At 35.2% G+C, this 72,089-nt stretch overlaps 3 protein-coding genes and 2 pseudogenes across 5 annotated transcripts; 3 read left to right on the top strand and 2 right to left on the bottom strand.

The window, feature by feature from the left end:
• Window positions 1-8,909: 8,909 nt before the first annotated feature.
• Window positions 8,910-23,209, top strand: LOC143621892 (DNA-directed RNA polymerase III subunit 2-like; annotated as a pseudogene).
• A 3,412-nt stretch (window positions 23,210-26,621) lies between these two features.
• On the bottom strand, window positions 26,622-27,035 carry LOC143621883 (DUF724 domain-containing protein 2-like). Its single transcript, XM_077093173.1, has one exon. The coding sequence runs from the start codon at window positions 27,033-27,035 to the stop codon at window positions 26,622-26,624; it is 414 nt and encodes a 137-aa protein (XP_076949288.1).
• A 1,243-nt stretch (window positions 27,036-28,278) lies between these two features.
• LOC143622214 (protein transport protein SEC31 homolog B-like) lies at window positions 28,279-46,746 on the top strand. 2 transcript variants are annotated; one of them, XM_077093423.1, is made up of 22 exons: window positions 28,279-28,686; window positions 36,035-36,089; window positions 36,198-36,320; window positions 37,720-37,816; window positions 37,904-37,940; window positions 38,010-38,115; window positions 38,413-38,470; window positions 38,592-38,689; window positions 38,768-38,887; window positions 39,036-39,078; window positions 39,963-40,072; window positions 40,270-40,397; window positions 40,480-41,005; window positions 41,076-41,168; window positions 42,083-42,268; window positions 42,360-42,573; window positions 43,886-43,995; window positions 44,101-44,220; window positions 44,288-44,413; window positions 44,670-44,943; window positions 45,656-45,894; window positions 46,407-46,746. In XM_077093423.1, exons 1-22 carry the CDS (start codon window positions 28,367-28,369, stop codon window positions 46,494-46,496), a joined length of 3,273 nt encoding a protein of 1,090 aa, XP_076949538.1. In that variant the 5' UTR covers window positions 28,279-28,366; the 3' UTR covers window positions 46,497-46,746. The 2 variants fall into 2 exon arrangements, with proteins under 2 accessions (XP_076949538.1, XP_076949533.1); XM_077093418.1 differs by having other exon boundaries at window positions 44,664-44,943; window positions 46,407-46,742.
• A 929-nt stretch (window positions 46,747-47,675) lies between these two features.
• Window positions 47,676-49,622, bottom strand: LOC143621493 (putative methyltransferase At1g29790 pseudogene; annotated as a pseudogene). Its single transcript, XR_013151533.1, has 2 exons — window positions 48,475-49,622; window positions 47,676-47,879 (listed from the first exon to the last, which is right to left on the bottom strand). The product of XR_013151533.1 is annotated as a putative methyltransferase At1g29790 pseudogene (transcript).
• Window positions 49,623-56,203: 6,581 nt separating this feature from the next.
• Window positions 56,204-57,767, top strand: LOC143621874 (protein FAR1-RELATED SEQUENCE 5-like). Its single transcript, XM_077093167.1, has 3 exons — window positions 56,204-56,260; window positions 56,380-56,823; window positions 57,060-57,767. Exons 1-3 carry the CDS (start codon window positions 56,204-56,206, stop codon window positions 57,765-57,767), a joined length of 1,209 nt encoding a protein of 402 aa, XP_076949282.1.
• Window positions 57,768-72,089: the final 14,322 nt, after the last annotated feature.

Here is a 72,089-nt window from a genome sequence, read left to right as displayed (position 1 = left end):
TCTTGTTTCGTAAACCCCCTGCCCACTCAAAAGTGTCTGGCACCCCCTTGTTATTGTCTTTCGTTTTGCCAAATCCACTAGTGCCAAAAATCCATTCAAAGGCCCACCAAAATTTGTATTAACATGCAGTCCATTCTCCTTTAGTTATTCATATTATTCATATTATTATTATTATTATTATTATTATTATTAGTGGTGGTGGTGGCAGTGGCAGTGGCAGTAGCAGTAGCAGCAGCAGCAGTAGTAGTATTTAACCCTGAATCAAGTGCGTATCGAACTCAATCTTTCCGAGACTTTAAAGCAAGCTCATAAATGTCACAATTTGTATCTTTAATCCTCAATGACCTAAAAACAAAAGCGCGCTTGAAGTACCGTAGTTCAAACAATAAACTAAATAAAAACTATAAATTAACATATATAAATACATGATTTAAACCCGAACATCAATAGGGACCAGACCCTTATAATATCTGTGAGGGTAGGGACCAGACCCTAATAATATCTGTGATGTTGGGGACCAGACCCTATATCTGTGAGGTTATAGGGCGGAAGGCTATTTAAGTAGTATGGATAGTTATGCATGTAAAGTATGAATGATGTACACGCCTTCGGGCATGTGTGCAAGTTTGTGAACTGATTATACGATGTATGATTATCTAGAACTCACTCAGCGTAGCTGACTTTTAGTATGCACGCAGGTGAATAGAATGAGGCAGCTCGCTTGAAGGGAAGCACATGGCATGGAATTGAAGATACTGGCATCTCAAGGAAATGTTATGTTATTTAAAAAGAAAATTTTTTATGTTTAAACGATTTGAATGCTCGTTAAGACAAGAATTGATGGTTATGTAATATATTGGTTGAATTTTTTATATTCCGCGTTTTAAAGTTTTAATTAACTCTGATGTTTAGAACTATGTTAATGAGTAAATCCAACGCCCAACGTAGGGCACCGGCAACGGGGCCTTACAATCAGTTTCAAGGTGGACCTGATCCAGACCCGAAGATCGATTTACCAAATTGATACCAATAGAATAATACGTTCTAAAGACATTTTAGAAACATGATAGGGCCATTATAAGTTTGTAAGTCATACCAGTCGAATTAAAAAATGAGTCGCAATGTTCTTGAGTCTTATGAATAGGATATGCAAATCCTAACCGGATGATATAAGCATATTTATTCACAAACCAATAAAATTCATGAACAAAACTTTTTGAGAATAGTTAATGTAGAAATCCTCTAAGTATAATTTTTAATTTGGGAGATTCATTGTCTTGACACATAATCAGTAAGAAAGGTATACATGTAAAGAGTGAAGTAATTGAGGATTTAGAAACGCCAGGGTCTCCTACCGAAGTGCGACAATTTTTAGCCCTTTCTAAGAATTATTGGACATGTGTAGTTACGATTAGCTTGACCTTTGATGACATTAACCCAAAAGGGTAAGAAATATGCCTGAAACAATAAGATAAGAGATAGCTTCTCAATCACTAAGAAAAAATTTTGTAATGCACTATCCTGCCCCTCCCAAAAGGAGCACATAGATTTGTAGTGATTGTGATGTTTTGCGCTTAGGTCTTGTATGCGTGCTTAGGCAGAAAGACAAAAGATGATAGTCAATGCATCATGATAACTCAATGTGCATAAAAAGCATTATACAACTCACATTATTGAGCTAGGAGTTGACGTTTTTACCCTTAATACTTGAAGAAACCCCTTTATAGAACAAAGTATACACCAACCGTAAGGGTTTTCTATGTGTTGTAGATCAAATGGAACTCAAAATGGGGCAGCCCATTGAAGTAGAACTACTCAATGGTTACAATTACGATATTTGTTACCACGTTGGTAAAATGAATATTGTAGCTAATGATTGAGTAGAAAAGAAAAGCCTTATATGTACGTTGGGATTAACGTTTCAAACAATTCTTACAACATAGATTGGAAAGGTACAAGGCAAAGCCTTAAAGAAAGACAAATCTTAAACCGATTGAATAGAATCTATATGCCTTTATATGAAAACTCATATGAATTAGTATTAGACGAACGCTTGAGTCTAGATGCTCAGTTCATCAAGATTCTACGAAAACCTCTAAAGACTGTATTAGTAAGCTAAGATTAAAAGAGACATTATAGTGTAGATCAGTGAATGTTTAACATGCGCACGGATTAAGACAGAATACCATAAACCATACGAACTTATGCAACAACAAGAAATTCCTCAATAAAAGTGAGAGTCCTTTTCCCTTATTTCATAAACGAATTCCCACAAACACTTAAGTAAGCACGACACTCTCTAGGTAATAGTAAATTGATTAGTTAATTCTATACCCATTAGGAAAAAGGTAAGATGGAGAAATGATTGATTCCCGACAAAAGAATGCTAGAGTAATCTTGTAAGGTAACTTGACAATTATGGTTCTAGAACATAATTGTGAATTTACAGGTGCATTTGAACTCTAATATGGCTTTCTATGTCAAGGATAAGGTTAACTCTCCAAGAATCTATGAAATACTCGCCTACCATTGGCTTATTTTCTTTAAGCAATTATCTTCCAGCGTTACAATTCCTCCATTGGGAGCCTTATATGGAAATAGAATTTTTCAACCATCACATTACTAAGCTAAGCTAGATGGAAGTTGAGTCTTCAGTATAATGGACTCTTTCGAAATCGCAATCGTGCTGGTCCAGTTGTGTGTAGGCTCGAATTACCTCCGACAGTTAATAGAATAAGTGACACATTCCATGTATTTAATCAAATGAAATGCCTATCTGACAAATCACTAATCAACACGAGTCCGGGTGGACATCATAAAAGAACATGCATAAGTTATGAATAAGAACATTCAGAAGCTTAGGCGAAACCAAATCGAGTTGGTTAAAGTCCGTTGGAATTCAAGGCTTGGTCCCGAATTCACTTAGGGACGACAAGTCAGAAAGTAAATAATTCATTAACGGGGTTAAATGATCTCGAAAAAATAAAATATTTATTAAAGTAGTCGAGATAATATATAAACTTAATTTTAGAAGGATTGAATCGCGAAAAATAGAAAATAAGTAACCGAAAGCCAGTAGAGGACACTGTAAGAGCCTGACATCAAATTTTTCAGAAAACTAAGTTATTAGGCAGACACTGTCTGTAATCTAGTTTCGCTCAAAGTCTGATAAAATTTATCGAAAACGGACTTCGTTAGACTAGATAAATTACGCATTACGTTAAACCTTATCACCTAACCTATACTATATATATTATTATTTACCAACCCTTACCCCCCCCCCTAGCCGGCCACCCTCCCCCTTTCTTGACAACTCACTTCCACTCACTCCCCTGCAAGCATCATCATCACCATACCTAAACCTAGACTTATGTGTTGGGTTAACCAAACCATCACACATAATCAACCTACTACCCACATCACCACACTACTCCCTCCTCTCTCTCTCTCTCTCTCTCTCTCCTTAAAACCGGCCACCCCTCACCACCACTCCACCATCATCTTCAAAATCCATACTATATATATTATTATTTACCAACCCTTAACCCCCCCCCCCCCCACCCCCTAGCCGGCCACCCTCCCCCTGGTGACAACTCAATTCCACTTACTCCCCATGCAAGCATCATCATCACATAGCTAAACCTAGACTTATGTGTTGGGTTAACCAAACCATCACACAACATCAACCTACTACCCACATCACCACACTACTCCCTCCTCCTCTCTCTCTCTCTCTCTCCTTAAAACCGGCCACCACTCACCACCACTCCACCATCATCTTCAAAATCCATATTATCACACACACACACATAGAATCCATGGAAGATTAATCAAGAATCAAGAAGGATCAATTAACTAGGAAGGAAGAATAGGAAAGAAGAACATCATAATCACACTCATAATATCACCATTCTCATCTTCCAATTATCAAAAACCCAAGTAAGAAGAGATTGTAATTAAAGTTTTATGATTCCATAAGATAGATTTGATGTTCTTGGGTTGGGTTGGGATTGGGATTGAAGGATTGATTATCTTGCGTTTGGGTGTATGTGTGAGTGAACTATGAATGTATATATATGTGCATGTGTGTGCCGTGAATGTGTGCATGTATGTAGGTGGAAGTATTTAATTTACTCATGCATACATACATTCACCTAAAAAACTTGATTTGGATTCAAAGATTTATTAGAATGATTATTATATCTATATGAAACAAAAGAAGTTTATATTTGAGATTGATATGAGCTTGATGATTTGTATGAATAATTGTTAAATGTTAGGATGAGATTTTGATTACTTGGAAGAATTTGAATCATAGAATGGAAAAGGATTGGTTTGAAGATTTCAAGAACTTGTTCTTATTGATAATTTGGGATTTTTGATTTTAGTTGAATTTAATGGATGAATTGATGAGATTAAGAAATAGAATAGGATGCATGCTAGATTAAACCATCAAAATTATGAAATTGAAAGATAAAATTTAGAAATTGTTAAAGTTACTAATTAAGAAAACTTTAATTGTTAAATTGCAAAATTTTGATAAAAGATCCTTTGTGTTATGAAACTTGGATTTGAATGTTTAAAATGGATGATTTGTGGATAGGATGCATATTAGAGATTCATGGAATAAAATGTTAAGAGAATAATCAAACTAAGTCTTATGATCAATTCTAATTTTAGAAACTTTAATAATTGTTCAAAATGAAAATTTTGAATTTGATGATCTTTGGGATAATTGACTTGAATTGGATGAATAATGAATAGGTAATATGCTAAAAATTCATACAAACTTGAGTTATAATCAAGAACATAAAAATACATGAATTACTTGTTAAATGCTTACTAAGAATGGAGACTTTGGAAAAATGAATGAAAGAGATAAAAACTTGATTAGGATAATAAGATGCATGAAATCTAGGTCAAACTAGTTGAATGAAATAAACAAGTTTGCTACTTGATAATACTTGTAAAGGATGTGTTGGAAAAGGTTAACAAGGGTTAAAAGTTACCATAATAAGAAACTTTGTCAAATAAACACTTAGAAAATTATGAAATGCATGAACTTGATGAATTGAATGACTCATTAATATTAGTTGAAATCTGGAAAATTAAGTTGTATTTTGATAAGTGTTCATATGAAAAATGATAAACTTGATTGTTCATATTATTGATAAACATAGATTGCAAATTAGGAACTTGAAATCCGATTTAAATGTGCTATTTGAGATTATATGACCAAATATGTATATTTAGGATGAATTATAGGTTATAATGTGTATATTTAATACATGGGATGTTAGGTTTGAAATTGCTAAGTCTAGTTCGCTTGTCGGTAACTTTAACCGAAAAACCGACTTTTTAATGTGAACCGACACAACGGTTAGGGACTGTTTTAGAACAGCCCCTAAAGTTGTATAACACTCATATATGGCATAGGGTGATATATGATAAGAGGACAAAATAACTAGACTTGGTCCTAGACGATTCGTGTCGTAAAAACCGACACGAAAACGTCAAAAGTTGCTAAATTAGGAAAATGTTAACAAAAATGAGAAATGACATGTTCTTATAAAATAACTTCTAAAACTTAACTAATATATATATATATATATATATATATATATAACAAGTCTTTTCCATGTCATAAAAGTTTTATTTTATACGAAATGCTGATCGGTTCGTTTTTAAACCCGAAACCGACAAAACTGGCAAAACCGACGAAACCGACAAGAATTATTAAAAATAAATAAATTAATATCTTCTTAAACTTTCCAGCAACTGAAACTCTAATATTTAATATAATTATATATTAGCTTTATTATTAATTAAATTACTTAATAAACAACGAAAAACCGAACCATACGTATGTTAAATTGTTAGGACTTTATTTGCTTGTATGCTTACGTGAACATTAAAGTAGGAATAATAAATAAAAGACTTTTATAAACTAAGACTCAAACAAGGTTTTTATTAATAAAACGTGTACTAATATAGGACACACATATTTTGGAGAAAATGACTTCAACCCGTGAGTTTCTCTACACTGTGTTCCAGAGTCTCATTTAACGAGGGGAGGGGAGGGGAGGGGAGGGGAAGGGAATTAGGAAAGAAAAGAAATGAGATGAAAATGTTTTTTTTGTGTTCCCGAGTTTAAAGGAAAGGAAGGGAAAATAAAGGATTTTAAATATTTTATGTGTTCCCGAGTTGGAAGGAAAAGAAAAGAAAATTATTATTTTACTATTATACCCTTTAAGTAAAACTAAAATAAAAAACACATTTGATAATATTTGAAGGTTTCTATATATTTTCCTAAAGCTGGCTGATTCAACAAAGGTTATTGAAGCATTAAATAACTTGGATACTACAAGCTTACCTGTACTGGTACCTAAGTTGAAGGTACATGATCTTTCTTGAAATTTAAAAGATTATTAATTTTGCCAACATAAACAGATGGAACTTATTAGTTTAACTAGGATTTTGAAGTTGCTGGTGCAGAGGATATAGCTGTTTTTGCATCTGCATCTGAGTCCTTCTCAAAGTTAAACATTAATTGTACCATTGACCAAAGTTTGTCTCGTTATCGAGCTGTTGTTCATGCTGCTACAAAGCTCAATATCCGTGTTCGTGGGTATTGGATGCCCGGTTGAAGGAATGATATCTCCATCAAAAGTTGGCTAAAGAACTTTATGATATGGGCTGTTGTGAAATATCGCAAGAGTCAAGAAGAAGTTCAGAAGCTTCAACAAGCAGGAATGATACTCATTGTTTGGTTACGAGGGTGTTCCGGTCATTTTATGGAACGTGCTGAAAGTTATAGTTTGAACGTGCTGAATTTACCGTTTTAAGTGCTCAAACGGGCCAAAATAAACTGTTTTCGGTCCTGAATTTTATTGTTAAAAGACCTGTCACGTGCTTAAACGGGCAAAAAACACGCCGAAACTGCTAACTCGTTGCTGAAAAGTGAAAACAGACTGTTTTTGTGCTGAAACGAGCAGAATTTGCTGATTTTTGCTGAAACGTGCTGAAAAATTTTGCTGAAAAAAACCTAAAATTGCTGAAACGAACTGTTTTTGTCCTGAACTGTGCTGAAATGAACTGATAAACGTGCTATGCGACTCGAGATGTGTTGTCGCTGCTATGTCTAATACCAAAGTCTACTCTCTGATCATACCAAAGTCTACTTATTTCATGTGTACAATTTTGACTTAAATTTGACATGCGGTTTCAAATACTTCATCATATTATCATAAATTCCCAAACTACCCTTCAACACAAATCTTAAGGTTAACAAATACAACAATGACAAAGTATATTAAAGTAGACAATATAACCAAATAAGCACAAAACTATTAACAAAAATAATCCTTTAACCATTAATTGCTTTCAAGATCCATGAACAAAAAGTCAAATAAACAAGAAATAATAAAAAAAGTCATAAACGTACTAAATTACCAAACAAAATCATAAACTTTACTAGATAAATGCATTATTAACTCCGTTAATTACTTAAATTCATCATACCTTTCAATAAACGCAACCGCATATTAGGAGAACAACTAAATAATGATCTTGCTTTAGCTTGATTCTCCACCAAATAATTGAAAGCCACTGTTATTTCATCAGGTCCCAAACCCATCGGTTCCAATTCTATAATAATTTCATCCCCCGTGAACTCGCGATGATTAACCCTTTCAAGTATTTTATTGCTCTCCTGAATAATTTTATTACCTTCGGCAAGAGCATTAGCCCCTATGCAATCCTTGAAAAAAGGATAAAATCTCGTTTTCTCTTGAATTTCTTTCGGGACAATATCACCTTTAGGTTGTTGAATATAATGACTTTCTAACGATATAATTGCTCGTAGAACTCTATGGAAGCACCTACTGGTTGTTGATCTAGAACGACGGTATATCCAAGAGGCTAATCTATTTCTCATGTCATTACCTAAAATCTTGCAACTTGCTCTTCAACAGACATTCGTTGAGTAGGTTGAAGCCCACCGTCATGCTTTAAGATATTGCACAATTTCATATAAGCCCTCTCATTCATACGAATGAGTTCACGGCATTTACCGCTGTTTGAAAGGTCATGTAGCATCTCTTCTCGTACATATCGTCGTTGTAAAATTACATCTCTAGTAGGTATATTAGCATGCTTTTTGGTAGACAATCTATGTCGTGTAATGAAAGCTAGCAATAAGCAAATTAAGCCAACTGCTTGCACAACATGAATTATACGGAGTATTTGATCACGAAGTATTTGATCATCCATAGCAAATTGCCAAATTCACTAAAAAAACAATAAATCTATGAATATTTTATTGGTATTAGGGAGGTTGTTTAACTATTTCAAAGTAATAAACTAAAAATAATTAACTTGCTAGATTTTTATGAGTAGCAAACGAAAAATCTAACACTCTGCAAATTCAGATAAGCCCTGTGGAAGAACATGCAGACCTGCTCATTAGTAATGTTTTACTCGCCAATCGTTTAATGATGAAATTGACAAAATAAAAAGCGAATGTGGTTTTCTAATTCAATTGTATTTTGTTGTGCAGACGAAGAAAATATTATTAATATTGTCATAAGGTACAAGTTATTAGCTTATTTATGAAGAACATTAATATAACTGGTGATGTTTATTTGTTAAAAATCAGTTTGCTATTTGTTTTTGTGGCAGTGCTGCAATGCTATTTTCATTAATATAACTGGTGATGAATATCTGGCAGTTATTCCTAACAAGTATTATTTCAATTGTTACTTTACAGTTACAAACTGCTATAAACGATGGACATGCAATAAAAGCATTCGGTTCAGGTAGCAAATCAGGTTTAAAGTACACAACAAAAGCATCAAAATCAGATAATGATTTACTAGGGAAACCAGACTCAAACGTAGAAGAATATGTCAATGGAAAAGACGTCGATTCAGAACCGACACAGCATGTTGACACGGAGCCAAAATGAGCAGCAAAGATTCATGACTTTTGTTTTGGGATTCCTTATGGCAAGTTTCAATGTTTCATTTGCAAAGATTCATGTAACATTCTTTAAACATGTATTGTTGTTGTTATTTCAGGTGGGATTGTTTTCGGTGGGGGTGTTGTTGGTTTTCTGTTCACAAGGAATTTGAATAGTTTGATATCTGGTGGACTTTATGGTGGTGTTTTGCTGGCACTTAGCATTTTAAGTTTGAAGGTTTGGGGACAAGGTCATTCTAGCTTTCCATTCATACTTGGACAAGCAGGTACACGATAAACGTCAAACCGAATATATATTTTGTTGCTAGAATTTATATCATCATTAAATTTACATTATTTTGCTTTAACTTGGCAGGAATTGTTGTTGCTCTCCTTTGGAAAAACATGCAGACCTACTCATTAGTAATGTTTTACTCGCCAATCGTTTAATGATGAAATTGACAAAATAAAAAGCGAATGTGGTTTTCTAATTCAATTGTATTTTATTGTGTAGACGAAGAAAATATTACCGACACGATTTAATATTGTCATAAGGTACAAGTTATTAGCTTATTTATGAAGAACATTAATATAACTGCAAATTCATAATACAACTATTTTCATTATACGTATTTGCTTATTTTTATTTTCTTTAATATAGTTCAGATTCTTTGTGGCCCTAAACAAGATGTGTTCAACACTCTGCTTATTTTTATTCATAGTACAACTATTTTCATGAAGCTGTCAAGCAATTCTATTATGAACTTACACGAAATCAAATCAAAATCAATATTTAATAATTAAACCAAGTATTCATGTATTATTCAAATATTTTCTAAACACACTTATCTTTATTCCATTTATACATATTTATTTGATAAATTGGCCACACGCCTAGATTAGTCAAAAAAGAGCAGAGGGTCGGGCAGAACGTGATAGGAAGCAAACCATTGAATAATTAAACCAAGAATTCATGTATTATCCAACTAATTTCTAAACACTCTAAACAAGATGTGTTCAATTAGGTTAAACCATTGAATAATTGATAGGAAGCAAGCTAACCTGATTCAAGATGAGATGATGATGAGATGATGAGAGGTTGAGTTGTCCCGCCCAAAAGAACTGCAGGCGCCAAAAAACTGCATATGGAGAACGTGATGGAAGTTTGTTATAATAAAGATTGATATGAGGGTAATTTAGGAAATGAAAAGAAGATAAAATATATATTAAGATCTTTTCTTTCGTAATCTCTCCATATTGGAAAGACATAAATACATTCCAATTTTCTTCTCTTTTTCCTCCCCTTCCCTCCTATTCTTTCTTTAAAAAATCTTGGGAACATGACTTTTATACATTTTCCTCCCCTTGCTTCCCCCCCCCCCCCCCCCTCATTAAATGAGACTCGGGAACACACCGTAAGAGCCCCCCTCGTTTTAACTGGAATTGTTTTTAAATGTTTTTATAAGTTTTTTTGGGGGAAAAGCATATTCTTTATTACATATTGATTTCATCGATATTATTTTTAAAGGCATTTTATTTTACAAACCGTGTCAAACGCGGGATGAGTCTAGTTGGCTAAATAACGGTTAACCCTAGAATGGAGCATAGAAATATGGGTAGATCTATCGGGGTAATGCCCCCTACTTCCATCGCGTTGGATTGGAAGTGGGCGTATTTTGAGTCTGGTATGTATCAGGTTATCAACTATAATAGTCATACGTAATGTTGTATTCTTTGCTCGTCTACAACAGCACAATTTGTTTAAGAAATAAAATGCCAATTGTTTTGTGATGTAATGATGGTAGATCATTACACACGGGTTTGTGTTATAATGGCGGTAGACCATTATACACGGGATGTTTTTAATATCATTCAGTGTATAGTGACGATTACACACGAAGTGATATTGGTATATAATGACAAAAGATCATTATATGAAAATTTGTTTTCGATATATATATAGACTATTTTTATTATAAATGGAAACTCAACAACACATTGTGTTGATATACGATTTTTAATATGTTTTTCAGGTAAGTGATAACTTCCTAATGATAGAGGAAAAGAGGCGGGTGGTGTTTAAATATGGGAATAAACTGTGATATGTAATAACCGTGTTTTTATACACGTGTAAACTTATGTTTTTAATAATAATAAAGTTTCTTTGAAAAGTCAAACTTTGATTATTATTTTACTATACTTTATTATGATTGGCTAACAGCGACTGTCACAACCCAAATGACTTTGTCAAAAATCTTCCGCTGTTTAAATTAAGGTTTTCGGGGTGTGACAACACGGATACCAAAACCAACAAATGGGTTTAACAATTAGTCACTGCTCGCTAGACAAATATAAAAAAACTTGTCATTTCAGTTCAGTTTTTGGCTACTTCACCTGATAATCATCCCACCTATGATTGCTTTCTCTTAAAATAATTTACCCGCATAATAACTATTCGGTTAGGAGTGATCACAACACAACAAAACTTAATGCTATAATACACTTAATGCTGTAATACAATCAAAATATATACAAAATGAAGCAGAATAGAAGATATTTTTTTAATGCGATACAACAACAAAACTTAATGATTGATTCTATATCACTTAGATTTGCTTTTATCTCTCTCGGATCAGACCGGGTTATGATTAATCTATTAATGCGTCAATTCAGGTTAATATTTTATCTCTAACGGGTGAAACACGAGCATGGTCTATCTAACGCGTCGAGCTCAAGTTGTGCTTTATCTCTAAACGGGTCGATTCGACATAGGTTTCATCTCTAACAGGTCGATTCGGTTAATGTTATATATCTAAATGAGCCGACTTTGAAAAAAGAACTCATGAACCGAGCTCAAACTCAATAATAATACTCATTTGTGCACATGAATATTTGCATAAAAAAGTCATTTGTAACTGCTTTGGATCTAATGTCAGATTTTTGTTGATTAGACACTTAATTCACTTAAATATAAAAGCATCACAAACAAATTCCAGCACTAAATCATGGATTTAAATTACTGATACGTTTATGCTTGTTTTGACGTTGCGATCTAACCCTAGCATATCAGAATTGAAGAATGATTTAAGAAATCCTACCATAAAAAATCTAATCAAGTACTAACGAGTACTTAATAGGTAAATGGGTATTTTTACCTGTTTAGACACGAAAATTTACAGGTCGATTCGTGTTTATCTGTTTAGTACATAAAATCTGTTAAGGCTATATCCGATACATGTTAAATTCATATAAGGTTCGTGTCATGTATTCGTGTATCGTTTATAAATTGTCATCTCTACTTAGTTATGATGGGTTATTATTGGAGTTTGAGCTTAAAATTTAGTTCATAATTGTGGGCCTTGGTGTAATCCATCAAACATTAATCGAATATATAAATTAAATTAGAATACCGGTTTTTGTGGTGATTAATCAGATTGAAAATAATATTTAATTTTTACAAAGGACAACAAAAATGAGAAGAGTGAGAAGGAATCTAGTCCATTGATCTTAGATTTAAATGGCTGAGATTAATTTAATAAATAAAATTGATGAAAAGGGCATGAAGGTAATAACCCATCTTTGTTGACTTTCTCTCTCCACATGCAAGACACATGTCAATTCCCTCATCATTTTAAAATGTTCATAACTTTTTCATACTATTATTTTTTTTAAAAAAATTCACCATAATAATAAGCGTTTTTTTATCTTTAATATGAGTATCATATTGTTATATAAAAATTAAAAAAAAAATTAATGGGTTTTCTTAATTGTGTTTTTTTGTTGTTCATTGTGTCATTGTGTAATATGTTGTTTCCATTGTGTTTCACCATTGTGTCTTACATTTTAGGTCATTGTGTTATACGTATTCACCATTGTGTCTTACGTTTTAGGTCATTGTGTTATACGTATTTACCATTGTATTTTACGTTTCAAGTTATTGTGTAACATGTATTAAGCATTGTGTTTTATGTATTAGATAAAAAGACACAATGGTGTGCGAAAATACACAATGACGAAAAAAGACACAGTGATAAGCGAAAAGACACAATGGTGTGCGAAAAGACACAATGACAAAAAAAGACACAATGATAAGCGAAAAGACACAATGGTGTGCGAAAATACACAATGACGAAAAAAGACACAATGGTGAGAGAAAAAAGACACAATGATAAGCGAAAAGACGCAATGGTGTACGAAAAGACACAGTGACGAAAAAGACACAATGATAAGTGAAAAGACACAATGGTGTGCGAAAAGACAAAATGACGAAAAAAGACACGATGATAAGCGAAAAGACACAATGGTGTGCGAAAAGACACAATGACGAAAAAAGACACAATGGTGTGCGAAAAGACACAATGACGAAAAAAAGACACAATGATAAGCGAAAAGACACAATGGTGTGTGAAAAGACACAATGATAAGCGAAAAGACACAATGATAAGCGAAAATACACAATGGTGTGGGAAAAGACACAATGACGAAAAAAGATACAATGGTGTGCGAAAAAAGACACAATGATAAGCGAAAAGACACAATGACGAAAAAAGGACACAATGGTGTGCGAAAAGACACAATGGTGTGCGAAAAGACACAATGACGAAAAAAAACACAATGATAAGCGAAAAGACACAATGGTGTGCGAAAAGACACAATGACGTGATTTTTGTTTTAAATTTTATATAACAAAAATCATACTCATATTAAAGATAAAAAAACGCTTGTTATTATGATGATATTTTTTTTAAAAAAAATGTCATACGAAAAAGTTATAAACGTTCTAAAATGTTGGGGGTATTAACATGTGCCTTGCACGTGGAGAGAGAAAATGTGTACAATTACCTCTATACCCTTTTTTTTTGTCCCCACTTGACACATGTCAATTATTTATGGCTTCTCTCACACTTCTCATTTTTGTTACCCTTTGTAGAATAACTTAACTCTCTCTATATATATATATACCAAATTTTATATATAAAATTTAAAGTTTTGACTGATTTCGACCAAATAGCGATTACTAGGCGACTAGTCAGTGGAGTACCAACTAGCGATTAATCGAAATCAAAAAGGGATTTGTATAATCATGCTTGACGCCGCATTTAAAATTGGTTGTCATCCTTTATTCTCACCCTTTGACATAAAAAAACATGTTATTTGTTTGTGAAAGTTTAGGGACTTTATGTATGTAGGGAAAACATTGGTTACCATAATAACAATAAGGGTAGGGTGACGGCAAACAAATTAGTAACAATATTAATATTAATAATATTCATCCCTTAAACCCTACGAAACCACTTGGATTTAATTTTCTTTGATCATGGTGGTGCCTGGAGACTTCAATGCCGTACGATAATCTTCAACACTACTATTATATTGTTTTTTTTTACGATCAATATTAATCTTAATCATCATGAGTCTTATATATATATATATATATATGACGATCGTAATGTTTTTATTTCAGTAGTGGACGAGGAGCAGTCGACAGGCAACTCCTTGCTGCACCTGTCAAGTCTGCCGTTGATAAATTACAACTTGTTTCTGAGTTTTTAAAGGTACATTCGATATTAATCAAAAAGTTTCTTTATTGATCTTTTAATTAATAATCTTTTTAACAAACCCGCCTTTTGTTTTTGCTAAAATATATTTAGCTTTTCGAAAATAGACATATTCAAAACCAGCCAATCAGTCAACGCCAAATAAGCACGCCTACGAAGGACGCTAGTTTTCATACAGACAATTAAACCAAAGCACAACATGGTTTACAAAACAACCAATAAATTCAATACGTGTGTAGCTCTTTACACATGTAATTATTAGATAGGCTGTTTTGTGGACTTGTTGTATGTTTTTAGTGCAGGATGAAAACTAGTCTCTTAGTCAGCTTTGCTTATTTGGCGTTTCCTGATTGGGTGGTTTCAAAAGACTAAAAGAAATATTTTTTTTACCTATTTTTAATGATTTTTCCTTTAATTTTCATAGCAGCTCTAATATGCCAAAATTGTGCTTGTATGTGCTAACTTTGCAGTGTAGAGGTCTGGTGAAGCAACATCTAGAGTCTTTCAATTATTTTGTAACAACCGACATTAAGAAGATTGTTGGCACAAATGCTCGTGTGACAGCAACCGACAATCCTAACATCTATCTCAGGTACAAAGTTTTCATGTAGATTAGATTCTAAACATTTAAAGATTCAAGTACTAAGTTTTTATTTATTTGTAACAGATACACCAATGTTTGTATTGGTCAGCCTTCTGAAATTGTTGATGGTGTGACCGGGTTAATAAATCCTCAAAGTTGCCGGTTAAGTGAAGGAACCTATGCTGCTCCAATACTTGTGAACATCGAGTATCGCAATGGTGAAAATTCAACTGTAAAGTATAAGGTATGTTTTAACTTTTAAACTATGAATGAATGTATTTACAACTTCACTTTTCAAGATATGATATATATTAAAGTTTCTTATTTTTTTTGTACTGTAGAATAATGTTGTTTTAGGAAGAATGCCTATTATGCTAAGGAGCCGTTCTTGTGTCCTGCATGGCAAGGATGAGGATGAGCTGGCGAAACTCGGTTCGTATGATACAAAACTAGGCTTGTAAATGAACCAGACAAATATGAACAGACCATGCTAGTGTTTGTTTGTTATTAATCGAACGAACAAACGATTAAACGAACACTGTTTTCTGTTCGTGTTCGTTTATGTTCGTTTGTTAATAGTATAAACAAACGGTTCATGAATGTAAACAAATAAACAGAACTAAGCTTAAACCACTTAAAAAGTAAACATGAATAGCAAAGTGTTGGAGTCTAAAAACTGAGGCAAATTTTAATGTCCCTAAAACATTTATTTGAATATATTAACGAATGTAAACTAACGAAAATAAATGAATGTAAAGGAGCGGAACATAAACGAATTTAATGTCCCTAAAACATTTATTTGAATATATTAACGAATGTAAACTAACGAAAATAAATGAATGTAAAGGAGCGGAACATAAACGAATTTAAATGAACGAAACAAACGTGACATGTGTTCATGTTCGCTCGTTTAACTAAAAAAACAAAAAAGATTGTTAATATTCGTTCAATTAATAAATAAACGATCATACATGAACGGTTCACTAATCGTTTGATTCGTTTACAAGCCTATGTAGACAAACGAAGTTATCGATCTATCATTAAATGGTAACATTTTGATTAATTTTTGTTTGAATTCTTGTTAGGTGAATGCCCACTTGACCCGGGTGGATATTTTGTTGTGAAAGGAAGTGAAAAGGTAGATACTTTATTTTCATGTCTTTGCTATTTTATTTTTATTATTTATTATGATTTATGAGCATTTTTACTAACATTGTGGTGATTGTTACAGGTGATTATAATTCAAGAACAACTTTCAAAGAATAGGATAATTATAGACACAGATAACAAGGGCTGGTAAGTATTATTATTATTATTATTATTATTATTATTATTATTATTATTTTGGTAAATTAGCTTATGTTATTATTATTATACATACTGATTCATAAATTTCATCTTCCAGCATCCAGGCATCTGTCATGAGCAGCACCGCGACTAAAAAAACAAACAATTATAAGAATGGAGAAGGAGAAAATATATTTAGTGTTGAATTCATTTGCTTATAAGGTAAATTATTTTCAAAGTAATCTGTTATCAATTTAACTTCTATATAATAAATTAATATTGTTTATTGTTTAGGTTCCTATTATGGTGGTGATGAAGGCTATGGGTATAGAAAGTGATCAAGAAGTTGTGCAAATGCTTGGTAGAGATCCTCGGTATGCTAGTCTTCTTTTACCATCTATTGCGGTAAGTTACTAAATCTAACTGCAAGTAAGCACCTTGTTAATTCTATTCAATTGTTTTATGTCACTATTGTGATATTTATATGATTATATCACTTTTGTCAGGATTGTGCAAGTACCGGTGTCCGTACACAACAAGAAGCTTTGGCTTTTCTTCAAGATAAGGTAAACTTGATTGTTAATATGTATTAGAAAAATTGATTAAAAATAATATAGACTGCTGCATTATGTATTCTTCGAGATGATTTAATTCCTAATAAAATTTGATTAAAATTTGCTAGCAAGTTACTAACTTTAATCAAGATATTAGAGTTACTATCAGTATACAGTTATACACTTCTATACGATAAATCATTGAGATAACTTGAACTTATTTTTGTCTTTGCATGATTATTCAGCGCAAATACAAGTATGATAAGGTATGCATTCTTCTATCTGCTATTTTGATTTTTCTTATTTTATATATTTTTATGTTTGCACCATAGTTTTAAAGTCGAATACTGTGCTTCGTTTAGAATGACGCAGCTCTATGTATTCTTCGAGATGATTTAATTCCCAATATTCCGGTGAGTGAATAATTGAATCAAGTCTAAGATATTTTTATTCCCAATATACGAGTTTTAATGTATCTCGACTTGACTTTATTATTTTATATATATCTTTCTAGGTGCGGGAAAACAACTTTCACTTAAAGTGTGTATATGTTGTGGTGATGTTGAGACGCATGATGGATGCAATTATAAACAAGGATGCAATGGATGACAAAGTAAGATTAAGCCTAAACATCATTGTGTATACATATACATATATGCTTTTGTGTGTGTACTATACTGGCCGTTAAATTAATGACTTTGCAGGATTATGTAGGCAATAAACGACTGGAGCTTCCAGGGCAACTAATATCTTTACTATTTGAGGTGAGTTGCTTGTTTGTTTTTTGTTGTTCGGTCCATGAACCAACTAGAGCAATTGTTCGCTTTACGTTAATGTATGTGTAATTTTATCAACATCAATAGTCTTAATTATGTGTGATATCCTGTTAAACTTTTTTTCAGGACCTATTCAAGTCAATGAATGAAGTGATAAAAAAAGTAGTCGATAAAGATCTGTCAAAATTCACTCACGGAAGAAAAGATATATCTCTGGTATGACAATTCGATTAGATAGGAAATGCACAAATCTTTTTGGTGTTTGTTAGAATATATAACTCTCAATAACATCTATCTTTTACCAGATTTTGACAGATTGCAAAAATGGTATTACTAATGGCTTGGGGCGTAGCTTCTCTACTGGAAACTGGAATATCAATCGATTTAGGATGAATCGAAAGGCGTTACACAGGTGCTTTATTATTTCTTTTTTTTTTTTTATTTCTAGTAAGTTTATGAAGTTTCGGTTTATATGATAAAACTAAAATTGCACTTGTAATAGATTGTTTCAAGGCTATCTTACATTGGAGCATTTGGTTTCATGACAAAAATCAGACCGCAGTTTGAAAAGTCAAGGAAAGTTAGTGGACCAAGGGCATTACAACCTAGCCAAGTAAGCACAATAACAACCTTTGTTGTGTATGAATTTGATGAAATTGTGTACACTCATTTGTGATAATTTGATTGTTAGTGGGGCATGCTTTGCCCGTGTGATACTCCCGAAGGTGCAGATTGCGGGTTGGTGAAAAATCTGGCTCTGATGACACATGTTACAACCGACTTAGAGGAAGGCCCTATTACTTCTTTGGTATTTGATTTCTTTTTAAAAATTGAGGAATAATTATGAGCAAGTGTCATAAAATGACCATGTATTAACACCATGTCTATAATCTGAATATTATAGTGTTACTGCTTCGGAGTTGACTTGTCTCTGCTTACGGGAGAAGAACTTCATTCACCACGTTCGTATCTCATTATGTTAAACGGGCTTATCCTCGGCAAGCATAAGACGCCACAGGTTTTATGCATACATTTTGGTTGTTAGAGTTAATATTTCAATATATGAATCAGGTCATTGCTATGATACTTACAAACTTTTTTTGAATAAATTGTAGCTGTTTGTTGATCGAATGAGAAAGCTACGAAGGGCGGGTAAACTAGGTGATTTTGTAAGCATCTATGTTAATGAGAAACAAGTAAGCTTTTTGAACTTGCAACATGTTGCGTGTAGTGATTGATATCTTTTTTATAGTCTCACATAGTGCTGTTTAAAAAGCTCATTTCGAAGAAATATCGTTTGAAGTCAGCCCATTTCTAAATGAGTCGAGCCTGAGCCAAGGTCGGCTCAGCTCGTGGCTCACGTGTTAGTTGGTTCGTTAAATTAAAGCCCATATGTATAGATTTAGTAACTTAAAGCTGTATGACATGTCTTAATGAAAATTTATTGAAAACTATAGTTTGGCTAAGTAAAGCCCAAATTTTAATATATGCGAATTATAAAATTTGTATATATATATATATGTGTGTGTGTGTGTAAAAAAGACAAAAATTTTAGAAGTTAAAAAATAAACGAGTTGACTCAGTGAGCCACAAGTTGGCACAAGCTCAACATTGCAGCCCGTTAAGATAAACGAGTTGAGCCAGCTCAGCTTGGTTGTAAATGAGCCGAGCTCGAGATCAACATTTCAGCCCGTTAAGATAAATTTAACGAGCCAAGCCGGCTCAACTTAGTTTGTAATGAGCCGAGCTTGAGCTCAACATTTCAGCCCGTTAAGATAAACGAGCCAACCCGGCTCAGATCGGTTTGTAAACAAGCCAAGCCTACCCTGGCTCGGCCCGTTTATAGCCCTAGTCTCACATGTATCATCAACATTAGTGTACACAAAACTACAATATTCTCGCTTCTAAAGTCGATTCTGTTTGTTGGCAGCGTTGTGTTTATATTTCTTCAGATGGTGGTCGTGTTTGTCGGCCACTTGTAATTGCTGACAAGGGTGTGTCAAGAGTTAAACATCATCACATGAAAGAATTGAAGGTTAGTTACATAAACACACATTTTTGTAACAAATTCGATTCGGTTTTTTTCGGTCACTATCTTAAGTCTTAACCATTTCTACTTTTAAAGGACGGGACCCGCAGTTTCGACAGCTTTCTACGCGAAGGACTGATAGAATATCTTGATGTCAATGAAGAGAACAATGCTTTGGTTTGCCAAACTCTTATTATTTGAAACTAAGCATTTCACTATTGTGTCAATGACTCATATTTGTATATAATTTTACAATGTGTAGATTGCTTTATATGAAAGAGAGGCTACCAGTGAGACGACTCATATTGAAATCGAACCGTTTACAATCTTAGGTGCTTGTGCGGGCCTGATTCCGTTTCCTCACCATAACCAGTCCCCAAGAAATACCTATCAGGTTTTTGTTGCTTAAATTTTAGAGTTAATTACACAATTAGTCTAGCGCTTAAAAGTTGCAAGTTTGGGGCTTGAGGTTTCGATTTTGTACTAAGTTTGATGCCTGAGTTTAACTTCTATTCATTTTAGATAAAATGACCAAAATACCCTTTAAAAGACTAAAAATACCCTTTAAAAGGTCAACCTGAACACGACGCAACCCAAAACCTTATTATTTCCGTCTAGTGTCCGAGATTGCAACCCCTATAGAAACTATAACCATATTCATTTTCAGGTTGGGTATGATAAGCTTGGAGCAGGTCAAAATGCAACTGTTGCGGTTATGAGTTATAGTGATTATGACATCGAGGATGCCATTGTCATGAATAAAGCATCTTTGGATCGCGGTTTTGGTCGTTGTATAGTAATGAAAAGGTAATTATCATATATCAAATGAACATTGTTCAAGTATTATATCTTTGAAGTTGGCTTTTAATACTCGTGTCTATGAACAGGTTTTTAAATAAGTATGTGGCGACTGAAGATAGTAAAAAAAATAATGTATGGAAACAGATTTGTTCACCGCGTCGCTTATCCCACTACGATCCAGAAAAGATTCAGGTAGCATCGCGCGTTTTCATAACCATACTTTAATATTTGTAATATAGTTTTTTTTATATATATAATTGAGATTTATTAATCGCGTGTTAATGGATTTTGTGTAGAGTTTGGATAATGATGGGATTGTGTCTCCGGGTGAAATTATAAGACATGAAGACATTATTCTTGTGAAGGAGAGCCCCGTAAATGCAAGGGCTGAGTCACATCCATCACAAATGTGAGTTGGTTATAAATAACGGGTCACTGTAATAAAACTTGCTTACTTAAAATGAGCTCATATAACTTGGTCATTATTTTTCATTATGTTCTTATGATCGACTGATGGTAATAGTTTGTTCTTTCATGACATCCAGTCGATATAGAACAAGTAAACAAACCCACAAAGGTGTAGAAGGGGAACCGTGTGTTGTGGATAGAGTGGCTTTATGCTCAGATGAGAAAAATAATTTAATTGTGAAGTTGATGATTCGCCATACTCGTAGGCCAGAGGTAAAACTTTATATTTTTATGATATACAGTAGTACAATACCATATTATACCCTTCTGAGGTGTTTCTCTTTTGTTGGATTTGTATTAAATCATACGTGCATTTCTTGTAGGTCGGTGACAAGTTTAGTAGTCGACATGGCCAAAAAGGTGTTTGTGGGACCATTGTTCAACAAGAAGATTTACCTTTCTCCGAGCGTGGCATATGCCCGGATTTGATTATGAACCCTCACGGTTTTCCAAGGTAGGATATATTATGTGTTTATTAGCAGTAATAAGAAATTACGCATATTTTAAAAAGCCATCTGCCAGTGCAAAGTTGTATTTTATCTGATCCCAATGGTTAGTAGGCTATGGGTGGGTCCCGGCTTGCACGTGGCAGGTGCCTTCAAGGGAAACAAAAATAGTCGAATCCCCTTACGGTTCTAACATACACACATAATATTATAATCTAGAATCTTTATTTATTTATTTATTTATTTTTTTCGTTTCACCTTATATCATTTTTTTGATTTAAAGTCGAATGACGGTTGGGAAGATGATAGAGCTTCTTGGAAGTAAGGCTGGAGTTTCATGTGGCAAGTTCCATTATGGCAGCGCATTTGGCGAACCAAGTGGTCATGCAGATAAAATTGAAGACATAAGGTGCAGTCTTTCTCTAATTAGATTATTTCCATCTCAAACTTAATATAATTTCACATTGTAAGTGACAATATTTCATCTCTCAAACAGTGAAACGCTCGTGAAGCATGGCTTTTCCTACAACGGGAGGGACTTCTTATATTCAGGTTTTTATCTTCGTTTTGCACATTATGTTAATACAAACACATCCAATACAAAACCGACTTTATCATTCGTTATATTATTTAGGTACCACTGGCACGCCACTACAAGCATATATATTCATGGGTCCGATATACTATCAGAAGCTAAAACACATGGTTGTTGATAAGATGCACGCTCGAGGCACTGGCCCACGCACACTCTTAACTAGACAGCCCACAGAAGGAAGAGCCAAAAATGGAGGTGAGATCGAGTTATGCTTGTTAATATATGTTTTGACATAACATTTTATAATAATATTAATATTAAATGATAATTATGATGATTACTTAGGTTTGCGAGTGGGAGAAATGGAACGCGATTGTTTGATTGCATATGGAGCAAGTAATCTGACTTATGAGCGGTTAATGCTCTCTAGTGATCCTTTTGAAGCTCAGGTACATACCATATGTTCAGTTACACGTATGTATATATATATTTTTAATGATGCACCACTGCCTTTGTCCTAGTCGCCATAAAAACAAATATAGTGTGTCTGAACCCATTTTGATACTTTTTATTAAGCCCATTTTGGTCGGGACCCTTTTTGATCCGACCTAGTTGACACCTTTTAGAATGACCTTTTTGACCTGTTAGCTGACCCGACCGACCCATTTTAACAGGCTTATTATATGGTGTCTGCATTCATTTTGATTTTTTTCTAAGCCCATTTTGGTTAGAACCCTATTTGACCCGACCCAGTTGACACCTTTTAAAATGGCCGTTTTGACCCATTAGTTGACCCGACCTGACCCACATGCTTTGCCAGGCTTACTAATGTTACCAAAATCTTGATTCTTTATAATTCTTTCATATCTGACAGGTTTGTAGAAAATGTGGGATGCTAGGATACTTTAATTATAAAACAAAAACTCAGGTCTGTTCCACATGCAAGAACGGGGATAATATGTCCGCCGTTAAGCTACCATACGCGTGCAAGCTATTATTCCAGGTAAGTCTGAACATCTCTCCTAAAGTTTTCTCATTTTGTTCATCACATCTAATATTATTTGCAGTTTGACATTTTAAGTTCAGTTTTGTTGTGATTATCCGCCTAATCGGCTAGTATGAACCTTTCCTTTAATCTTTACTCATTGCAGGAACTCCAGTCGATGAATGTAGTTCCACGTATACGGTTGGCTGATCAATCATAAGTGACTGGGAAGTGTATTCATTTAACATACATATTATTATTTCCACCACACCTGTGTATATAATTGAGTTGGTCTAGTCTTTGTTAATAACCTAACAACTACATCATAGCCAATTTTGTCATTATATCACACTTTTCCATTATTATGCCAACACGAGAATCCAACTATACCCGTTTCTGATATTCTCAACACTTATTATGCGAAAGATGTTTGTTAATGTTCATGTGTTCTCATATTTTGCTATGCCTATGTTGATCATGTATAGAAGTTGCTTAGACGTCGATAATTTAATTTAGCGACCAATGTTACTAAATAGCACAGCATTGTTAGCCAACTGCGCATTATTATGTTTATCATTAAATTATTGAGTGCACAACTTGCGGACATGCTCAACTTAACATAAAGAGATAATGCCGCTTTAACCAGGGGCAGACCTACGCCTTGATAACGCCAGGGGCGGACCTACGCCTTGACCCCAGGGTCAGCCGTACCCTGTAATAAAAAAAAGAATTAATGTTATATTGTTATATATACGAAAAAATCCTAACGACATCTGCAAAATTTTGATTCCGACCCCTATGAAACACTGATTAAAGGAGAAAAGACAGAATGTATAAGATAAAGTATTGCCAGAAAAAATTTCCAATGCCGTGTGAGTTGCAGCGGGAAGAAGTATTTTGGGGGAAGTGAAGTTGATAATTAATTATTCTATTTAAGCATTTTCTTTAATAAGTAAAAAGTAACAAGTACTTGGGAAACCGAGGGTATACTCTTTTAATATTTCTATTTTTGAATTAACAAGTGCTTATGTTTAGTTATTATTTATATTTTTATTTTACATAAAAATGCTATGTATATATGGTTAATAGTTTTTGATTTTGTCATTGTCTTTATATAAAAAATATATGAAGTTCATTCATATTTTTATCACTTATGTAAATCAGTGTGTTTTGTTCATTGGCTCGGGGTCTTGTTGCTTTAATGCGCATCGCGATTTACATAATTTTTGTTTTGTATTTATAATTTAATTTTGTTTTTGTTTTTTTACGTGCCCCGACCCGAAGGTAACGAAAAATTTTAATATTCAGCGATAAACAACTTACCCTCAAATTTCCAACCCCTGTAAAAATATTTACTGGATCTGCTGCTGGCGTTAACATGTTTTAGCATTTGCTTCATAAAGGAAGGTAGCATGGAACACATTATTACAACAAAACGTCAAAACAAGCTAATAATCGAAAGAAGATTTTATGTAATCCTTGTATGTTCTAACTTCTAATACCCCAACAATGTAATACTCCGTATAGGTTTAAAGTAATAACAATCACTGCAACGCTATTTTCATTCAACTTTCCATGTTACAGTCATTTTATTCCAATGTCTTCACCAGGTTCTAATCATTCCACTTCAAACAAATAATCTCATGCACAATTTTGGTTTTGCAACATAAAGCAATCTATATTGAACTCATGTATCCAGTTTTATAAAATAAAAATTCCTTAATTGTTTCGGGTTAATTAATTCTCCATTCAATTTGATCAATAAGTTAAATTCTTATGACACAATGTACAAAACAAAAATCTCAAACCCTAACAAATAAAAACCACGTAAAAGACATAAATTTTAACACAAAAAGGTTTCCGACTCCTCAACGACAAATAAAGCGCAAGACATGCAATGTAATTTAAACAGTACATACATATGCATTTAACGAAATGAAAGCCTATCACGTTGATCAAATATCCTAAAACGTTACGCACTTATCGAATGAGAATAATTGCAATAAATATATAATCAAAAAAATAAAGAAATGTATAGGAAAAGTTTCTTCATGTAATGAAGGATTGAGCTACGCCTTGCGAGGTTGTCAGTTTAGATCTCGAACACACCCAGGTTTTCGTCCCACCGTGTGTTACACTAAAGAGTTTTCCTCTTGTGGCGATACAATGACTGTCAAGTGGCAGCCAACAGTATGGTTTCTCGGGGGAACGCCTAACTCTGAAGCCAACATGGACCCGATTAAGACAACATAGTTTGACTAGAGTGGGACAGCATGACTCTTTAAATTGAAGAGTGCGGTGGCTAGGGGTGTGCAAGAAACCGAAAAACCAATTCTAAATCGAAAAACCGAAAAAAACCGACGGTTTGATTTCATGCCTTTGTAAAAACTGAACTAACAGTTCGGTTTTGGTTTTGAATGTAATAAAATCCGAAAAAATGAACCGAACCGAAATTCTAGATTTTTATTTTTGTTTTTGTTTTCTGTTTTAATAACTTATAAGAATTTAATAAATATGTAACTTAAAAACTTTTGGTAACAAAATTATATATAAATAAATTCATTATTTTCGGCCAACATTCTTTTCGTCATAAAATTTTCAAGTTCAAATGGCAAAAACCGAAATCGTATCAAAACCAAAACTATTTCAAAAATTCAAAGCCAAAGTTTTGTTTTTCGATTTGGTTTTAGTCAAAAACTACACCTAAACGCACTAATCACGTGATCTAAACACGAAAAGACGTGAAAAGTTTATAAATAAAAAAAGGAAAAGTTCCTTCATTTTCATTTGGGATAATTCCCAAAATAGTTCAAAATAGGAGAGAGAAGACGAAAATAGTCAAAAAGTGATTTTAATTACCAAACTAGTCCAACCAAACTAATCGGGAACGTGAGATTGGGAATCGTGACTTGAGTTTTGCTAACCACTCACAGATTGACACGTGTAAAGGTGACGTGAAAGTTACTATGAAATCTGTCTGAGCCGATAGTTTTCTAGCCAAAAGCATCTTCTGGAAAACCATGGTTTTCGAAAGAAAGTTAGCGGCCCCGTGAATTTTCAAAAGTAATCGGTGTCGCGTTTTTTTGAATTTCGTCCCCTACGACGCATTTGAGGTGAATTTCGTCGTTTTTTGCATAAAAAAATAGTTGTCAGAAAAGATAGATTTTGTTACAAAATATTTAATTTCGATGGTTTTTGGTTGAAAGTTATCTTTTTTTGCATAAAAAGAATAGTTGTCAGAAAAAGATTAATTTTGATATGAAACTCATGTTTTTTTTGCATTGAAATGAGTGTTGTCAGATCCGATGAGTTTTGATATTAAATTCATCTTTTTCGATAGTTTTAATATGAAACTTATCTTTTTTGTGACAATTGGGCTCGCGTTGTAAGATCCGATGACTTTTTTTACAAATATTTTGAATCCGATGGTTTTTTGTATAAAAATATCTTTTCCGTTAGAATTGGGCCCACGTTGTCAGATCCGATGAGTTTTATTTGAAAAATATTGGATCCGTTGTTTTTTAATTTAAATCTATGGTCATCGCTATGTTTCGTATATAAATCATCTTTGTTGATAAGTTTTATGTGAAACTAGTTTGGATGACCCATGTTACAATGTATTTGTACTATCCGACTAAATTTCAGTCACGGGTATACACCCAAACATCATTAGCAACATCCCAAACTTGATGAACACGAATGTTAGCAAACGGGTAGATGATATCTTGATTGGTGCTGTCAAAATGGATCAGATACTCAGTTTCCCCGATTTTGCTTTTAGCAATTCGACTAGCCCACCAACCATCGTTTGCAAAAACATCCACATTCTGGTCGAGAACAAACTCACTAACAACATCAGTAGGCTTTGGTCTTATTTTATCGGCCGTCACAAACTCTCTAAGAAACCCGGACTGATCATCTTCAAGCAGGGTACGGAACTGAACGATGTAGGTCTTCTTCCCAACCCGTGACACTATGTTGCCATCATAAAACCAACCTACAAACCCGAAACCCATATCAACAACTTCAATCTTATCACCTCTCTTAAATTTCATTGTTTTATAAGAGATTTTTGTTGAAATGGAACAACATATAAAGGAAAACATAATATAACAAGCTTAAAATACACATTATTCGGATTTATAAAAAAGTTTATGAAAATCAACGGAGGAGATAAAATTCATAGGTAAATTATCGTTTTTTTTTTTAAAAAAATTTGTAAATTTATCGATTTTTTTAAACTTTCTTGAAATTCATCGGACAAGACAATCTTCACTGAAAAAATATCCTTTTTTTTCCAACTTTTTTGAAATTTCACGAAGTAGACGAAATTCACCTGAAATGCGTCGGAGGCGACGAAATTCAAAAAAACGTGAATTCCGTCGTTTTTTGAAAACTCACGGGGTCACTAACTTTCTTTCGAAAACCATGGTTTTCTGGAAGATGCTTTTGGCTAGAAAACTATCGGCTCAGACAGATTTCGTAGTAACTTTCACGTCACCTTTACACGTGTCAATCTGTGAGTGGTTAGCAAAACTCACGTCACGATTCCCAATCTCACGTTCCCAATTAATTTGGTTGGACTTAGGGGTGCAAACGAGCCGAGCCGAGCCCGAGCTCGACCAGGCTCGAGCTCGGCTCGTTAACTTATAAAGAGCTTGAGCTCGTTTCGAGCTCGGCTCGTTTCGAGCTTTATTTCCAAAGCTCGAAAGCTCGAGCTCGGCTTGTAAGTAGTTTTCAAGCTCGGGCTCGGCTCGTTTTCCATTTATTAGTTATTTTTTTAAATAATATAATTATTTTTATATATTTTTTTCTATTATAATTTTCTGTATAGATAATAAATATTATATAGTTTTATTTATTTATTTTTTTATAACATTATATATATATTAATAATTATTAAATATATATTTTATAAAATTATATAAATGGCAGGCTCGTTTAGGCTCGTGAGCCGGCTCGAGCTCGATAAGTGAAGCTCGGGCTCGGGCTCGTTTATTAAACGAGCTTACTTTTAGGCTTGAGCTCGGGCTCGAATAAGCTCGGCTCGTTCAAGCTTTTTAACGAGCCGATCTCGAGTAGCTCGGGAGCAGCTCGGCTCGTTTGCACCCCTAATTGGACTAGGTTGATAATTAAAATCACTTTTTAACTATTTTCGTCTTATCTCTCCAATTTTGAACTATTTTGGGAATTATCCCTTTTCATTTTGTTAGAATTTTGTTAAAATGAAATAAAAAAGTGGACATTTCATTTTCTTTTCCTTCCCCAATTCTTTCTTTCAGATCACAGTGTCAACCAACCCTTACCCTTTATTAAGTTCACACAAATTCCAATTGATTCATAATATCACACTCACACTCAAACTCCAATCAATCAATCAATCAAGATGCAGCAGCCGTGCATAAAGGAAGTCGTCCGATCGGCGCTGGTGGCGTTTGCTCCCGACGCGCCGTTTCTCGCCGCCGGTACCATGGCCGGAGCCGTCGACATGTCCTTCAGTTCCTCCGCCAATCTCGAAATCTTCCAACTCGATTTCAAATCCGACGATCGGAAGCTTCCGTTGGCCGGTTCGGCACCGAGTTCCGAGCCGTTTAACCGGCTTTCCTGGGGGAAGTCATTTGGCTCCGAAGAATTCTCATTAGGTCTGCTTGCTGGCGGCCTCGTCGATGGGAACATTGGGCTATGGAACCCTAGCCTACTCATCGGGTATACTGTAATGTTGTAACTGTTTTTAATTTTTTGTATATATCTCTTACATTTGATGTCATTGCTATCATCATTATTGCAATTGTTAATTCTCACCAAACTATGTTGTAGGACTCTCTATGCGCTATTAATCGGATTGGAATTTTTATATGCAGTTTTCAGCTTTTTTTTATACGTCTGTGTCTATATATATATATATATATAATTAGAGTAATTATGTTAACACTAGTCTATAACTTTTGAACTAGAGTAATTATTACACTCGTTTATTTTTTATAACATAGTTACTCTACTTCAAAACTGTAATTACACTAGTTATTTATAGACAGAATTACAAATTTTGTCCTTTAAAAAAAGCCAAAAACCGGTTCGTGTCCTTTTCTAAGTTTCCTTGCAGGCGGTGTACTTTAAACTTTTTTTTTCTACACGTTATGTCCTTTACGCTAACTGGGTTAGAAAAACACAGTTAAATGCCCTCACGTGAGGTGCATGTGAGGGCATATTGGTCTTTTTACCATCTTCTTCTTCTACTTCTACTTCTTCATTTTCACAGAATTAATCAAACCAGAAATTGGAGGACCAGTGGTCACAGTTGGTGCGATAGCATACCCGAGATCCAGATTATCCTCGTGATTGAGGTCGGTCTGCTCAAAAATAGGATCGGTGTAGAGTGGTGAAGAACTTAGATCAATCAATTGAGGATCTGTTGATTGAGTGTTGTTCGTATTTGATGCAACCGAACCAGAAATCGAAAGATTAGTTGTAGTCACACCTGATGCAAAGCCTAGATCCATATCTCTATGATGTCGATTGGCTCAGATACAGGAGCGGTAAGGGAATTCGTCTTGGTCACCAACGCCAAATCGATTAACAAATCGAACGGAATTTGAGACCTGCAAGACCAATCGGAAGGAAGTTGGACTAGAGGTAATCCACCGCCTACTCACCATTAATTAATTTTCCGACCAACCACCCCCCATCGCCACCCACGAATCATCTTTTCACCATCTTCCTGCAAAAACCCTATACCCTAACTTGGAATCCCTATTGTGAACCAACAACCACGGATCTCTTCCTTCCAAATCTGAATATCGAGACCTGCAAGACCAATCGGAAGAGCAACAACTCATACCACCATGACTAGAAGCTGCCGGAAAAACGAGAAGACGAAGCGAGAAAGAGCCGCGGGTTCGTTTCTGATTTAGATCCGGTTTAGGGGGTAATTGTTACAGGTGAACTGGATGGTAGTTAGACGGATTCTAGGCGGCTGTGATGTTCAGAGGGTGGTTGGCGGTAACATAGAAGAAAGATCCTGGTAGTGGCCGGAATTTGAGGAGGTGGTGGTGGTAGTGGTGATGATGGAGAAATAAAGAAGAAGAAGATGGTAAAAAGACCAATATGCCCTCACATGCACCTCACGTGAGGGCATTTAACTGTGTTTTTCTAACCCAGTTAGCGTAAAGGACATAACGTGTAGAAAAAAAAAGTTTAAAGTACACCGCCTGCAAGGAAACTTAGAAAAGGACACGAACCGGTTTTTGGCTTTTTTTAAAGGACAAAATTTGTAATTCTGTCTTATTTATATGTCTAGTAGGTTAATTTTATTTGTATTGAATCCCACCCCCATATATACAGCACACACACACACATTTTAGTGTGTAACTTTCAGTTATATATATACACACACACACAAACACATTTTATGTGTTGTTAGTTGTATTTAGTTAGGGTTTTAGCCCATATAGTTGGCTAAAGCCCATGGGCCTTTTATGGGTTGATAGCTAAGGTTTAGTTGTGTATAAATAGATGTATTTGCTTATGTATTTCTCACACCTTCAAGTAATAAACATTACTTCACTACAACCATTTCTTTACATGGTATCAGAGCTACGGTTCTCGATCCAAACCCTAGCCGCCATCTGACCCGAATCTGAATCTGACCAGCAGCCACCAGATCTTAAACGAACTCCGGTATCGTTGAACCTCTTGCCTCATCACGAAATCTTTTTTCCAGATATCACCTACTCTCACCGCTGCCACCATCACCACCAGAAAGCTCCGATTGACCTTACCTAAAAAAACGCCGTCGCTACGCCGTCCCACGCGCCGCCCCTGCTCCGCCTCTGCCCTCCACGCGCCGCCGCGTGAGGGCGCATGACACCTTTTCCGGCCACCGGACTTTTTCAGGTTACTTATTTTTTGCTTCCGCGCCACCCTGTGTTAGTTTTTCAATTCGGGATCTTTTTAGTTTTCAGTCTCAGTTCGCGTGTGTATTCGTTCGGATAAGAAACTTTCCGATCCAATGGCTGATAAAAAGGCTTCAGAAAATCAGATTGCTCCAGGTATTATTAATTATTCAGCTGTTCTTCGCATTCCGATCAAACTTGACTCAAAAAATTGGGGTTCGTGGAGTCTCTTTGTCCAAAAGGGTCTTGAAAAGTATGGACAAAGACGATCATCTCACTAAACCACCCCCGGACCCGATTACCAAAGAATGGAAAATTGATGATAGCGGAATCTTAATGGCCCTATGGAATGCTATGGATACACAAATCCTTACTATTGCTCAAAACTTTTCCACCGTAAAGGAAATGTGGGATCACCTCTCTTCATCCTTTTCGGCTAAGAAGTCTATATCTCATGCTTATTCTGTGGTTCAAGCCTATGGTCGGGCCGAGCAAGGTGATTCTACATTTACCGACTATTTCACACGATTCTGCAAACTCCGAGATGAGCTTCGCACTATGTTTCCACCCACTACTGATTTGAAGATTCAGGATGAGCGAAACGCCAAGATGGATGTCATGACCTTCATTGCCGGAATCTCGCCTAAGTATTCAAGCGTCCGACCCCTACTGTTGAGCAACTCCGCTGCCACATCTTCAGTTGCATCTACCTTTCATCTGTTGCGGGAAATGTATGGTCCTGGTGCAACTCTACCTCCTACTGATACATCGGCTATGTATACATCTACTGGTCGGGGTTCTCATATGACCCACAAAAAGGGTATTGGACGGGGCGGTGGTCTTGTTTGTCACTATTGCAAGGAACCAGGTCATACGAAATGGGACTGCCCGAACCGCCCTCCTGGAAGTCAGCCACCTCCTCGTCCTAAAGCTCGTTTGGCTGCCGTTGGTGAGACTTCAGGTCCAACCGCCACTCCCACCTACACAGTTAGCGAAGAAGACTATTGTCGTCTCCAGCAGCTTCCAGCCTCTCAGACTCCTGCTCCTGTTCCTGCTCCATGTGCCAATACGGCCGATTCAGGTACGCTTCCTAGTCCTTCGTCATCTTGGATTATTGATTCGGGTGTCACTCATCACATGACTGGGAATTCGGGTATTCTGTCCAACCTTAATAAAGTCTCCCACCAACCTGTTCGACTGGCTGATGGGTCTTCCTGTCCTGTACTGGGGGTTGGATCCATTGACACCTCATCCAACTTAAACCTCTCGTCTATTCTATATGTTCCTAAATTTCCCGATAACCTTTGTTCGGTAAGCCGACTTACTAAACAACACAATTGCTCTGCTAAATTTTATCCTACTCACTGTATCTTTCAGGAACTAGGGACGAACCGTCTGATTGGCACAGGTTTTGAATCTGGAGGCCTCTACCGCTTAATCTTCCCGTCAGGTCCTACATGTTCTACAGCAACTGCTTCAGTCAAGGAGGACCACTGTCGGTTAGGTCATCCCTCTACAGCGGTTACGAGGCAAATGCGTCCAGATTTACCACTTTCGTCTTTTAATTTTCATTGTGAGTCGTGTCAACTTGGTAAACATACCAGGCGTCCCTATCCCCCTAGAGTGTCTAATCGAGTTAGTTTTTGTTTTGAACTTTTGCATTCTGATGTATGGGGGCCTTGCCCTACCAAATCTACTTTGGGTTTTGAATATTTTGTTAGCTTTATTGATGACTATTCTCGCACTACTTGGATTTATTTGATGAAATCTCCTAGTGAAATTTTTTCCATATTTCAAGAATTTAATGCTTATGTTCAAAACCAATTTAACACCACCATTAAAACTTTTCGATCCGATAATGCTAAGGAATATTTTTCCACCGACTTTTCTTCGTACTTAAAAAACGACATTACTCATGAATCATCATGTGCATATGCATCTCAACAAAATGGTGTGTCCGAACGCAAAAATCGTCACCTATTGGATGTTGCTCGCACACTCATGATCTAATCACGTGTTCCTCATCGTTTTTGGGGAGATGCCGTTCTCACAGCTGCATATCTAATTAACCGTATGCCCACACCCGTTCTTCATGGTAAAACACCGTTTTCTGTACTATGTCCCACCGGTACTCCTTTTCCTCTCGCACCTAAAGTCTTTGGTTGCGTTGCCTATGTTCATGACCATCGTCTGAAAACAATCAAACTTGATCCCCGAGCCCTTCGTTGTATCTTTGTTGGTTACTCACGGGTTCAAAAAGGGTATCGGTGCTATAGCCCATCTCTTCACCGATACTTTACTAGTGCCGATGTCACTTTTAATGAGCCCTGTTCTTACTTTCCTGAGTGTTCCACTCCTGTTTCTGACCCATTTCTTGACCTCGATATACCCACATCTCCTTTCATCCCCACCATTCCTGTGTCAATTCCTTCTACCGATCCAATCTCTACTGATTCTGACCCACCGACAGAATCTCCGCCACTGCTTTTCACATATGCTAGGCGAGGTAGGGGTCAAACATCAGCGACTCTTGATTCACACCCTGGCCACGACCCCGAAATGCCCTCCACGACTCTCACTAATACATCCTTACCCGATCCAACAACCTCTGATACACCCGTTTATGATCCTCCTGGTGCCCCACTTCCCGATATACCTATTTCCTTTCGCAAGGAACCCCGGACATGTACTCGTTACCCAATTCAAGACTATGTTGCCTACACCCACCTATCTCCTGAATCTCATGCGTACACCACTACCCTTGATTCCTACCCGATTCCCAAAAATGTGACGAGCGCTCTCACTCACCCAGGATGGAGACAGGCTATGGAAGATGAAATTGGGGCTCTAAAGTCCAATCATACATGGGATCTTGAAACACTTCCTAAAGGGAAGCGTATTGTTGGTTGTCGTTGGGTGTTTACGGTTAAACTACACCCGGATGGCTCCTTACACCGCTTAAAGGCTCGGTTGGTTGCAAAAGGGTATTCTCAGGCATATGGCATTGATTACGATGAAACTTTCTCTCCGGTTGCTAAAATGCCATCTGTCCGTATTTGTATCGCTCTTGCTGCCATTAATCATTGGCCGCTCTACCAGCTTGATGTCAAGAACGCCTTTCTTAATGGTGTTCTTGAGGAGGAGGTATATATGGAGCAGCCCCCAGGGTTCGTTGTTGAGGAGGAGGCCTCGAAGGTTTGTAGACTACGTCGTTCTCTATATGGTCTTAAACAGTCTCCCAGGGCATGGTTTGGTCGATTCTCTAGTGTTATGGGACAGTTTGGGATGACTCGGAGTGCCTACGATCATTCTGTCTTCTTTAGACACCAGAAAGGAAAGAGGATTATCGTAGTTGTTTATGTGGATGACATTATAATCACAGGTGATGACATGGTCGGGATTACCGAACTCAAGCAGTTTCTTCAGTCTCAGTTTCAGGTCAGCTACTTAGGTCGTTTGAGGTATTTCCTTGGCATAGAAGTATCCCGCTCTCCACAAGGAATACTTCTCTCCCAACGAAAGTATGTTCTTGATATGTTAACTGAATGTGGCTTACTGGGTTGTAAACCTGTTGATACCCCAATGCTTCCTACAAAGAAACTCCTCCCAAAGGAAGGAGATCCAATGAAAGATCCTGAGCGATACAGACGGCTGGTTGGTAAACTTAATTATTTAACCGTCACACGACCGGATATCTCCTTTACTGTCAGTGTTCTGAGCCAATTTATGGCTACACCATACACCGGTCACTGGGATGCTGCCCTTCGTGTCTTAAGATATCTTAAGACCTCACCTGGCTTGGGTATATTATACTCCGATCAGGGTCATTGTCGTGTAGATGCCTTCACGGAAGGAGATGGTCGGATATCAAGGTTCTCAGATGCAGATTGGACAGGTTGTCCGATTTCTCGACGATCTACCACCGGATATTGTGTGTTTGTTGGAGGAAATCTTGTATCATGGAAGAGTAAGAAGCAACACACGGTTTCCCGGTCGAGTGCCGAATCGGAGTATAGAGCCATGGCAGATGTAACCTCAGAAATGACATGGGTTCGTCGTCTTCTCAGAGAGCTCGGGGTTGTTTCTAATGACTTGATGAGGTTATATTGTGATAGTCAGTCAGCCATTCACATAGCCAAGAATCAAGTATTTCATGAGAGGACAAAACATATTGAGGTCGACTGCCACCTTATCAGAGATCGAGTAGTAGGCACACAAACTGATCCTCCTTCCATTCAACCAGTTCATGTGAAGACAAATTTTCAGCTAGCAGACATTCTAACTAAACCGCTCCGGAAAGCTCAGATAGACTTTATTTGTAACAAGTTGGGCATGATTAACATCTATGCTCCAACTTGAGGAGGAGTGTTAGTTGTATTTAGTTAGGGTTTTAGCCCATATAGTTGGCTAAAGCCCATGGGCCTTTTATGGGTTGATAGCTAGGGTTTAGTTGTGTATAAATAGATGTATTTGCTTATGTATTTCTCACACCTTCAAGTAATAAACATTACTTCACTACAACCATTTCTTTACATGTGTAACTTCCAGTTTTTATATACACGCACACACATTTTTATGTGTAGTTTTCAGTTTTTATATACACGCGCACACGCATATTTATGTGTAATTTTCAGTTTTTATACGCTCGCACACACAAGTTTTTATTTGCAATTTACAAAGGTTGGCCGGAAAGTGTGAAAATTGGCTGGTGATTTGGTCCAACTAGGGGCGATTTGGCCGATTAGTTAAAAATTAGTCAATCAGCGCCCGACTAGTGATTAAGTGCTGACTAGTCTTGATTTTTCTAACATTGATGCTTAGTGAATATGTGATAAATTTGTATTCTGATATGACAGACATATCTGTTAATGGAATCAGATTGAGTAACTGATCTAAACATGGAAGCGTGCAATTGCTAAATGTATCTTTTAATGGTTATAAATGTGAGATTTGATTGGATATATATATACATATATACACATATATGGAAGTCTCTGTAAAATGTAGTAGTGTTATGATTTAACATAGTTGAATAATTTGGTTATGTTGTTGAGCAATTCATTATTATTTGATAATGATCATAAACGTGAGAGCATGGTATTTATGATGTAAAGAAAATAATATGCGGATTTCTCATTAGTTTTCATTTTTATTTATTGTAGCTCTGAAGAAAGTGAGAGCGCACTTGTTCAAAACCTATCAAGACACAAAGGGCCTGTAAGTTTTTGTTTTGTGTTTGTTGGATGTGATAACTAATACTAATTATGCTCTTTTATACTTGGATTTTAGTGAATGTTTTATGACTGTATTTCACATCATTTTTAGGTTCGTGGTTTGGAATTTAGTTCACTTTCTCCAAATCATCTTGCTTCTGGTGCCGAAGAAGGTGACATCTGCATATGGGATATTGCTAAACCAGCAGAACCTACACATTTTCCGCCTCTCAAGGTAACATTATTCAGTTTTTAATGTCCATAGAAATTGCAATGTTTGTGATTTAACGACACATTTTTTAATCCCTGTATCTGTTCTTGTATCACATTTTACATTAAATAGATCATAAATAAGCTTTCGAATGGATGCTCTTTTATTACTGTAACATAAGGTGAAATGTTATGATCAAGATTCAAGAGGGAATATATCCATATATTAGTATTTCCTTAATTGAATTTGCATGTTTTATGTTTTTTTATTGATATTATCATTGTGACAACAGTTTGTTGACTGTAGTCCTGTCACTATAAAAAATATCAGAAAATGTTACAATATTGAGATTAACCGCATTTATATAAGTTTAAGACACATAAGAGCCCTAACCATATTTCGACTTGTAATCAATCCATATAGGCCAACAGAAAATATATAAGCACTCAAAAAAAGTACATGTTCGAGCATCATTAACCAACTCCTTATAAGTCTTGATTCATTTCAATATGAACAACAATTTAATCAATTGGATTGACTAGAATATAAACGAGTAATACAACAAAGTAATATATTGGGAATAGATTGAACTAATAAATAATATCTATTTTATATACAAAGACAAATAGAAAAAAGGAAAGACATGTGATAGCTCATAACAAGGTTTTTCCAGTTATAAAGAGTTATTATTGACGAGCTATGATAGAATACATTTTGCTTATCTCGACAAAATGGGCGGAGTAGCTATTCTTATGCCAAAAATATTTACGATGCTCAGTAGCTTTTCCATGGCTTCCCTTGCATTACTGGGTATGAGTGGTTTTGTTGCAGAAGTGATGGTCTTTTTAGGAATAATTACCAGCCAAAAATATCTTTTAATGCCCAAAATTGCCATCACTTTTGTAATGGCAATTGGAATGATATTAACTTCTATTTAATTATTATATATGTCACGTCAAATGTTCTATGGATACAAGTTATTTACTACTCCAAACTCTTATGTTTTTGATTCCAGAGCAATGCCAACTTTTGAAGACAAGTTTTCAATTAAAGAAGACATAATTTTGATGATTTTTAAATTATATTATTGTTTTATATGAGCTTTTTTATAAAGAATTGGTGGTTAAATATGTAAAATAATTCATTAAGCCGACATTGACTTGGAAGAGTACAAGAAGTGTAGATAGTATTTAGAAAATGCTAGCTGTGCCATGATATCCAGTTTGATTAGTTGTAAAATATTGGCAACGAGTCGTTAAATTAAGATCATATGCTAATATTTCAAGCGTATTCACTAATCTCTTAATACTACGACACATTTTAAGAAAGTACAACTTCATGAATGTTTATGTTGCTGTTTATGCTCATATGCCCATTAACATGTCGATTCAAGTAATACACTAAAGAGACACATTAAATGCAGGGCACCGGATCTGCCACACAGGGTGAAATTTCATACGTATCATGGAATAAGAAGGTTCAACCTATATTAGCATCCACTTCTCTTAACGGAACAACTGGTAAGCATGAAAATCAAGATTAGCTTAGAACTATTAAGCTAATGTAATTTATAAACACTGATTTATACATTTTTGTGTGTTTTTCAGTGGTTTGGGACCTGAGGAAGCAAAAACCGATTATAAGGTAAATTTCAGAATCTCACATAATGACTTCATGATGTAAACAACTCTATTATAACTTTCTACGTTACAGTTTTTCAGATTCAGTTAAAAGACGATGCTCGGTTTTGCAGTGGCATCCGGATTTTGCCACACAACTTATTGTTGCTTCAGATGATGATAGTTCACCTTCTTTGAGGGTATTATTTCCTTTTTTTAAAGATATATACACATGGGGGAAAGTTAATGTACAAATTAAAAAAGTGTGCTAACTGTTCGAATCAAGTAGTGTAATTATATACAAGTAGTGTAATTACGTATATATATCGTAATGTAGTTACACTATGCTGTAATTTCACGACAATATAATTACACTATGTTGTAAATATAAATTCACTACTTGATTTGCAGAGTTAGCACGTTAATTTAATTTGTATTTGATCCAAACCCTATACACATAAATGCGCCATTAATGTAATTGACCAACTTCTATGTAGATATGGGATATGCGGAACACAATGTCCCCACTGCGTGAGTTGTCAGGCCACACTAAAGGTATGATTATTATCATTTATCAGTTTATATTCTATCAAACATTTCACTCTTCTGTTATTTCTTCCAAGGATAACATATATAAATGCAAATCACATGTTTTGTTAACAAACTAATATACCAGGTGTTGTTGCAATGTCATGGTGTCCTATTGATAGCACCTATTTGGTCACCTGTGGAAAAGATAACCGAACGATTTGCTGGGATACTAATTCTACTGAGGTTTGTCAACATTTTTGGTATCTGTTTTTTTAGCTTTGATAATATCTGAGCTGCCATATGATGGAAAAACATTTGCAGATTGTCTCTGAACTGCCAGCTGGAACCAATTGGAATTTTGATGTGCACTGGTATCCAAAGATACCAGGGGTTATATCAGCGTCCTCGTTTGATGGAAAAATTGGTGTTTATAACATTGAGGTTTGATGACTTACACCCATGTATATGCTTTTTAACATTATTTATTATAGGGTTTAAAGTTATAATGTTTTAACGGAGCTATTGATCATTTTTCATATTGCTTAGTATTTACATATTGTTATGGTAACTTATACATGCCCCTTTGCAGGCTTGTGCTCGATATGGTGTTGGTGAGAGTTACATTGTTTCGGGTAAAGTATTTCTTTATGGGTTTTTTTGGGGGGTTGAACTTGTTATTGTTTCTCTAAGAATTTGTTATGGATAAAGCTGAGTGGAGATAATTTTCTTATGATTGTTAAGAATTTGTTATGGATAAAGTATTTCTTTTACTGTTTGCTATTTTTTTGTCTTTTAAATCAGTTTGCGATTTGATTATTTGCTTGATTATAGTTGCACACGTCATTTTATTTGTTTAGTCATAGTTTTTATGTGTACATTTGTATGTCATGCTATGATAATTGTAGTTTTGATTTCTTATAGAAAAAGATTATACACATTTTCTATAATCAATTTAATATTTGTTCTGAAGTCTGAATTTATAAAAGGTTGGTTAGTGTCTAAGTGCATACTATGTTTATAGTTAAATTGTAAATGTAAATGCTAAATTAATTAAATGGTCAATTTTTCACTCAAACCAAATATTCAAGTGGTATTTAATGATTATTTGTTTTTATGTGGTTTTGAATTTTAGAAATGCATTTATTGATGGACATTAGGTAGGAAGTATCCATTAACATGGTATAAGTGTTTTGGCTCTAGGGCTACCTGTGATCTACTTTTAAACTGTTGTGTTTTTTTGACATCTCATTGCACACACACACACACATAGGGGAAAAAACGTATAAATGAAATTAACGTGCAAATTGTGAGAATCAAGTAGAGTAATTATGTAATTACATCATATTGTAGTTATGTAATTACTCTATGATGTAATTACAATATTACTCAACTTGTATATATAATTACTCTACTTGATCATCACAATTTAATTTCATTTGTATTTGATCCAAACCCTATATATATGTGTGTGTGTACGTATAGTTTGGTTATTATTTATATGTAATTTTGTTTGCAGCACCATTAAAAGCCCCAAAATGGTACCAACGCAAAGCCGGAGTCACATTCGGTTTTGGTGGCAAGCTTGTTTCATTTCACTCAACTGGTTCCTCATCTAATCGCTCAGAGGTATTTCTAGAAGCTTTACACTTCAATTATGTTCCACCAAATTTATTTCTCATTATTTAAATCTTGCAACTTTACCTCTTTTACTTGTGAACGTGCCAAAAGGGTTGAAAGTCGGCCAAAGCTTGTTTTTATGCTTACAGCTTTATAACTCATGTTATTTATGAGTTTAGATAACACATTTATTGGTTTTGTTTCAGGTTAACGTGCAGGACTTGGTTACTGAACTCAACTTAGTGAACACGTCATCTGAATTTGAAGCTGTGATGAAAAGTGGAGATAAATCCTCACTAAGGCTCTTATGTGAACAAAAGTATCTAGAATCTGAGTACGTTTATGTGAAAAATAATATTTATTCACTCTATTACTACATTCTTCTGAATAAATGTTCCGTTGATTTCTGTAAGCAGATCTGAAGATGACAAAGAAACATGGGGATTCTTGAAAGTCATGTTTGAAGATGATGGAGCCGCAAGAACTAAGCTTTTAAATCACCTCGGTTTCACTTTACCACCAGAAGTAACCGAACCAACAGAAGATCTTTCTCATGATATGAGTTCTTTAAATGTCAAACAAACTGAAGTGGTTACAGAAGAACTTATGGGTGATAATGGTGAAGATTTCTTTAACAATCTTCCAAGCCCTAAAGTTGACACGCCTGTGTCAACATCAGTCAACAAGTTTGGAACTGAAGAATCCAATGCTGACGTGGACGAATCAGCCAAAAGTGAGTCACTCGAGGGCGTTACTGACTTCTCATTTGATGAAGCTGTTCAACGGTCTTTGGTTGTTGGTGATTATAAGGGAGCAGTTGCACAGTGCATAGCTGCAAATAAAATGGCAGATGCGTTAGTTATTGCACAAGTTGGTGGTGCATCTTTGTGGGAGACTACACGTGATCAGTACCTTAAAAAGAGTCATTCTCCATACCTAAAGGTACATTTTTGCTTCTACTTTTTGTTATTTAAGTTGTTTAGTGGTTTAATTTGGAAATTTTGACCAACAGGTTGTTGCCACAATGGTGAATAATGACCTTGTGAGTCTAGTAAATACGAGACCGTTAAAATCATGGAAGGAGACACTTGCTCTTCTCTGCACTGTAAGTTCTTTTATGTCATATTTCCAGCTGTGCTTAGGGCTGTACAAAAAGGCTCGGTTTGTTGGCCTGTTTGTTTAGGTGGTTCATTGGTTTCTTGAGTTCGGCTCATTAGTAAACGAGTTGAGCCAAGGCTCGGTTTGCAAACGAGCCAAGTCCGAGCCTAGGTAAGCTTGGTTTGTTAGGCTTGCTCAAAATCGGGTCGGTAGTAACTGAGCCTAGCCGAGCTGGATCGCTTTGTAAACGGGCTTAGTCCAAGACAAGTTAAGGTTGCTTTGTTGGCTCGCTCGTTAGGCTCGTTTAGCTGGCTTCTTGGCTCACCCGTTGGCTCGTTTAAACTATAATCAACTTTTAACATATATATATATATGTATATGTATGTATGCATGTGTATAGGGTTTGGATCAGCACGTGTGTACGCACGCATGTATGTATGGGGTTTGGATCAAATACAAATGACTTTTATCGTGAGAAGTGTACAAATAACTAGAGTATATATGTTAACACTAGAGTAATTATTATTACTATATAACTTTTGAACTAGAGTAATTATTATTACACTTAATTTTTTATAGCATAATTACATTAGTTTAAAACTGAAATTACTCTAGTTATTTTTATGTTTAGTAGGTTAATTTTATTTGTATCGGATCCCTCCTATATATAGATATATGTGTATATATATTATATAGTTTTTTGCAGTTTATTAATGATGCATTATGTGTATACAAAAAGGATTCTTTTTCTATATTTTTATATATCAATGTCTAAAATATAAAATTAATATTTTTAAACAATAACCGGGCCGAGTTTAAACTCAACATTTCAACTTGTAAAGATAAGCGAGCCTAGTCAGCTCGGCTCAATTTGTTAACAAGCCGACATTGATTATTATTTTCCGTGTCTGTATGACACAGTTTGCACAGAGGGAAGATTGGTCCTCACTTTGTGACACCCTTGCTTCTAGACTCATGGCTGCTGGTAACACACTAGCTGCAACCCTTTGTTATATATGCGCCGGGAATATTGATAAAACAGTTGAAATTTGGTCAAAGAATGTTACAAGTGAGCATGATCAGAAATCCTATGTTTACCTTCTTCAGGTAAACCATCATGTTAAAAGTTTATTCTCTTATTAAATTATGGGATCTACATATCATTAGTTTCTTATATGTATATGTGATTATGTGCTAGGATTTAATGGAGAAAACTGTGGTACTTGCTTTAGCAACCGGTCAAAAGAGATTCAGTGCTTCTTTATGCAAATTAGTTGAAAAGTATGTTGAAATATTAGCTAGTCAAGGGCTTTTAACAACAGCTTTAGAGTACCTAAAGCTAATGGGCAATGAAGATTTGTCTCCTGAATTAGTGATTTTGCGTGACCGAATTACTCTATCATCTGAACCAGGTACACACACATTATCAACCACTTTTGAAATTTTCAGATATTAGTAGTAGTAGTAATATTAATAATAGTTAGTAGTCAAGGGGTTAAATATTAATGATAACATGGGTTAAGTTGTAATTTTTAAGGGAGTGAAATAGTCAAGGGTTTAAAGTGTACTATTTAGAAGGGCAAAGTAGCTCATCTAAATTTTAACCGCACTGACATTTTTGAAAGCAAACAGTGTGGTGTAAAAAGTAAAGTTTAGGGGGCTAGGGACCAAATCTGTAATTTGCTCTAAACCATTGGGACCGTAGTGTTATTTACTCTGTTTAAAGTTCTTGAATATCAGATAAGAATAAGGTTTAGGGACCGAATCTGTAATTTGTCATCATATTGTAATTTATCTATTTAAAATTCTTAATTATCAGATAAGAACCATGTACACATTATCAACCACTGCTCTGTTTTCAGATAAAAGCAATAATAAAAATAAGTAGTCAAGGGGTTAAATGGTATTATTATCAACAGTAAAGTGGGTTAAATTGTAACTTTTAAAAGAGTAAAATAGTCAACAGATTAAATGATAGCACTATCAAGGGTAATGGATAGGAAGTTATAAATAATAAATATACTGGATAGATCTACAGCTTGTTTGTGATACATATACTACACCACACAATCGATAGAGCAAACTAAAATTGGATTAAGATACAGTCATACAGACACACCACTTAATCTGCAGTTAGACTCCAAGAACACCATTCAAGTGGCAAGATTTGAACTAGCATGGAAACAATTAATCACCTCATAGTTCAATGAGAAATTTAACCAAAGAAATATTCATTCAACAAAACTCATTTGCTCCCTTTTTCATTCCGTCGTCTTTAAATAGAAGTGATTACATATTATAAGAAACTACCCACGTTCTCCACTAATGTGCTAACTTAAAGAAAGGAAATAAGCATGCATAAAAAGAAATAAGATAAAAATGTCATGCGGGGCAAATATTGATTTGTAAACGTATTCACCTTGGTCAAACGGACCCAAACGTTTCCCGGTCGCACTGACTCGTCTTTTGTTTCGATTATCATTTACCCCTAGGATCTGTTGTCACAGGAGGTGGCTATCATTAACTTGTAAATTTAAAAGAGTTAAATAGTCAAGGGATTAAAGTGTCATTTTTAACAGATAAAGTAGTCATTTTACCTAAAAATTAACATCACTAACACTCTAACAGACCCATGACCATCTTTGAAAACAAACAGTTTCATCATGGACCAAATCCGTAACTATTAAAGTTTTAGAGGTTAAATCTTATGCTGATTTTGTGCAGAGAAAGAAGCAACTAGGTCTATGGATTCTGTTAACTCTCAGTTACCGACAGCAACTGCATATGGTTTCAACCAGCAGAATTCAGTTGATTCTTCTAGAAACTATTATCAGGTGTTTGTATACTCCATTTTCTTTACATTTCCTTCTGTAAATTCAGAATGAATAATCAAAGGTTTTATATATAGTTCTTCTATTGATGGTATTGATATTCTTCAGGATGATGTTTCTTATAACCGTCAAAGCTACCAGCAAACACCGGTTTCTTCGTACGCCACTCAGTATCAACCGCAACACCCTACAACTTTTATTCCAGCCCCTGCGCCTCAAATTCCACCGGTATGTTATGTAAACAATCATAGCTTATTACAACTTTTAATCTTTGACTTTTGACTTTTTTCTTTAGGTTGGCTTCACTCCACAACCATCAGTTCAACCTGCTACAAAACTATTTGTTCCTAGTGCCATGCCGGTTATTAAAAACGCTGATCAATACCAACAGGCCCCTACCTTGGGTTCTCAGATGTATCCTGTAAGTATATATAAATATTACTTGTATTACGAGAAAATTGCACAAATGGTCTCTCTGGTTTGACCATATGCAAATTTGGTCCCCAGATTATAAAAATTGCAATTTGGACTATGTTTGTAAAATTTTAAATTTGGGGACCGAACTTGCAATATGATCAAACCGCAGGGACCATTTGTGAAATTTTTTTCTTGTAGCTATATACTGTAACTGGTATGATTTATGCTGCTGCTAAAATCAGAATGTGTACCAGTCTCAGGTGAACCCTGGTTCTAACTACCAAGTTGGACCGCCAGTGGGTGGTTCACTGGGCCCGGTTCCATCTCCAATGGTTCCTACTCCTGTGCAGAAGATGACACCGGATGTGGGGCCTACACCACCGGTAAGGGGGTTCATGCCTATGCCTATAAGTAGTAATACGGGTGGTCAAAGAACTGGTCCGGGTCAAATGCAACCGCCCAGTCCTCAACAGCCAGCTGCACCTTCTGCTCCACCACCAACTGTACACACAGCTGATGTGACCAATGTACCTGGTAAATATCAATCCATTCATTGCTAGTCTGCCACCCATGTTTATCATCTGTCTTGAGCCGACCCAAGCCAAGCCTGAGCTTGGCTCATTTCGAGCTCTATTTTTATAGCTCCAGCTTTGCTTGTGAGTAGTTTTCAATCTCGAGCTTGGCTCGTTTTTTATTTTTTAATTAGTTTATATACTTCCCTAATTTTTTTGTATATATTTTGTATTATAGTTTTTATATGTAACTTAAAATATATATTATTTAGCTATTTTTATCATTATTTAATATAATAATAATTAATATATTAAATATACATTTAATATGTTAAATAAGAATTGCATAAATATTAGGCTTGTTTAGACTGCAGAGCCAGCTCAATCTAAATAAGGGAATCTCGGGCTCTGCTCACAAGTATTTTTAGGCTCAACTTTGGGTTGGGCTTAGCTCGCTTATTATTATCAGCTAATCTATATGTTTTTTTTAAATAGTTTGAGTATATTTATTTATATTATAATTTTTATATATAAGATAATATTCTTATATATTATTTAGATATTTTTATCACTTTTTTTATATATAATAATAAATAATGTATAAATATGAATTTAATATTTTAAATACAAAAAGATTATAAATAGCAGGCTCGTTTACACCTTTATTTGTAATGAAGATTTCGCTATAAAGTGATTAGATGAAGTTAATAGATGCACTATATTTTGTGTTGCAGCACATCATCGGCCGGCTATTAACACTTTAAAGAGACTTTTTACCGAGACATCAGAAGCCATGGGGGGTCAACGTGCTGTTCCAGCTAAAAAGCGGGAAATTGATGACAATTCAAAGAAATTAGGCGCACTGTTTGTGAAACTAAACAATGGCGATATATCCAAAAATGCTTCTGATAAGCTTATTCAACTCTGCCAAGCATTGGATAATGGAGATTTTACTACTGCCCTTAAAATCCAGGTAAGGGGTATTTTCGTCATTTCACACCCATTGAACTGTAAAAGTTTATGTTCATCCACTACAAGTGACAAGGACCAAACATGTTACATTTGTCATAGTTTTGGCCCAAGCGTGTAATTTTTGTACGTGAGGACCAAAATTAAAATATGGACACACCACCGGGATTATCTGTGTACTTTAGTTGTTTATTTATTAAATATAAAATAATTTGGACAAAAGATTAATTAAGATACTGTTTTAAATACATGTAATGCATATAGGGTGGGACCCATAGGATTTATTATGTGTTTTTATTTTTTAGTTTTCTTAGTTTTAAGGGGTATTTTAGTCATCTCGCACCCGCTTAAGAGAGAATGTCAACGCCCATTCACTTCACCAAGCGTGTGATTTTCCGTCTTTGAAGACCAAAACCACAATTTGGACACACCATAGGGACCATTTGTGTAATATGCTCATTTCACTCTATTTATAAATTAATATTAAAGTGATAAATGCTGTCTGAATTAATGCAGGTTGAGCTTACAACATGTGATTGGGACGAATGCAGCTTCTGGTTAGCGACGTTGAAACGAATGATAAGGATTAGACAGACAGGAAGATGAAGTTAGCGGCACATTATCTTTCGTGTTTGTTGACAACAAGTGCATTCCTAGACTGTTTGGGTTTTAAAATAGTAGGTATAGAAGTCAGATATGTTGTGTTTTTGTGTCAATGATGTTTTCTTGAAAGTTTTGAGGTCTAGTTTTTAATGATTGTCTTTTTTACATGGGGAATGAATGTAGTTTTTACTCAAAAGGGATATGGTGTTATATGTCATTTTTACAGCTTATTATCTTTTGTACTTTTGCCAGTAGTCTTTTTTCCGCTTTTTACAACTCTAGTAGTTAAAATACTATTTTTATTTATTAATATTCACAGTTTTTAATAACTAGTCTAAAGAAAAAACCTTTGAAGTTTGTGTCTCTTAGGCAATATATCCCATCAAATCCAAGAAAAATAAAACAGAATGTGATATAATTCAATTAAATTATCATGCTGGTTTCATTTCAAAATAATTGTTTTTATTATTGTTAAATGTAAAAGTAGGAAAATGTGATTGAAAATAATCACTTTCACTTTACGACATTTTAACAAAGTATAACTATCAAACACATTCACTGAAAACAGATTTCTTGTTGCACAATGAGATATCATTGTGGCCAAATTCTAATGCAGAGAAGAAGCAAACACTGCAGTGCTTGACCTTTTGTGGCTGATGTGACAACCAATGTAGAGAAGAAAGATGAAGTCATCTGCCTGCGGCAACAAGAGACCGTGCCACGAGTTTTTACAATTGACACATCAACTTCAGGAGTCTTAATATTATTTTACCTTTAATGAGTAAATTAAGTAATATTATTTTTCTCCTTCAAGGTTTGGAATTTATCTTCTTTAAATTTCACTGATAATTTAAATGTTACTCGCAGTCGAAAAAGTTACATCCTGTGAAGTCTTTTAACCCATGGTTCAAAATTTTGGATCTAGGACAATTAGAGCTAATGTTTCTATTTCACCCACTTGAATGCATTACATATAAATTATAATCTAAGTTGGCTGTCTCCTTATAAATAAGCTGAAGTTATATATGCTAATTTCAAGTCTGTCAACTCAAAACACTCATCAAACATTCATATATAACCAACCTAACACTGAATCACAAAGAAACTTAGAATTACCAAACAATATAATTTCTATCAAAACCAAGTCCATACAAACCCTTTAAACAACACTAATGCGAGGAATGATCCATTCAATCAAACTATTGCTTAAGCGTAAATCTTGTAGTACAAAAATGAAGGTATTTGCAGGTTACATATATATATTTGGTAATGTTGATCTTTACTTAAACTGAAACACACACATTGATACATAAACACATGGTTTTCCACTAACTGAATCGATTTACCTCCTGTTTAGGATGATTTGAGCTTCCTGGCATCTAACACCTGTTGTAAAAAAACAAAATCTTGATTAAAATCCTGTGATAGATTTCACATGAACTTTAGCTAGGGTGTTAAACAAATCGTGTTCGTGGGTTGGCGGGTCAAACCCGAAACCTGAGTCAGACACGTGTAACCAAACAAGAAAATAAATTTCAACCCTTATAGGTTATAACCCAAAATTTGACTTTATTTGTGAGTTAATACTCTAAACTTACATATCTACAACCAGCATACAATGTATAAAGAATAATTACATTTAAACTACAAAATATAATACACTAATTTATCTTTTATATTTCGAATTCTGATATAAACAACCCGATAGTTCAAACTATGCTTAAAAGTTAAAACACATTTAAACAATTAAGTATAAAACTAAACAGGTTAACCCGAACATGACCCACTTAGCTAAGTGCACTTCAATGCCCTGACCCAAACCAACCCGAACCCATTTAGACTAAAACAACCGAGAACTCACACCCCTTATCCAAGCTTCTAATTTCCATCTTACTAACTATGGAATTAAAAACTCATGTAACCATCATAACACGCAATATGCAATACCCATAACATAAAAACATCCTTTCAAAATTGTTACCTCAAGAATCATCATCACCGTCTTCATCTTGAAACCGGCTTTTGCAGAAGCGCAGTCAAATAAACCTCCCCATTCTTAACCCCGCTCGCGTCCGTCTTCTTCCCAACCGCCCACTTCACCTTCTTATACCCCAACTTCCCGATCAACGGCCCGAAAACCTTACCAAGATCCACCTCTTTACTAAAAAACCGATCCACCCAAAACAACCCGCCACCCCTCAACACCCTATCCACATCATAAAGCATAAACTCCAAAACCTGCACCGGAATCCACCTATTCATCGCCCGCCCACACCGCACCAAATCCAAAACCCCATCGAACACCGGCAGCCGCTGCTGCAACGGCATATGTAACGGCACCAATCCCCTAACCGCAACCATCTCGTTATACGGCGCGCCCAAACTCATCGTCGTCGTCACCACCGTCACATTATACTCCTTCATTCGAGCCGCGAAGGTGCCCGTGCCCCCACCAATGTCTAACCCTAACCGGAGTAAAGTTTTCGACTTTTTTGCGATATCCAGTAACTGACTAATTGGGAGGTCAAGATCAGTCTTGTAAGTTAAAAATTTAATCTTTTCTTTCTTTAAATCAAAACCCAGATCTGGGTTTAAACAATCAAGATTTTTACATTTATAATCATAGCTACCCCATAATATTAAACCATCCGAAACCGGAGAAAACGGGTTCGGCGGAAGTGACGCCGGCGGTTTATTCCCGGTGGGAGAGAAGCATCTCCGGCGAGGAAGAGGGTGGCAACCACGGAGGATGAGGGGTTCGGCGGCGGCGTTGGAGGGCGGCGGACAGAGGGTGAAAGGGGTGTAATTCATGAAGCGGTGGAGGAGGTCCGGGTGGCTCCGGCAGGCGGAGGCGATGGGGTTGAGGTGGGTGTAGAGAAGGAGCTCCGGTGGGACGGAGGGGGCGCGTGGAGTGGTGGGGTGACGGCGCGTGAGGTGGTTGATGGTGGCGCGTATGGTTTGGAGTTGGCGGAGGAGGTGGTCTGGGACAGGTGGTGGTGTGTTAGTAGGGTTTGGTTTGGTGGAGATGATGGTGGTGGAGAGGTGGTAGAGTGAGAGGATATTGGTGGCAACCATGGCCAGTAATAGCAATAGGTTTAATCCCATTGTGAAACCCATTACTGGTTTGTTGATGATTTGGGTTGGGATCAAGAAAAAGGTTGAGTCTTTGTGAAAGAAAGAATAATTTGGGCTAGAAATCAAGAAAATGAGTTACTTTTGAGTGGAAGTGGAAGTGAAGAAGAAGAGAGTGAGAGATGATTCAGTGATGATTTGGATTTGGATTTGGATGTGGTGTGAAAGTGAACAAGTGTTCATTTGAGATCCAAAATGGAATGTTTGTAACCGTTGGATGCATGGGGACTTGTGATCGGATGGTGGAAAATGAGGACCGACCACCCGGGAACCTTGTGTGGTCGGTAAATCGGATTCTTTTTGGGTCTTGGAATGGAGGTCACGTGACAAGGGGGTCAACTTGGTCAATATGTTTTTTTTTTATCAAAACCGACGAACTAGTAAGAAGTCGGAGTGACATTTCTTGCAAATGTTTTTATCTTGATGTATATGCACTAAGATAATGTGAACAAGGCATTCTCCAAGAATCATTAGAAATTTTTGGTTGATAGTGTGGTAAGGTGTAATTCGTCGTCCTAGGATGTCATATGGTATGCTAAAGTGTCAAATGATGTGGTAAGGGATAGTAAGATGCAGTATGGTAGTGTATGGGGTTGAAAGGAGCTTTCCGATATATGAATGTGTCGTATGATGTCCTAAGGTGTGGTATAGTGTCCTAAGGAAACATATACTTCGATTAGTTGTCCATCATCTTCCATCATGGCTTTAGTTCTTTTGAAGGTATCAAACGTTTCACTTTTTTCCTTCAACAGAAAAATCCACATGAAACGAGAAAAGGCATCGATCAATACGAACACGTGCCTATTTCCGGCTATGGTACTAGGAGAGATGGGCCCACATAAATCTCTATGAATTAGTTCCATGTCTTGTGTTGCTCTGAAAGTCGCCGACTTCGGAAACAATTTCATTGTTTGCTTTGGACTATGCACAAGTCACATATTTGATTTTCATGATCAACTTTTAGCATTCCAACGACCATATTATATTTCACTATTTGTTTCATAGACTCGAATTTAGGCGTCCTAGTCTCGCATGCCAAAGCCAGTTCTTGTTATCAATTAGGGCTTGTAAACATATGGGTTTCCCCGTCTTTAATTTAATCATATAAACACAATTCTTGGATCGAGTAATCCTCATCAACAGTTTTCCTTGATCATCATAAATCAACAAATAATCATTTTTTCATACAAATATTACAACCACTTTGCGTTCTTTGCCCAAGACTAATAATATTACTTTATAAATTAGGAATATAATAAATGTCGGTTAACAATCTTTGCTCGCTCAATTAACTCACTAACAATATCGACACTTTCCAACAAATATCAACAAAAAACCCGTCTTCGAATTTAACTTTATCACCAACACACTAATTTAATTATGAGAAAAAATATAAATTACCTGTCATATGGTTGCGTGCCTCATTATCCAAAATACCACAGGTCTTGTTCACCCGAACCACTCTCGTCCCTTCGTTCATTCAAATACACTTTTATCTTAAACATACTGCACCATATAGAGGGACGAGTCTGCTTCTTTTGCATTAGACAAGTTTTCTTGGTTATCTTTCTTCTGTTCCAGTCACCTCAAAATGAAGTGACTACATTTATCACAACAAAAGCATTGAACTTTCGAGTAATCCTTTTTACCCTTTTGTTTATTCTCTTCATTGGACCATTCTTGTGAACCACGATTCTAATCGTCACGTCCACTACCATGTTCTCAATTTGAACCTTGTCTACGCTCCCCTACTCAAACTTGAAGATGATTAATAATTATTAAAGTTTACATTGTCCACCTTCTTATCATGACATGTATCCTTTGATAAACTTCTCATAAGCCTTCAACCTCCCAACTACATCCTCAAAATGACTGTTTTAAGGTCTAACACCCGCTCGAGCAATGCTACAATTTGGATGAACCGGCTAAGTAGGTTTGTGAAGAAATTTTGAACTAACTTATTTTCTTCATACGGTTGTGTCACACCCCGCTCCATGGGCCTAGGCATGTGAAAACATATGTACATGTTTTGCAAATAGTTCAGAGTATTGGTTGCAAAACAGAAGCCTTTATTAAAATAATATTATATTTGAAAATTTGGGATTTAAACACCAGTTGATGATACAAAATATTTTAAAACTATAATTTACATTTTTTACATTGTAAAATACACCTGAGCCATCAGATCGTCTAATGGCTAAACCACCATTTCTTATTCTCTATTCTAGTTACATGTAAAAGGGTTATAAAATATGACAACAACTATTGTTGGTAAACATGTTTACACTAAAACATTTTACAACCTTAGTTATTCCCAACATGTATCTTATAACCTGACCCGTCATGGAAGAGGAAATAACTAAGTATGAAATACTTTTTATAAATAAAAATTAAACTTGATACCACACAGCAACACCCCAACGTTGAGAACTTAGCAACTAACAATATACACAAGTCAATCCCCTCTCGGGTATTACTTAGACCCAGTTCGCCATAGCGGAGGATTAGCCATTGTGGTGCGTTGTGCCCAACGTCTAACCACATATGTAAGATCTATACAAATGTATACGATAGTCTGAGGGCCATCGATTTCCTTTGTTTATAAAGTTTTAGGGCTACTTTTCCCATGTAATTATTAATGACTCATTTAAATACTTTAAAAGAGTTGGACGTATTCACATTTCTGTTTATGATCAATTTTCTATACTGATTTGTTTATGCGTTACCTCGGACCTATAGTACGAAAATAACCTTTTGTAAAAATGTCTAGATAGAATGATCTAGCGTTAGACCTTTAGTTTGATATATAACTTTAAACCTTGACAAAATATTTGTTTTGATATAACACTATGACATTTGGTGTGACATGCTTTGACCCAATAGGTTTGAACACTCTCACCGAGCTCTCCAGAAAAGTAAACGGGTCCGGCTGTTGATTGGGATTTATGAAAATTATTTTCCTTTGACAAGAGACTCAACTACCTGTGTTGTTACCCTTCCTAGTAATACAAGCCCGTCACATTATTTTATTTCATACAACATCTATATTATAAATATCTTTTGTTTAAAAGATTTGTGTTACTTCCTCTAGAGTAAACGTCAACTGACAATAACATTTGTATGTAAAACTTTACATTTCTTAATCATAAAGTAACATTTATTTTTGCAAATATGAAAAAGCATAACTATATCTATAACTGTAACAACACGGATCTTTCGATAATAAACAAATACCATATTACCCGACCCATTTTCATTTTCGGGAAATTTAAATTAATATGAAATATTACTTATCTTTCTCTTTATTATTATATAATTTATTATTATTATTATTATTATTATTATTATTATTATTATATTTATCATATAAATTTAACTTTGAAAAATATACAAAATTAACCCTAAACAATAGTTTTAATCTATTTTTTGTTTCCACATTAAAACTGCAAGGACTAAACTGTAAAATCTGACAAGTCTATTATATTGTTATTATCCTGGACCCGTTAACCCATATCCGATCCTTGTACCCATACCTGTTTAATTAATTATTGCTTAATTCTCATAATAAATATAGAAATCAAATCATGTGTTTGATTATCCTTGCCTAAACGACATTGCCGACAATGTTAATTAGGAATCAAGATCATAAATTATACGTATTGCTCGATATACTTCACCGCCTTAACCCGTTTATGTTTTAGCATAATAACAACCATTGTAATCTAATTAAATGTCCAGTTAGCTTCCTCGAGTCATCTCTAACATAACCCCATCTTTAATTACATTAACTTCGTGTCTAATGTCGTGTTCTTGACCTGCGGCTTCCGTAAACTGTTGTAATCAATTAAGCTTCGTCTGAACATCCAATAAGGTAATTAGTTATATAATTTTGCTCGTCGTTGTAATTTCCCTAACCTCAATCGATCAAACTTTTAGAGGATTGATCGATTGATGGTTCTAGGGTTCATATATATAAACTGGGTGATTGGCCTACCGTATATAATTAATATGTTTCAAGTTGTCACTAGCTGCTATGGTAGCGCAGCTGGTTGAGTTTGAAGGGTAATGAACTGCTATGGATGAGAGCGCGGGTTCGATCCACCCCCAGCCCATTTTGATGCTTTTTTTATTTTTACAACTTTATTTTATATATATATATATATAATATTAATTTCCTTAAAGTATAAAATAAACATAATCATTAATTCGTTAATCAGTATTTTTATAAATCGACATGTTAACTGATTACTTTTCCGAACCATGGTTGAACCATATATATATATATATATATATATATATATATATATATATATAGGGAGAGGATCATGAGAGAACTCCATTTTATGGAGAGAACTAGAGAACTACTACGTTAAGGGGGTAAATATGTAAAACAACTCAAACTATATTTTTCCCCAAATCTTGTTTCCTTTATCACGATTCCTTCCCTTATCTATATATCTCCTTCCATCAATATCTCCTTCCATGTATCGATCCACTGTTCAATCTCAATCCATCGATGCCCATATCAATTAATTGAATCGTCCTAATCCAATTCAAATCGAGCTCCATTGATCACGCATGCTGTTCATCCCATTATTCCTAACATGTTGATCGAAGGTAGTGTTAGGTTAAATTCGTTTTATTACTTTAGATTCAATTATAATCGTGTTTTGCTTTTGTTTAATCAAAAATCGACTCGTCTGGAAGCATTGTTGCAATTAATGGTGCATTATCGGTTCAATTGAACGATTTATGTCAAATACATTTGTTACTGCAACAAACGGCGATGACTATGCTGAAATAACCAAGAATAATATGCAAAAGCAATCAAGTATTTCATATTCAGTGTCATCCGGCGATGGTGCTTCAAGCTATTGTGTCCAAACCGAGAATAATATGCAATATGTTGGTGTTGAACATAGAGGTAACATATTGACTTTATGGATCTGCATACACACCTGATATTCAATACGTAAATGATATATATTACGTATGTGTTTTATATTGAATATACGTATTATAGCACCTTTTCCTCGTGTTATGCAATACACATGTGTACTATACCTGTTAACACTCTGTCTTACATGTCGTGTTATCTAAATGTTAACACTATGCGACATTTGTTACAGTCACGTAACGCATCTTAAATGTTAATATATTTATTATATACGCCTTTGACATGTGTGATACATATGTGTTACGAGTGTTTACGTATTATACGTTAAAACTACATTATACGTGTGTACCACGTACACGCAATGCATTATGACTTCCAATAAGTCATATGTCCCGCATGTATGTCCTGTTTATTACAATCACACGATGCATATTACATTTAACATAACACATTTATATACTTAACGAGCACGTTATGTGATCCTACCATAAAATCTATGCATTTGTGATAATATATTCAACCTTATACAGGACGTGTGTCGAGTATTGTTTACCATACACCAAACGGAACAACTTACTGGAAACCTAACATGCCCCGAAGAATTTGTTCCTGTCAAAGACATGGAGTTTGAAATGTGGGACAATGCTGTCAATATGTATAGCACGTATGCTGGCAAATCTGGGTTTTCAATACGCTTAAGCACTATTAAACGAGTCAAGGGTTCGGTAACACACAGATAAATGCTTTGTACTTGAGCCGGAAAACCAAAATTTCAAGATTTTGATTCATCTATCTCAAACTCTGCTTCGACCTCACGTCACAGCAGCTCCAAGGCCGTGTGTTGCAATGCCCGACTAAGATTGAAACCCGTTCCAAACACCATGAGATTCAAGATATATGATTTTTTTGATATTCATACCCATGAGCTGATTGGACAGAATGCTATGGAGTTTACAAATAAACGACGAAAAATTGGGTATTCTGAACGCAATTTCATTCACAAACTAAGTTTAAACAAAAATGGTCCAAACATTGTGCATAACTTGCAATGTTCGTTAAAGGGCGGATCTCACAACGTCAATGGTACTAAAACTGGTTTCCAAAATGCTACCAGGGATGTCCGCCTCTTTATTTCTGACAGAGACGCGCAAATGATTGTGGACACAATGACGTCTCGCTCGGTCAACTTGCCAAATTTCTCGTTTGAGTACAAAGTTGTTGGAAGCGAACTCCGGTATATATTTTGGGCTGACGATGTTTCAAAATGCAACTATGATGCATTCGGGGAGGTTTTAGGTTTTGATGCAACCTACAGTACCAACAAGTAAGTGATCGATACACAAATGCATTACACGTATATATTTATGATGTTAACCCTTTTTAACTGCACATTGTACTACCGTCACACTTGTTTGATACCAACATCCCACTCATGTGTTTTTATACGTGTTTTTATGTATGCATTTTGTGTAACATATTTTTTTCTCTCTTTTTTTTTTGTAATTATATGACAGATACGACGTGATATTTGTACCATTTACTGGCGTGGATCATCATAAGAAGTGTGTGACATTTGGTGCTGGTCTAATATATGACGAAACTATCGAGTCCTACAAGTGGTTACTTGACAAGTTTCTTAAAACACATAAAAAACAGCCCAAACTCGTTTTAACCGATCAAGATGCTGCGGTTAAACAAGCTGTTCGTGCTGTGTTTGACCAGTCAATTCACCGACTTTGTATGTGGAACATTGTTAAGAAGATACCATTAAAGGTACAATTATTTTGATTTTTATTTTAATTTTTTATTTTTGTTATATATGATGCACATATGTAACGCTCGTACAATTTTTAACAGATTTCGGGTGACTTATTAGCAAATCCGGATTTGCGAGTTTCCATACATAAACTAGTGTGGAACTTGTTTATAACACCTTCTACATTTGAAGAGAAGTGGAAATCGCTTATTGATGACCTTAATTTGAGTGATCATTATTGGCTTACCGAGATTTATGCAATTAAGGAGCAATGGGTCCCTTGTTATTTCAGAGAAATACAATGGTGTTGCCTTATGAAAACCACATCGAGATGTGAAAGCTCCAATTCTCTTTTTAAGGTCAACACTAGTCATGCCAACACGCTTGTCCAATTTCTATTGTGTTTTGGCACTGCTCTTGATAGACAACGAAAAACTCAACTCGAGCTTGACATTGAAACTAGTACAACGACACCAAAAATGCCTGAAAAACTGCTTTTGGAAATACACGTGTCCAAGATATATACACGCAAAATATTCCTTGAGGTTCAAAAGGAAATTTACAGAGGAATGAGGTAGTGTTATATTACAAGTTCTTCAGAATTAGACGGCATTAAAAATTCAACATTGCACATACCAACAAAAGATTCAAAGTAGTCAACAATTATGTGGTAAGTTTGTTTATGTTTTCTATTATTTTTATGTTTACATGTTAACGCTTACATTCAACGGCATTCACCTTATTTTTCATGTTATATATTTTTGTTGGTTAAAATATGTAGGTCGACTTTAATGCACATGATACAACTGTTTCTTGCTCGTGTATGGGGTTCACGCGTGTTGGATATCTGTGCAGACATGCTTTTTGCGTGTTTAGGTACAACCAGGTCGAATTGATACCTGAAAAATACCTGCCTGCTCGATGGATGAGAAACATGCTTCCGGACAGGGTTCATGACATCTCGAACAGATATTCGGCTGAAGATGACGAGGAGTCCATTATTAGACGCAACCTGTTTGAATTATTAACCGAATGTGCTGACCGACCGAGACACAAACCGGATTGCCTCAATTCCCTCCTTGTCCAGCTTAAAGATATAAAAGACAAGGTGTTTAAAGAGTTCCCGTCTGAGCCACCTTGTAATAGTAAACGTTCGATTATAAGTGAGCTTGTTGGAAAGTCCGACACGGTTGATGTGACTATCAAGCCACCGACTGGTATTAGAAATAAGGGGTCGGGTACTAAACGTCAAGTCGGCGTAGTTGAAAAATTGCTGGAAAATTGTAATAAAAATCCAAGGATGTGTCACAAATGCAACAAATACGTGATCGATCATGACTCCCGTAACTGTGAAAAGGTCAAAGCTGCTAAAGAAGCCGCTGCGGCCGCCGCTGCTGCCGCCGCCGCTCCTGTTTTAGCTGATACTGCTGTTGCCGGGTCATCCACCAACCGTTATGCAACACGGTCCAACCGCGTTGCTTCTACTTGATTTTATGCATTCTATATTACATGCATGCTTTATTTTATGAACTTTATATTACATACGCGCATTGCATTGTTATATATTCAATAAGCGCATCTCACGATTTTGTATTAGACGATTATGTCTTTTAATAATTTTTGAAATGACTGCCGGTACAGCCCAATGAAACTTATGTTTGTGTAATACAGATTAATATTTTGATTTTTATATTTGCGTTTAAACCGTTTTAGACGGGTGCACTTGCGTGGTATATATCGTTTGCGCTTGTTTTTTGACCGGTGCATTATCATTTGTGTGTTGTATGGTTTTATATACCTGTGTTTGTTTACATTCTACGTTCTGAATACTGTATTGCGTATACCCATTTACACACTCTTTTTGATGTTATACTGATTATGAGGTTGCGTATACGCATTATAATGCATATACACATTTTCATTCTATTTTATTTGCATCTCTTATTTAATACAACTATACATGTTTTTAATCTCCAAATTGTATAATGTAATGTATGGTCACTATCTATCCTTACTATGTTTTCGTGTTACATCACTACATGTGTGCATCACACATTGGTCCCTATCTATCCTTTTTCATATTACACGTGTGCATCACACATTGGTACCTGTATATATCCTTGTTATGTTTTCATGTTACACGTGTGCATCACAATTCCCATGTATATTGTACCAGCCAGACGTTATATTTACGTGTCCAACATCGTATGCGTGCCTTCTACGTATACGTTGCACATTCCCTATGCATTTTTACACACATTCAACTAACACAAACACTTGCATCCATACCATTCAACTGTTCCATTCACTTGCAAATATCAAAACAAACAAAACAATCAAGACAAATGCTTAAAACCTTACCATCCAACCGTCTAATTCAATTACACATGTCAAAACAAACAAAATAAGCATGTCATAAACTACCTTACACCATATGTTTTTACCCAATTACCATTTGTCCCATTCTTAACTATCAATAATCACAAAACTATCCATCAACCCTCCTTAAAACAAACCTTTTTAGCCACAACTTGTTTTGGTTTTCTACTTTCCCAATCCCTAGCATCCGCCAACATGTCACCTCTTACTTTGTTTACTCCCGAAAGTAGTATGCGGGCTATGTACTTCATTCTGAGAATATTGATCTGCTCTACCTTTCTGTCCTCTTCCAAACTGAAGTCGCACTCGACATGATCTCCTCCTCTATAACACTCCATGTGTCGCATCGCGAATACAACACAATCTGTTACGTTGCTTGATGTTTTCCATGGTAACTTCACTCTTGTTGGCGACCATGTACGCCTAATCTCTTTCGCCTTTGGGTGCCCAACCAATGTCAGGTACCTGCTGAATATGTCAATCTGTGTAAACAAAAAAAAAATCATTATAATAAAAGTGGATGACAACAGTATATATTTATAATGTATTACACGTTCAATTTGTAAACATACTACGCATGTGTATCACCGTCTGCCTACTTGTATTCATCGCTATTAATATTTTTGTGTGCTTTAACTTACCACTTTGTACGGCGTGCTTTTATTTGCGTAAACGGTGCTGTTTCTAACTCCATGCACGGTCTTTGCCATGTTGTCGAAAATATAAACACCAACGTCCCTCATGTCAAACGCGATTACATAAAAGTGATTTTTTTCAAAAATCGGCAACACCACCGCATCATACTCTCGTAAACCCATCTTGCTTTTATCATTATTTAGCACAGACAACAAGTTTTTTTTGAAATGCGTCTACTCTTTCTATATCTGTTGATTTCTTTTTGGTAATCATCCTTCCAATCTTGCACGATTAATTAATGCCACGTCAACATTAATTTATATAAATGTTATTCAAATTATTTGAAGGCGATATATACTGTAAACTTACAATCGTTGATGCACGACAAAATAAACGGTTTATTGATCCCGGTCTTCTAAACTGTTCTTGATAGTTTAAAACCATGACCCAACAGTCAACCACGCTTCGCTGAACCGGATTACCCGGCAACAGAGATTCCAACAAATAGGCTCTCGTGAAAACACCATAGTCGGCGTCAAACATATCCTTTCTGTATAATATTAAATTGATAACAAATACTAACATTATATATATATATATGTTTATATAGTACATATACGTAATATTCACGCGTGTATAATTAACAGTACGTATACGCACTTTAATGCGTATACGCATTAATATAGTAAGTGTATATATGCACCAGCTTAATAACGTGTATGCATGAAACATCAATACTTACATAATGTTTCATGAACCTTACACATACACGCTGCTGCCATATTAGCGCGTTACGTATATGCATTAATATACGTGCATACTGCTACATACACGCACTACTGTGTTTTCATATGTAATTACAAACATAATACGTGTATAAAAATTTAATAAAACATTTTTACCTAAATGTTTTATCAACAATCCCGTCTTCTTCCTTCTCCGATAGTTCTGTAGATTTCAACCTCGTGCTCTTTCTTTCCTTATTCTTTTTAAACTCTATCAGTCCTCTTAGGTACCGACAAACCATCATTTCTTCATCACTCATCACCTGATCTATATCAACAGGTTGGCACAACACTATACCCATCTTTTCATTAGCATTCGTGTCGTTGTCCATGCCACCTGATTCTTGGGAGCTGAAACCGAGACTGAAACTCGGTTTTTCATAATCGACTTCTTTTGTTTTAGCTGTGATATTCTTTATCACGTCATCCAGCTTCAAACCACCCTCCTCCTCTTCAGCATCGTCTTCAATCTTCTCACCATCAACGTTCGCATCGTCACCCTCCTTCTCTTCAGCCTCGTCTTCAATCTTCTCACCATCAACGTTCGCATTGTCACCCTCAACGTTCACAACATCTTTGTATAAGTTTTTATACCTGTCAACAAAAGTCTTTATCTCGCTAATTTTTGGAAAAGCCGAATGTGCTTCACGCAGAGCTCCTTCAATTATTTTTTTTGTCTTTGATGGCAGATTCGAATAGCGTGTCAAGCTTGGTCACATGTCCCTGTTAATAAAAAAGCACATCATAGTTAATTAATGCTAATAGTTCCATTATACTAAATATATACACTTGTGATGGTTGTAACTCGTACAATCAGATCATTCGGGCTATACAGATTTGCAGACGTGTTAATCTCTATTTCGTCCTCGCTTTCATCTCCATCAACGCCCAAATACATGTCCCTCATATCACCCTGTCCAAAACCTCCATGTTTCTTTTCTAACTTCTACCTTTTTTGCAAATTTGCCATGCTCTAAAATTTTATTGGGCTCATGCTACGTTCCGCATTAAACCCGGGAGATACAACTCTATCCACATAGGTTAACTGTCATTTTTTACAACTGTTAGATACACGCACGTTTAATAATGCTAAAAAAATTTACAACAATTTATTTAATGAAATTCGTACCACAAGTATCATCAACGGGCCAGTGAATATTGATTTCAGGTCGCATCTTCTCCAACCAGACTTGCATTTTTTCATCGAGTCGACAATGAAGGAACACCAGTCAATGTCACAAATGTTTGTGGCGTCTCTTATGTGATGAATGAATTCAAGCTTGAACTTCCCCGTCTGTTGAATCTCCCCCATCGCGCTAAGGAACATCGCCAAAAAGTCAAGCTTGAACATTATCCCACTGTCCTTGCGATTATCTTCAATCTTTTCAGCTATCTCAGATGGTGTAAAATATGTTCCCGGGTACCTATCTTTCCAAGTCTTTTGTATTCCTACAAACTTCTTGGTACACTCCATAGACGATAACTGTATACCACTGTTTGATATCCCGAGCAGTTGGTGGATTGTGTCGTTGTCTATTTTGATTTTACTTGAACCCAAATCAATTTCCATATTATTCTGGTTGAACTTATCAACCACAAAATTCCCTAACCCAGCCGGTATACCGTTTACTTTAAATTGTAGCATTTTCCCAAACCCTATGCTTCGAACGGTGTCGCGTTGTGTCATTGACAGCCCTTCGATGCATGAAAATAGCTGTTTTGGTGACGAGCGAGTCCGTAACCCACCCCCTTCATACTGTTTTTCCACTATTATCTTTCCCTTGGCAGTTTTCTTTCTACCTGTTAAAACACAGGTAACACGTATGTTTAATACACTAATAACGCAAATATGTATACATATCTAAAACACATGTCATACATGATTATGGCGCACATGTAACATGCCGTAATATGCACGCGCTTTCGTACACGTAATACAATGAGTCTGCTTAAACGTGAAATACAATAGTAGTACGCATGTGCATTTCTTATTGTAATGCATATACGTATTGCAATAATGATGCATACAATACATATGCATTGCATACACGCAATACATGATATCTGCATCAACATTTAATACACCATATACGCGTAAATGTCTAACACATCGGTAGTGCGTATGTGTGTAAATGTATAAGACACATTAAATAATGTAATGCATATACCTATTGCGCTAACGATACAGATAATGCGTAGACAATGCATATGCGCACTACATGAAGTCCACATTAATGTTTAATACACCATATACGCGTGAACGTTTGTCTCATCAATAATGCGTATGTGCTATATGCGTAAACGTATAAGACGAATTAATACTGTGTCTACATAAATTGGTAGTGCATAGGTGTAATACAACATATAATGCTCATGTACTCACCTTCATTGCTATTAGATACGTCAACATCCAGTTTTCCACGTCTCAAAACGCATGCACGTTTTGATGATCTTGATACAACTTTTGCTGTAAAATTTATTAAATATCATATATGTATATAATATGTGTTAACAAGTATGTGTGCGTTTGATAGTTTTTTACCTGGACTTGCATCCTCAACGTCCGACGATATTCCTTGATTCGATGTCCTGCTCCTTTTATGCCCTGATGACCGTGACTTCTTTGATTTTTCTATATTTGTGACAGAAACAAATAAACGTATAAAATTAAAAAAAACAAAAAAAAATATAGTTGACCATTTCATGCTTTTAAAAATAACAAAAAAAAAAAAAAAAATAAACATCATAACTTACCTGTTTCTGTATCAGTAGCCGACTGTGTTTTACTTTTTTTTTGCTATATACAACTCTTATCTTTTTTACCACACGATCCGTCTGCTCGTCGTTATCCATTATAGGTACTTGTATTGGCCTTCTGATTTCAGATTCTGTTTCGTTCCGTTTGCCTTTCTTTGTAAGTTTTAAAATTGTCATCTTTTCTTGTTAATACCTGTATAAATTATGTCCACGTGTTAGTAAACATGATAAAAGTTTCATATATTTGCATGTACATATACCTAAACAAACACCATACAAGTCCTTACTCTATTCATGTTATAATGTAACACACCTATGCATTTATATGCATTTTATGACCATGTAAGACAACATTAAAGTATTTTTACAAACTTATCTATAAAACACTCAATCAGTCACCGTAATTATGTGCTGCCTATATGCAAACAAAAAATAGTAAATTTTCATCAACGTTTTATTGCGTGGTTAAAAAAATATATACATATATAACAAATTATAATGCGTATGTGAAGCGGTATATGCAAAATAGTGTTCGATCTACAAACGAAAAGCACAATAATGGCATATGTTTGATTCGATTTAAGTGTATTTTACCAATGACCATGTAATATATATGTGCAATCACATGTATACGATCTATTATCAACATATTGTTACTTGATTTACCAAAAATAAAGCACGAAAAACATCGTATAATGCGTATGTGAAGTGGTATACACAAAATAATGCTTGATTTACAACCAAAACGCACAATAGTATCATATGTTTGCTTCAATTACGTGTAATATACCAATGACTCATGTAATACATATGTGCAATCACATGTATACGATCTATTATCAACATATTGTTACTCGATTTTTAGAGTTAAAGCACAGAAAACAGAGTATAATGCGTATCTGGAGTGGTATACACAAAATAATGTTTGATTCACAACCAAAAAACGCACAATAATATCATATGTTTTTTCTCGATTATGTGTAATATACCAATGACTCATGTAATACGTATTCGTAATCACACGTATACGAGTTATTAACGACATATTGTTACCTGATTTTCAGAGAGAGAGCATGAAAAACAGAGTATAATGCGTATGTGTAGTAGTATACACAAAATAATGTTTGGTTCACAACCAAAAACGCGCAATAATATCATATGCGTGCTTCGATTATGTGTAATATACTAATGACTCATGTAATACATATGTGCAATTACACGTATACGAGCTATTAACAGCATATTGTTACCCGATTTTGAGATATAAAGCACGAAAAACAGAGAATAATGAGTATGTGTAGTGGTATACACAAAATAATGTTTTATTCAAAATAAAAAACGCACAATAATATCATATGCGTGCTTCGATTATGTGTAATATACTAATGACTCATGTAATACATATGTGCAATTACACGTATACGAGCTATTAACAACATATTGTTACACGATTTTGAGATATAAAGCACGGAAAAACAGAGAATAATGCGTATGTGTAGTGGTATACACAAAATAATGTTTGACTCACAACCAAAACGCACAATAATATCATATGTTTGCTTCGATTATGTCTAATATACTAATGACTCATGTAATACATATGTGCAATTACACGTATACGAGCTATTAACAACATATTGTTACACGATTTTGAGATATAAAGCACGAAAAACAGAGAATCGGCTATTAAATGATTACCTGGTAGTGTTCTTCGGCTTCGATTATGCTTTATTCGAGTTTAATTGCGTTCTTCGGTAGAGAATTGTCTGGTTTGAAGAAACCCTAGGTTAGGATGGATGAACGATTGATCTGCAGATCTGGAGAGAGAGGGGGAGGGGAGGGATAGAAAGAGATGGTTTTGGGCGGGTTTTTGTTATATATTGGTAATTCCTTAATTGCCCTCTCCTAATAAAAACGGGTTTTGTTATCAATTTATTTTTTTTTATTTTGATTAAGTGAAATCAATGGAAATAATAGGGTTCTCTAGTTCTCTCATTTAGAAGAGTTCTCTCTAGATCCCACCCCTATATATATATATATATATATAGATATTGCGAGAAGTGATATTACAGCGAGAAGTGAATGTGTAACTCCACTAATCCATAATTTCACTTCCTTTCTTATGATGTTACCTACATGTATGTAGGTTGGTTGTATTTATGTTTTAGCTACACACATATATATGCGTACCTACACACATTCAAACCTACCTACACACATACAAACGTACCGAACCACATTCAAACCTACATACCTACACAAATACAAACGTACATACACATATAAAAAATACGTACCTACACACATACATACGCACCAGTGAAATTAGAGATTAATGGAGTAACACTTTCACTTCTCGCACTTATCGCTATAAAAAAACTTCTGAAATGATCCAATACCTATATATATATAATAGTTGTAATATTGTTAAAGTTTTTATAATAAAGGTTTTTAATATTTGAAAAGGAGTTTTAAGTAAAAATGTATATTTAAAATTTATTTTAAATTAACATATTAAAATATAGTATAAGTTTAATATTTTATAAAAGATTTTATTTTATATAAACATTAATATTTATTATCAATTTCTTGTTATCTCTAATACTAATATAAAAGAATTCTTTATTAATAATAAAAATGTATATAAATACATTAAATGTGTTTTAGTTTAAAATAAATATTTAAAACAAGTCTCTTTATATAATCTATTGAAAATTATAAATTTTTATTTATTTAAGTATTTTATTTATAAATATAATTTAATATAATTATAGACATATTATTTAATATAAACTTGTTAAGTGAAGGTAGTATTACAACATATAAAGTAAATATAAGTAATATTTAACTTTTGTAAAAACACGCTGATCATCAAATCTTGAACCTCTATGTAGTTTTAGATTCCTTATTCAATCCGTATTTATTCCGCAATTATTTATTACTTAGGATTTCTCGTCGGTATTTTTCGAAGAGCGTGACTTTTGTTTGCTACCATTCTAACCGCATTTGTTTATCTCTTGCTTAAATTCTAAGGTGAGTATCCCACTCCCCCTTTTTAACTTATTTTTTACCGTTTTGGGGACATATGCGTAACTAGCTATTTTTATATTATATGGTATTAAACTGTAACTGTTTATCCTTGTGTGTATATCAGTTTGTCTAACTTGCTATTTGCTTACTTGCTTTATTTGAACACATTTTGGAGAAGTTCCTCATTTTTAGTATGATCATACGACTACCTTTGGCAATCAATGTTCATTTTTTATGGCAACGGTTTAGTCCTTGATTGGTAACCAATGTCCATTTATATGAAATTGGTTGAGCCCTTTTTTTATGGTTTGATTGATTGATTATATGCTATGGTTTAATTGTTTATTCTCACAGGAACAATTTGCATCTTTCTTTTTTATTATATATTATTATTGTTGTGTCTTAAACTGGTGCTTTACTCACTCAAGTGTTGTTGACAAACCTTTCTATTTTATACGTATATGTAGGTTATCGTTTGAACTAGTTGTAGGAGTTAGTGAAGACTTAGTGAAAAATTTAAGTTAAAAAATTTTTTAATCAAGATCATTTGTGATGTAAGTTGTATTTTTGTATGATTATGGATTTTGTACTTTGTACTTGAATTATTTGAAACATTTAATAGAATTAAATAGATATTGCCACTTTTGAATATTGCATAATAGTACCTTGAGAGCTGTGAGCAACCAGCTCACGCACCGGCATTTCCGCCTTAGGTTGGGGTCTAACGTATTGGTATTAGAACCGAATGTTTAAGATATGTAAGGCCCCGATCCCGGGGCCCTACTTTAGCGTCGGATTTACTCATTAACATAGGTCTATAGTCAGAGTTAAATTAAACTTTCACGGAATAACTAAAACTTCAATCTTTTGTTACAAAACAATCAGTCTTTTCTTTAAGACCATAACATAAAACATCATATTTAAAACATCTTTTCTTCCATCTTCAGATGCCAGCCGTTCAAACCATGCCATGTGCCATCCTCGTGCTAGCTCTTTAGCTTGTTCACCTGCGTGCATACTAAAAGTCAGCTACACTAAGTGAGTTCTAGTTAATCAAGCAACTTACCATACAACCATTACATGCAATTATATATGTGTCCGAAGACACATAGTCCGTTGTCTAACCTGTTCACCTTACCCCTTAACCACTTAACTGTCCCCTACGTCTTAGCAACTTGTTTTACGGTAGCACATAGAGGCTTGCCCTCCCACGCACTCACGTTATGCCACTTATTAACGAAGGCATGTATAGGCTTACCCTACCACGAACTCACGTTATGCTACTTTAATAACGAAGGCACGTATAGGCTTACCCTACCACGTACTATCTTCATGCCACTAACACCCTTACTAGACCATTGCCAATTCTATCACACTCTACCTCTACTTGTCTACAACACACTTCCTATCATTGCATCATTTACATAATAACCAAGTTACATCATAACATTACACACACTAATAACCACTTGGAGATCATTCCCATTGACGGTACGCGCAATATCCGAAGATCTTTCACGCACCGACAAACATTCATTGATAACATTCATACTTACGTGCAATATTCGAAGATCGTTCACGCACTAACAGACATCCATTCATAACATATATAAATATATCACATCAACCATTATAGCATACACTTACCACTTAAGGTAAGTATATTCACACTTCATATCGATTATGCACACAGCCCCGAAAACATAACAAGGAAGTGGGGCTAGAAACTCATCTGAACTCGGTTACGTTCACCGTTAATGGTAATCCCTTTCTTTAGTTATGCACGGCTAACTGTATAACAATTACAAGTATCAATTAGCTATCACTACTCTTATCGTGTTTCCCGTTTAATTAAAACCCTCAATGAACAGGGGTCCGGGGGCAGCGCCCCTGGCAGCGGGGTTCTAGGGGCGGAAGCCCCTAGCAGGGTCCAAGGGGCAGAGCCTTTGGCTGGGGTCGAGCTGCCAGGTCAGCTTGGAAAATTTTTATTTCCATTAACCGTCTTAACACATTTTTCATTAGAATTCTTAATTATTATTTTATTTGCTTACTCATCAAGTTCGAGGGCTTATTTGTAATTATATCATTCTTTTCTAAGTCTAGGGACCTTTCTGTTTTTCTTTCAAAGTCTACTTCGTTATCCAGTTCGTTAATGAAGGAGGCTCCTTCGTTATCTCTTGACGAATTGGTTCATATAACGAATCAGTCCATATAACGAATTGGTCTTATTAACGAACTAATTTATATAACGAACTGGCCTTTGACGAATTGGGGTTAGTTCGTCATTCTATTGACACAACGAATTGATTAACGAATGAATCTAGTTCGTTATTCTTCATTAACGAATTGACATAACGAATTGATGTCAGTTCGTTACTTCTCCGTTAGCGAACTAGGGTTAGGTCAGAGAATTTCAGAAACATTCTCTGACATTCCCTTACCTCGTACACACATTCTCTGGCGCCGCCATTGCCGGAAAAACATATTTTTGCACCGTTTTCACCGTTTTTCTTCCCGTTTGATCCAGATCTGAGCTAGGGTGACCCTTAAGCTCATATTTTGATCGGTTTATACACGATTCCATCTGGATCTCGTGATTTTAACGGTTTAGGGTGTCGGCGCGTCGTTTCGTGACTAGATCTAGCGGGTTTGGATCTATACAATATCATACTATCATTACCTCGGGTTGATGCTCGGGTTTTTTTGGTGATTTCAACTAGAGAGAGAAAGTAGGATGAGAGAGAGATAAGTGTATATTTTTGATGGTGTAAGGAATGAGTGAAAATGGATGGATCAATACATAATTGTTGTTTATATATTATGGGTCATGGGCTTAAGCCCATGGTCTTTTATCTCTTTTGAAGCCAAGTCCATTACCCATTTTATTTAACCCAACACAAGTCCATCTCATAACATCAAATATTATTATTATATTAACTGAACGAAAATGGGATGTTACAAGATATGTCGTTAGTGGTGCCTTAGTAACATGCTTAGGAGCCTCATACGTGCTTATCTGGTTCCTTATGTGTTCATTTAATTGTATCCAGCTTTCTTATATAATTTATTATTTATTATTTATTATTTATTATTGTATTGTTATGCATACACACAACCCCGAGGCTATGCCTCAACCTTCAAAGAAAAATTTTCATAAATATTTTAAATCAAAGTAGATTGCCTTTTGATTTTGGGAAATTCCTTAAGAATTCCCTACTTTTGTTTTTACTCATTCATCTTAAGGCTAGGTAGAATGACAAGTTCCTCTCGGAAAAAGAGGAACACAACTGTCATATGACCGACACCTTAGTTTGATTTTAAACTGAATTCACGATGGTTCGTGGCTAAATTCAGTAATTTCCTATTACTTGTGTTTTTTTATTTAATTGGTTATTTGGGTGAAAAATCCATGGTATACATGGACACTTCTACTATCCATTCCTCATCTTGTTTTGAATGTTATTTTTGTTGGATTTCATCATACGTGGTGGTTCACGGGATGCTCCAACTACTCATATTTTTCTTTCATTTTGGTCGGTTAAAACGCTATGTAACGCTCACGGGGCGACAAACTCTATTGTATTGTTAATTCATTAATTAGTTGGGACAGTTAAAACGCCATGTAACGCTCATGGGCTGTCCAACTCAGTTACTTTATTCGTTAGTTTCGTTGGGCCATTCAAACTGCCCTGGAAAGCTCATGGGGGGCCAACACACAAATTATGTTTCGTTAGTTTGTTGTTAAGTTGACTCAATCAAATAAAATTAACTTTTAAACTGACTTCATCTCCTTGTGTAGTTATCACACATTAATCATATTGACTACATCGACTCATAAGTATTTACGCTATGTACCCCTTATCTTATAATCTTTTACTTTTATTCCTCATGATGTGACGCAAATCCCCAATTTCCTTAAAAGAAAGGTTATTATAAGTTATCTAAGACAATTAAACTTTTAATATTTAATTAGCCTACTCAACTTATCCTTCATCTTATAATCCTTATTTTTGGTCCTCATAGAATGTATCACCTAAGAAACCACCGTCGTCCTCGACATCAATAGTCTAGTTCTCATGACTACCGCGTGTATAGCCAAGGAGTTAACTGCTGCAACCTCTATAATATAAACTCAAATTCAAAACATTAATACAACCAATTCAAACTTGTTCATTAACTTCCTTGATTGAAATTTTTAATTAATTTACCCATACTCATCCTCGCAACAACAACAACTACAACGATAACAATAATCTCAAGTATCATCATAAAAACTATGTTGTTAATCAAATCAATTATCAACCTCGACAAAATCAAAGTATCCCGAGCAAGACACTCTCCATCGGTATTCACTCTTTATGCCCCACTAGTAACTTTCATCATTCGACTCAATCCTCATGTCGTTTCTGCATCCAATGTAATCGCTTCGATCAACATTGCAAATACTTGCCCTACACCGCCTAATGCATAAGCCGTCCCGCAACAGTCTATCCGTCATGCTCAACCTGATGCCACTACTACCCGTGCTTGCTACCATTCAGGAGACCCCATCCTCTTCGCGATATATGCCTCGCATATTTTCTAAACTAATCAAGTTCAAACTATAGTTACACCCTACTACACTACCGATCAAGTCAAACCTATAAATCCCACGTCCTTCAAGTTCCTCCAATCAATCACGGCCAACCTTACCTAACCCAAACTTACCAAGTTCCGCACCCTCGAGCTCAAGTTTACCAAGCCTACTCTAACCAATCAACCCTATTGCAAAGCGTTCGAGCTCCAGTTACCCAAGCGATGTCGGATCAATCTACCACGACAGCTCAAGCCCCCATGGATCAAATCACCCAAGACGCTTAAGTTTCAAGGTTCCAAGTCATACGCAACTGAAGATTTAAACTACTAGAAGACTTTGCCGCTCGTCATATTCTATCTTACTTGAATTTGACTTTTCTACCTTGTATCGACAATTTAATATATTTTGAATTAACGTTTTTGTGAAGTATTGAAGTACTAACTAAGATTTTCTAATATTATGCCCCTCGAGTAAAGTTTAAAACTATCGAAGGGTGGTTTTATAATATTCCTCATTTTAAACAGCCAAACTATAAACTTTTGTCTATTTAAAGACTTCTCACTTAACACTCCTTTCCCTAAAGGATTTCTATTCTTAAAATTATATTTTCAAACGTTTTGTAAATCCATACGATGGGAGGAATCCCGTGGACCATCCGACGATAAAAATAATTATGGTCCGGAACATAATTATCGAAGTTCTCGCATGGAAATCATGATGCGTAAGATTGCATGTCATAATATAGAATTGAAAGTGGTTGGGATAATAGTAAAAATGTAAAAATGATAAGGACATGATGGACACGCCGCCGGTACATCCTATATATAAGTGTCCTTATCGGATTTTCGTTTGGAGTGTTATTTTAACTATTCAAAGTTTTGTATTATGATTAATTTTAAAATTTATATTTAATATTTTCGTGTCCTCAAAACCTAATGGTTTTGTTATAGTATCCTTTAATTTCGGGATGAAATTCTCTAAAGTAGGAGACTGTAACAACTCAGGTCTTTCGATAAAAACCAAATACCATATTACCTGACCCGTTTTCGTTTTCGGGAAATTTAAATCAATATGTAATATTACTTATCTTTCTATTTATTATTATATTGTTTATTATTATTATTATTATTTGTTATATAAATGTAACTTTGAAAAATATACAAAATTAACCTTAAACAATAGTTTAAATCTACTTTTGTTTCCACATTAAAACTATAAGGACTAAACTGTAAAATCTGACAAGTATATTATATTATTATCCTGGACCCGTTATGTCACACCCCGACTTAGGGCCTAGGCATGTGACCAAAAGTTGATACCTGTTTTGTAAATACATCAGAGTTGCGTTTATTTTAGCGGAAGACTTTGGTTATATTAAAATATTAATTTATTTGAAAACTTCTCGGATAATAAATATCCGAGTGTTTGATTTATAAATCATGTTTTATATCTTATTTATAATACTTCAATAGTTTAAAGCTGAGCCATCTCTACCTTGCGAGCATCTATCTTCATGAATGACTATATTCCTTGTACCTGTGCTAATCTGTTTCCCTGAAATGTGGGGAAAAATACGTCAGTGATATGCTGGTGAACACGTATGACCTAATAAAACATTTTGAATGACGATTACAATACAAACATAGTT

The sequence above is a fragment of the Bidens hawaiensis genome, unplaced genomic scaffold (assembly GCF_021521415.1).
Source record: "Bidens hawaiensis isolate Kalapana, Puna unplaced genomic scaffold, B.hawaiensis_p1.1 tig00000326_1, whole genome shotgun sequence".
NCBI classification, from domain to species: Eukaryota; Viridiplantae; Streptophyta; class Magnoliopsida; order Asterales; family Asteraceae; genus Bidens; species Bidens hawaiensis.
This window is presented reverse-complemented; position numbering and strand designations above follow the sequence as displayed.

Excerpts from the sequence above, each read along its gene's own strand:
- LOC143621883 (XM_077093173.1), bottom strand. The coding sequence starts at position 27,035 with ATGAAATTTAAGAGAGGTGATAAGATTGAAGTTGTTGATATGGGTTTC.
- LOC143622214 (XM_077093418.1), top strand. The coding sequence starts at position 28,367 with ATGCAGCAGCCGTGCATAAAGGAAGTCGTCCGATCGGCGCTGGTGGCG. Across the intron at positions 42,269-42,359 it reads CCTATGTTTACCTTCTTCAG|GATTTAATGGAGAAAACTGT; the intron begins GTAAACCATCAT and ends ATTATGTGCTAG. Across the intron at positions 44,414-44,663 it reads TGGGTTCTCAGATGTATCCT|TCTCAGGTGAACCCTGGTTC; the intron begins GTAAGTATATAT and ends AATGTGTACCAG.
- LOC143621874 (XM_077093167.1), top strand. The coding sequence starts at position 56,204 with ATGCTGCGGTTAAACAAGCTGTTCGTGCTGTGTTTGACCAGTCAATTC. Across the intron at positions 56,261-56,379 it reads CCAGTCAATTCACCGACTTT|ATTTCGGGTGACTTATTAGC; the intron begins GTATGTGGAACA and ends AATTTTTAACAG. Across the intron at positions 56,824-57,059 it reads CACGCAAAATATTCCTTGAG|GTCGACTTTAATGCACATGA; the intron begins GTTCAAAAGGAA and ends TAAAATATGTAG.